A 72,089-nucleotide genomic window follows, 5' to 3' on the forward strand; every position below is an offset into this window, starting at 1 on the left:
AGACTTCGTCTCGTGTCCGGATGGGACTCTACTTGGCGTGGAAGGCAATCTAGGCAATACGGATATGTATATCTCCTCCTTTGTAACTGACCTTGTGTAACCCTAGCCCCCTCCGGTGTCTATATAAACCAGAGAGTTTTAGTCCGTAGGACAACATACAATCATACCATAGGCTAGCTTCTAGGGTTTAGCCTCTCCGATCTCGTGGTAGATCAACTCTTGTAATACTCATAGCATCAAGAATAAATCAAGCAGGACGTAGGGTTTTACCTCCATCAAGAGGGCCCGAACCTGGGTAAAACATCGTGTCCCATGCCTCCTGTTACCATCCGCCTTAGACGCATAGTTTGGGACCCCCTACCCGAGATCCGCCAGTTTTGACACCGACATTGGTGCTTTCATTGAGAGTTCCTCTGTGTCGTCGCCGTTAGGCTTGATGGCTCCTACTATCATCGATAGCGATGCAGTCCAGGGTGAGACTTTTCTCCCCAGACAGATCTTTGTGTTCAGCGACTTCGCACTGCGGGCCAACTCGTTTGGCCATCTGGAGCAGATCGAAAGTTACACCCCTGGCCACCAGGTCAGGTTTGGAAGCTTAAACTACATGGCCGATATCCACGGAGACTTGATCTTCGACGGATTCGAGCCCCTGCCTTGTGCGCCACGTGGTCACGATGAGTACGGTTTAGCTCTACCATCGGACAGTGTTCAGGAGGTCTTATCGGCAGCCGCTCCGACCCTCAATTTGGAGCCAGTTGCGCCATCCATGAACGGGTGGATAGACCCTGCTACGGAGGCCATATCCTTTGCGGTGATCGAGCCGAATATCGACCTTACCCTTCACGAGAGCCGTGTTTCCAAACTACCGGATCCTTCTCCGGACACGGACTCCGAACCGCCTGGGCCCGTTCCTATCGAATCCGATTGGGCGCCGATCATGGAGTTTACCTCCGCGGATATTTTTCAGCACTCGCCCTTTGGTGACATACTGAACTCATTAAGGTCTCTCTCCTTGTCAGGAGAGTCCTGGCCGAACTACATCCAGCAGGATTGGGATGCGGATGACGAAGAAATTCGCCGCCCACCCACCACCCACTTAGTAGCCACTGTCGATGAGTTAACCGACATGCTCGACTTTGACTCCGAAGGCTTTGACGGTATGGACTACGATGCGGGAGGCGAAGAGGAACCATTACCCATAGACCCGCTCCAAATCCCGCCTCGGCAGAAATAACGATCACATAGACCCAGTGTTAGAGCAGGGTGAACCATTGCCTGACCACGGCAACACGGAAAATCAAGCCGAACAACCCAACCCCGTCGAAGATAACAGTCCGGACGACATCACACCGGACAGGCGCCAGGAGCAACATAATGCCCAACAAAGGCTCGTTGCCACGGCGAGGAGTCTAAAAAACAGAAGCAAAGGCTCAAGGCTGCACAAGACACACTCAAAATCAAATGGAGTGAAGTACTCAACACTGCACCGAAATATGGCAGTAATCGCCACACCAAGAGCTATCCGAAGCGAAAGTTGGTACTTGAATTTGATGAGGAGGCCTTAGATCCTCCACAATTAAAAAATAAAACGGCCATCCGGTCGGATAGACGACCTCATAGACAACATAAAGCGGCAATCGATGCCGCACATAAACCAGTACGCGATCCGCGTAAGGGCTCACATCAAAAGGACGGCGCAACCAGATCCATCTATGGACCATGCAGGCGCGCTCCAACATACAATGCAACACAACAAACATCCGACCACCACGGTACACCCAAATATACGGGTGCCGCACACCCTGTATGTTTCACCGACGAGGTGCTGGATCATGAATTTCCAGAGGGATTCATACCCGTAAAAATAGAGGCGTACGATGGAACAACAGACACTGGGGTCTGGATTGAGGACTATATCCTCCATATCCATATGGCTCGAGGAGATGATCTCCACGCCATCAAGTACTTACCCCTCAAGCTCAAAGGGCCAGCTCGACACTGGCTTAAAAGCTTCCCCGAAAACTCCATCGGAAGTTGGGAAGAGCTCGAAGACGCCTTTTGGGCAAATTTTCAAGGGACATATGTCCGACCACCGGATGCAGACGATCTAAGTCATATAACTCAACAGCCCGGTGAGTCAGCCTCAAAAATTTGGAACAGGTTCCTCACTAAAAAGAACCAAATAGTTGACTGTCCGCACGCCAAAGCCTTAGCAGCCTTCAAGACGAATGGCTTGCCAGACACTCGGTCAAGAAAAGCCGAGAACAATGGCAGCATTAACAAGCCTCATGACCCGTTTTTGCGCGGGCGAGGACAGCTGGTTAGCCCGATGCAGCACCAGCGACCCAAGTACATCCGAAGTCAGGGATGGAAACATGAAATCACGATGCAGCAAGAATAAGCGCCGGAATAAAGAAGACAACCCGAAGAGCACGGCGGTAAACGCCGGATTTAGAAGCTCTCGGCCAGGGCAGCAGAAGCCGCCCTCCAAAGGCAACAGAGATGAATTGTCCAGCCTAAACAAAATTTTGGACCAAATATGTCAGATCCATAGCACCCCTGATAAACCTGCAAATCATACCCACAGAGAATGTTGGGTCTTCAAATAGTCCGGCAAGCTCAACGCCGAACACAAGGGGCAGGATACACCAAGTGAAGACGAGGACGAGCCTCGCAAGCAAAGCATAGGGGAACAGAAGAAATTCCCACCATAAGTCAAAATAGTCAACGTGTTACACGTGATAAAAGGGAGAGACAAAGCGGCACCTTTAGAGGAACATGCCCCAGGGACTATCACCGCGCAGCTCCGCCACTGGTCGTCCCAACCGATCACCTTCGACCATCGGGATTACTCAGCAAGTATCCGGCACGCGGGATGGGCTGCCTTGGTATTAGATCCAATAATTGATGGATACCACTTCACCCGAGTCCTGATGGACGGCGGCAGCAGTTTGAATCTGATATATCAGGACACAGTCCGCAAAATGGGGATAGACCCAACAAAAATTTTCCGCAGCAATGCTACCTTTAAAGGAGTAACGCAGGCCCGGAGGCTCACTGCAGGGGCTCCCTGCTACTAGAGGTTATATTCGACTTCCCCGACAACTTCCGCAGTGAAAATTTAACTTTCCACGTCGCTCCATTCCAAAGTGGCTATCAAGCACTACTTGGACGCGAAGCTTTCGCTCGCTTTAACGCAATACCGCATTACGCTTCCCTCAAGCTCAAGATGTCCGGTCCACGCGGCATCATTACAGTAAATGGAAATATTGAGCGCTCCTTGCGCGCCAAAGACGGTGCGGCCGCCTTGGCCGCCACACACTAAACGGCCTCACCAACTCAAGCATTTGACAGGTCGTTAAGACCACGGACACAGCTAGACGAGTCTAGCTCGGCTATATGTAATTAATACAGGATTGATGACTATACCCCTATTACAATACAAGGGGCTCAACGCGCGCGCAAAAGTGGCAATTAGGCTCACCTTTACTCATTTTCAACTATATATTGTTTATTTAGTATAATTTAACTTTTGCACGGCAACTTTTCAATTAAGTTCCTCTCTTTTTCAGATGACCATCGTGCTACACCCGTCCAGGATACGGCACAATGGAGACACAGGCGCAGACGTGCAGCAAGGACCTTTTCCAAGGATTCTTTGTAGATTAAGACCCTGCGAAAACCTTTTTTACTATCTCTTGTTGATTTACATCCCTCGGATTCTCAGTACAACCGAGATGGATGCTGACGTCTTGGCATGTGGCCACGCCAGAATAATGCATGTACCCAAACACCAGGGGCTTATTACAAAGGGTACTGTTTAGACCCGGTTTACTCCATAAAGACCGAATACCTTAGGGAGTGTTCAGCGTCGCGAGTTTGGCCTTGTATGCATCAGCTCCGAATCATGTCTTTGGTTAAATGTTGGGTTTGCCCGGCTCCTGTGTTTTGCTGCCTTACGTTCCACTCTATCGGCTAAGGCGGCACCAGGAGAACTACTGCGATTGTGCCCTGGTTCATCTGTACGAGCACCTCAGTAGAGAAAGCCGAAAACTGACAGTCATGATATAGCGTGAGACTGGTCAACCACTCGATGACCAATTGGAATCTTCAGGATTCCTCCACATTAACGAAGGGCCATTTCCCGGCCAGGCATGTACGCAGCCCGAATCCGGACGAGTGCGGAGCCACCAGGGGCTATATAGTAGCGCCACTGTCAAACTCCTATGGCTAAGTGGAAGTGTTAAAGCATTATAGTCCGGTTGCCTAGTTTGCTATGCTATCACCTCCTTATTAGGACCAAGACATTGGATTAAGTTTGAATACGCGTCTTCTGCGAGCACCCCCGTATTATATGCGTGGGGGCTGAAGCCGACGACTGCAATCTTTCAGGTTATATACATGTATACATAAAACGGCCGCACAGGAGGCATCACAATACTTTCGGGCAAAAGTATAAATACAGCCTTGATAAATTCAATAAAACATTGTCTTTACAATGGGAATACATGTCACTCAAACATAACATTCTTCGAGCACTGGGCCTCTATGATACGACCGCCCTCAAGAACTTCTTCAAAATAGTGCTCGGCAGCCACTTGGCCTATGACCGAACCCTGCGCCGCGACAGTGGTGGCATCCATTTCCGCCCAGTATGTTTTGGCACGGGCAAGGGCCATCCGCGAGCCTTCTATGCACGCCGACCTCTTCATCGCATTAATGCGTGGCACCGCACCAAGGAACTGCTGCACCAAGCTAAAATAGCTGTTCGACTTTGGCCTTTCCGGCCATAGATGATCCACGACAGACCTCATGGCGAGTCCGGACAATCTATTGAGTTCGGCCCATTCAGCAAGCTGATCAGTCAATGGAAGCGGACACTCTGGAACGTTAAATTGCGACCAGAACAGCTTGTCCACTTCACGATCTGTCTGATATTGGAAGTATTCCGCCGCATCAACGGCGCTTGCCGCTAAGTCCAGATATGCGTCGGCCGAACTTGACAGCCGATCCAGAGGGGCATACCGTGGATCGCCGAACTTCCTCCGCAACATAAAGGGCTTCCCAGCCATAATGTCCCCGACTTCATGCAGTTCCTCCTTCTTCGCTCTCATTGCAGAGCAGGTGTCTTTGGTCGCCATTGTGGCCTTTTCAAGGTCTGTAGCCTTCGCCCGGTTTTCTTCTTCAAGAAACTGGCAGCGGTCGGCAGTGTCTTTTAACTTCACAGCCATTTTGGCCATTTTTTCTTTGCTCTCGCTATGAGCGGCCTTCTCGGCTTTCAACTCTTCGGCCGCTTTCAAAGCGGCCGCATTACTACTCCTTGCTTGCTCCTTGGCTCGGGCAAGCTCCGCCCGCAGGGCCTCCACGGTGGCAGCTCCATCTGCAGTCACAACATATTAAAGATACTGGCATCACGCTGCTCTTACTATGTGACATTCACTATAAATATCACCTACCCTGTGCCTCGTCAAGCCGCTTGTTAACAAGCTCGATGTTGGCAACCGCCGCATCCAGTCGTCGTTTTAATTCGGCAACCCCATGAGTCCGGCTAGCCACCGGAGCTTCAGACACCTGCACATAACGGCAGTCTGGTCATTACCTGGGACTACGATCCTCTGTTCGCCGCCGTTCTCGAAGACAACCAGAGTCTCAGGGGCTACTATCTACGCAGGTCGCACCTAAAAATGTGTGGTACTACCACAAACGCATATCATTCCACGTACCTCAAAGCCCATCAGTAGACTCATAAAGGCTTCATGCAACCCGTTTTCGACGGACAAAATCCTTTCAATCACCGTACATATTAATGTACGGTGCTCTTCTGAGATAGTCGCTCGCTCTAGTAGACCCTTCAGTACGTCCGACCGCATACCAAGTGGTGCCGGACTCGTTTGATTTCTCTCTTCAAGAGCCGGATATTGAGGGCTTTGGGTGACCATGGGATTACCTTCTGGCCTTGTCGGATTCGGAGAAACTCTCCATGATGACACTTCAAGGTCGCCCGCTTCTTGAGCCAGGGAGCCTGGAGGAGGTGTTTCGCTCTCCATCATCTTCGGAAGAAGATCCCCCGAAGACGAGCTCTGCTGAGAAGGGCTCAGATCTGAACTGCAAGATAGATGCTTCGGTTATCTTCCTCAGAAGTAAGGTAGTATATCTTCACTATTAAGTACTTTTTGATTACTTACAGCTCGTTAGAGGGCTGATCCCCGCACGGACTTTGTGCGGCAAGAGAACCCTCCGAGGCGGGACCCTCTGGTGGAGTTTTCCTCTCCCGTTTGGAAACCTTGGTTTCTGGGTCATCAGAGGTAGTCCTCTCCCTCCCCCGGGGCGAGGGAATGTCAGATTCCTTCCCTTGGTTATCCTCCCTCACGGAGGCGCACGTTCCCTCGGTTGGAATAGGTAGCGGTGGGGGCCCGCTTTCGCCCTCTTTATTCCCCCCTTCATCTTCCTTTGAGGGCACCAGGCAAGGTGCTGGCTCGAGCATCTTTTCCAGCACCGGATTGTCCAAGCCTTCGGGAAGGGGGGCCAAACACCGGATCATCTTCACCTTTGTTATCCAGTCCTGGTCAAAAAGAGATTCTTCATAATGACGTCATGATAAATGAAGGACAGTGTGTTCGGCTAGAGGATTACTTACTTGGGCCGCGGTGCGGTTGTTGCTCAGGCCCACGTCCTCGGAGGTATCCGGACACTCTATTTGGGATCCGAAGAACGACTTGTACATCTCCTCGTGCGTCAGGCCGAGGAATTCTGAATAGTGCGTGGTCCTTCTTGGTTGAATTCCCACAAGCGGAGGGCCGGCGTTTGCAAGGCTGGACTTGACGAACCAGCATGACTTGCACTACCATAACTAAACTAAAATCTCCCTCGAAGAGATCCCGGATGCGGCTCTGCAGTATGGGCACATCCTTGGCTGGACCCCAGCTCAGCCCCCTGCTGATCCATGACATCAGTTGTGGTGGAGGGCCCGAGCGAAAGGCGGGGGAAGCTACCCACTTGGCACTAATGGGAGCGGTGATGTAGAACCACTCCTGTTGCCATAATTCGGATACCTCTAGAAAGGAACCTTTTGGCCACGGAGCTCTGGCAATCTTGCTTATTAATGCACCCCCGCACGCTGCATATTGCCCCTCAACTGTCTTCGGCTTCACATCAAAGGTCATGAGCCACAGGATGAAGTGAGGGGTAATGCGGAGGAAGGCCTCACATACGGCAATAAATGCCGAGATGTGGAGAAAGGAATCCGGGGCTAGATCGTGGAAATCAAGCCCGTAATAGAACATCAAACCCCTTACTAAGGGATCCAGAGTGAGGCCTAGTCCTCGGGGGAAGTGGGAGATGAACACTACGTCTTCATTGGGTTCAGGAGTAGGGACGACCTGCCCTCGGGCAGGCAGCCGATGTGAGACTTCGGCGGTCAGGTATCTTGCCTCCCTCAACTTCTTGATATCCTCTTCCATGACGGAGGAGGGCATCCACCAGCCCTGGAGGCTGGATCTGGACATGATTGAAGATCCGAAGCACCTGACCTAGGCTTTGAGTGTTAGAACTCGAGGCGGGGGAGGAATTCAATTGAGCACGGGAGGAAAAAAGTAAAAGCCTTGACCCTTTATAAAGAGGGTGAATATCAAGCGTCCTGCTCGTGGCTGTTTGGGACTTGCCTAAAATGTAGGAGTCCTAGGCGTGGTTGGGTTACCCACGACCGTATTGATGAGAATCCCATAATAAGGGGGACACGACCTCTGCTTTGACAAGACATGTCAAGAAACTGCCTCGCGTTATGTGCGGGGCTAGTTAAAGAAAAATGGTTCGAATAATCAACGACCCATGGCGTGATGTCATGTTGCCAAAACGTGTCAGCAGATTAGATTTGTGGAAATATTATTCTCTCTACGGTGGTATGTGGAACTTATTTTGCAGGGTCGGACACTATCCTTGTATTCAAATTCTTCCGTGGTGTATTCGGAGGAGGAACCCGCCTTGCAATGCCGAAGACAATACTGCGCGCCAGACTCATCGTCATTGAAGCCTGGTTCAGGGGCTACTGAGGGAGTCCTGGGTTAGGGGGCCTCCGGATAGCCGGACTATATCCTTTGGCCGGACTGTTGGACTATGAAGATACAAGATTGAAGACTCCGTCTCGTGTCTGGATGGGACTCTACTTGGCGTGGAAGGCAATCTAGGCAATACAGATATGTATATCTCCTCCTTTGTAACCGACCTTGTGTAACCCTAGCCCCCTCCGGTGTCTATATAAACCGGAGGGTTTTAGTCCGTAGGACAACATACAATCATACCATAGGCTAGCTTCTAGGGTTTAGCCTCTTCGATCTCGTGGTAGATCAACTCTTGTAATACTCATATCATCAAGAATAAATCAAGCAGGACGTATGGTTTTACCTCCATCAAGAGGGCCCGAACCTCGGTAAACATCATGTCCCCTGCCTCCTGTTACCATCCGCCTTAGACGCACAGTTTGGGACCCCCTACCGGAGATCCGCCAGTTTTGACACCGACAGTGGGGTTCTGTGACGCCTTTGTCTGGTCGTTGAACACAAACGAAATACGTGAAGTTCGAGCTATGGCAAACTTTAATCTAAACAAAACCCAAAGTCTAAACGACGCCCTAAGGGCTGTATATATGGAGGAAGAGGGCGAAATTTCGTGGCCCTTGGAGGAGGTGTCCGAAACCAACCCTAACTCTTGTTTCCCCGCACATACGGACTCTAAAAACAGCCTATACTTAAGTATTTCGAAAATACATGGGCCTGGCCCAATAATAAGGTGACACAGCACCTAGAATAGCCTCTGGACGAAATTTATGAAGTGTCATCTTGTATATTTCGTCCAAGGCTTCATGCACTCCTTATGGTTGCTTCAAAGTCCTGAAATCATCACTTGTAACTCCGTTCTTGATCCCCTTGCGCATGCATCATCTCCATGCTTGGTCTTGCTCCAGTGTTCATCCCTCTTATCCTTGCCAGGCCCTTCATTTGTAAGCAAAACAAATGCATCAAATTTAGGCAGCATCATATTCTCATGAACATTAGAATCATTACCAAGAAACGAAAGTACCTGATAATTTAATTGGCGTGTGCGAGCTCTAGTAATTGGTCCAGTATGTATAGCAGCAGGGGATGTGGGTGTAACAATGGTATTGATGTCCTCATCATCCTCCCCTTCTTGAAATGAAGTCGTCCTCGACCGAAGCTCATCTTCCTCACCCAAATAAGGCTTCAAATCTGCAATGTTAGAAGTGGGACTAACCCCAAAATCTGTAGGCAGCTCAAGTTTATATGCATTATCATTTATTTTCTCTAACACCTTAAAAGGACCATCAGCACGTGGCATTAGCTCTGATTTGCGCAAATTAGGAAATCTATCCTTACGCAAATGTAACCAAACAAGATCTCCAGGTGCAAACACAACATGTTTTCTACCATTATCTCCAGCAAGTTTATATTTAGCATTCATATGCTCAATGTTTTCCTTAGTTAACTCATGCATTTTTAAAATCAATTCAGCATGTTCTTTAGCATCAAAATTAACCTTCTCCGAAGATGGAAGAGGCAACAAATCAATAGGTGCATGAGGTAGGAAACCATACACAATTTGAAAAGGGCACATCTTAGTAGTAGAATGCAATGAACGATTATAAGCAAATTCAATATGAGGCAAGCATTCTTCCCTCATTTTCTTATTATTTTTCAAAACAGCCCTAAGCATAGTAGACAATGTCCTATTGACTACTTCAGTTTGTCTATCAGTTTGGGGGTGAAAAGTAGTACTAAAAAGCAGTTTAGTCCCCAAATTAGCCCATAAACATCTCCAAAAGTGGCTAAGAAATTTAGTATCACGATCTGAAACAATAGTATTTGGCACACCATGCAAGCGAATAATTTCACGAAAGAACAAATCAGCAACATTTGCAGCATCATCGCTTTTATGACATGGTATAAAGTGTGCCATTTTCCAGAACCTATCCATGACAACAAATATGCTATCCCTCCCCTTCTTTGTTCGAGGTAAACCTAAAACAATGTCCATAGATATAGCCTCCCAAGGAACACTAGGTATAGGCAAAGGCATATATAAACCATGAGGATTGAGTCGTGACTTAGCTTTTTGATATGTAGTGCAGCGAGCAACAAAACGCTCAACATCCCGTCTCATCTTTGGCCAAAAAAATTTGTAGCAAGTATATCCTCCATCTTCTTGACACCAAAGTGTCCCATTAATCCTCCTCCATGCGCCTCCTGCGACAACAGAAGACGAATGGAGCTAGCTGGAATGCATAGCTTGTTAGCATGAAACACAAATCCATCGTTAAGAACGAACTTGTTCCAAGTTCTCCCTTCCTTACAATTCTACAATACATCTTTAAATTCAGCATCATCAATATATTGATCTTTGATAGTCTCCAAACCAAATATTTTATAGTCAAGTTGTGAAAGCATAGTATAACGACGAGACAATGCATCAACAATAACATTTTCTTTACCCTTCTTGTGTTTAATGACATAAGGGAAAGTCTCCATGAATTCAACCCATTTAGCATGTCTACGGTTCAGTTTTGCTTGACTTTTAATGCGTTTCAAAGATTCATGATTAGAATGTATTAAAAATTCCTTGGGCCATAAATAATGTTGCCATGTTTCTAAGGTCCGAACAACATCATATAATTATTTATCATAAGTAGAATAGTTCAGGCTAGGCCCACTCAATTTTTCAGAAAAGTATGCAACAGGTTTGCCATCTTGTAATAACACACCTCCTAATCCAATTCCACTAGCATCACATTCAAGCTCAAAAGTCTTATTAAAATCAGGAAGTTGTAGTAAAGGAACATGTGTTAATTTATCTTTCAATACCGTGAAGGCTTCTTCCTGTGCGGTACCCCAAAAAGAGGCACATCCTTCTTTGTAAGCTCGTTGAGAGGTGCAGCAATGGTGCTGAAATCTCTCACAAAACGCTTATAGAAACCAGCGAGGCCAAGGAAACTCCTCACCTGTGTGACCGTTTTGAGTTGCGGCCAACTCTCAATAGCTTTAATCTTGGCTTTATCAAGTTCAATTCCTTGTGGAGTAACAACATAGCCAAGAAAAGATACTCGGTCGGTGCAAAAGGTGCACTTTCCAAGGTTACCAAACAAACATGCATCACGTAGAGCAATAAAAACATCACGTAAATGTTCCTCCAAAGATTTGCTATAAATCAATATGTCATCAAAGTAAAATACCACAAATCGTCCAATGAAAGCACGTAAAACTTCGTTCATTAATCTCATGAAAGTACTAGGTGCATTAGTTAACCCAAAAGGCGTGAATAACCACTCATATAATCCAAACTTAGTTTTAAATGCTGTTTTCCATTCATCTCCCAATTTCATACGAATTTGATGGTATCCACTATGCAAATCAACTTTGGAGAATATTGTAGAGCCACTCAATTCATCAAGCATATCATCTAGCCTAGGAATAGGATGACGATAACGAATAGTAATATTATTAATGCCTCTAAAATCAACGCACATACATGATGTACCATCCCTTTTCGGCACTAAAATGGTAGGAACAACACAAGGACTAAGGGATTCGCGTATATAACCTTTGTCGAGCAGTTCTTGTACTTGACGCATAATCTCCTTCGTCTCCTCTGGATTGGTATGGTATGGTGCACGGTTGGGTAATGATGCACTGGGAATTAAGTCAATTTGGTGCTCAATCCCTCGAATAGGTGGTAATCCCGGTGGCACGTCTTGTGGAAAGAAGTCAGCAAACTCCTGCAAAATGTTAGTGACAGCAGGAGGCAAAGAGGAAGGCACATCCTCGAATGAAAATAATGCCTCTTTGCACACAAAAGTATAGTGATGCGGAGCATCCTATGGACATCACCATTTCAAGAGTCCGTTCGGCAGGTGACACGTGCGACATCTACTTCACATACATAAAGGTGAATCATCTGCTTTACACGTGCTCACTTGACCCCTTCGAGGATGGTATACTACTTGACACTTCTCCCTTGTGCATGCATAGGTATTGTCGGAGCTTCACGGATGCTGAGGAGGAGTGCAAGCGCCAAGGAATAACTACACCATCCGTGAGGGAAGCCTGGAAGCGACGACGGAAGAAGACGACACTGCTGAAGCTACAACGGTCGGACATCCGGGCCAGAGGCCAGGCATCCGGCGCCTGTGCAGCTGCCCAACTGCTGCACCAACAGTCGGCCGAACAAGCCTCAGCGGCCGAACATCCGGCGCCAACCCCGGACATCCGGCGCCTCCCGACAGCCCGAACATCCGGCATCTCCCCCGGAAATCCGGCACCGACGTATCCAGAGAGCAGCTGAACCTCCACCTCAGCCCGGACAACCGGCCGCGACCCCGGACATCCGGCTCGTCCCAAAACCCCAGACATCCGCCCCCAGCCCGGACGTCCGGCACCTGCGCGTGCCTAACTGAGCCAAAGGCCCATGTATCCCCTCCTCACTTACCCCTTCGTGGCTCTAGACTATATATACTCCTCCACCTCCTTCTAGTTAGAGTTAGCATTGGTTCAGCTCATTTTAGAGATAGAGCATTGCTCATCCACATCGGATCTACTCCACGAGAGAGACCACAGCCTTTACGGAGAAGATCCCTTTGGATATTGAAGGTCTTCAGCCACATGCCGAAGTGGGGCCGGATGTAGAGGAAAGCCTCACACATGACGATGAACGCCGAAATGTTGAGGATGATGTTCAGGGCCAGATCATGGAAGTCCAGCCCATAATAGAATATGAGACCACAGACGAATGGATGGAGGGGAAACCCCAGTCCGTGGAGGAAGTGGTGGAGGAAAACTATCCTCTAATGAGGTTCTGGGGTAGGAACGATCTGCCCCGCAGCGGGCAGCCGGTGCGCGATATTCACGACTAAGTATCCGGCTCCGCTCAGCTTCTTGATGTGTCCCTCCGTAATGAAGGAAGCCATCCATTTGCCTCCCACTCCGGACATGTTTGGAGAAGGTTGAGGGGAAGGATGTGGACTTGGGCGTTAGAGCTCGAGTGCGCAAGAACGGATGAGCAATGAGGAAGAAGGCGTGGGCAGAGAAAGGTTAAACCTTATCTCTTTATAAGGGCGGCCAAAACTATGCTCCCCACTAGCCTGATAAAACTCACTTATCCCCCAAGCGCCGTAATTGGTGGCGCGGTTGGGTTACCCACGCCCGTATTGATGAGAATCCCGTAATAAGGGGGACAAAATCTCTGCATTGACAAGACGTGTCAGGAAACTGCCTCGCGTTATGTGCGGGGCTAGTTAAAGAAAAACGGTTCGAGTAATCACCAAGCCATGGAGTGATGTCGTGTTGCCAAAACGTGTCAGCAGATTAGATTTGTGAAAATATTATTCTCTCTACGGTGGTATGTGGAACTTATTTTGATGGGTCGGACACTATCCTTGTATTTAGATTTTTCTGTGGTGTATTCGGAGGAGGAACCCGCCTTGCAATGACGAAGACAACACTGCGCGCCGGACTCATCGTCATTGAAGCCTGGTTCAGGGCCTACTGAGGGAGTCCAGGATTAGGGGGTATCCGGACAGCCGGATGATATCCTTTGGCCGGACTGTTGGACTATGAAGATACAAGATTGAAGACTTCGTCTCGTGTCCGGATGGAACTCTACTTGGCGTGGAAGGCAAGCTAGGCAGTACGGATATGGATATCTCCTCCTTTGTAACCGACCTTGTGTAACCCTAGCCCCCTCCGGTGTCTATATAAACCGGAGTGTTTAGTCCGTAGGACAACAGACAATCATACCATAGGCTAGCTTCTAGGGTTTAGCCTCTCTGATCTCGTGGTAGATCAACTCTTGTAATACTCATATCATCGAGAATAAATCAAGCAGGACGTAGGGTTTTACCTCCATCAAGAGGGCCCGAACCTGGGTAAAACATTGTGTTCCCTGCCTCCTGTTACCATCCGCCTTAGACGCACAGTTCGGGACCCCCTACCCGAGATCCACCGGTTTTGACACCGACACCATGGTTATTGGCATTTGTTTTTCTTGTGATGATATTGACATGCTCCCTTTGCATCATTTATCTCATATGCCATTCCATGACTACCTAGCTTCGGATATGCATTGTTTTGAATGTTGTCCATTTTCTCCATGTGATCTTTCCAATAATCCTCACGAGGAGACCCCCATAGTTTCCTCATACATTTTAGTAGATTTTGATTCATCCCATTCATTGCATGATCCCAATACTTGTGTGCACCATATGCTTCCCATGAATAAACATGCTATTGATATGCCATATACTTGCATTCTCAATTTGTGTCCCCATCGTTTATAACGCCCTCGATGCGGCTATATCTCCCACGTGTCGAAGCACGACTTCGAGGCATAACCACATTGAAAGCAATGTCACAAGTGAGGTAATCTTCACACAACCCATGTAATACATAAGGGAAAGAGATACATAGTTGGCTTACAATCGCCACTTCACACAATACATGAATAAAGCATTACCTCAATCAGATACAATCAAGGTCCGACTACGGAACCAAAATAAAAGAAGACTACCCCAAATGCTACACAGATCCCCGATCGTCCCGACTGGGCTCCACTACTGATCAACTAGAACGAAACAACACAAAGGACAAGATCTTCCTCGAGCTCCTCCTTGAGCTTGGTTGCGTCACCTGCTCAGTAGCATCAACACCTGCAAACTGGTTTTGGAAGTATCTATGAGTCACGGGGACTCAGCAATCTCACACCCTCGCGATCAAGACTATTTAAGCTTATAGGTAGCGTAAAAGGTATGATGTGGAGCTGCAGCAAAGCGACTAGCATATATGGTGGCTAACATACGCAAATGAGAGCGAGAAGAGAAGGAAAAAGCACGGTCAAACAACTATGATCAAGAAGTGATCCTAGAACAACCTACGTCAAGCATTACTCCAACATCGTGTTCACTTCCCGGACTCCGCCGAGAAGAGACCATCATGGTTACACACGCGGTTGGTGTATTTTAATTAAGGTCAACTTCAGGTTTTCTACAACCGGACATTAACAAATTCCCATCTGCCCATAACCGCGGGCACCGCTTATGAAAGTTCAAAACCCTGCAGGGTGTCCCAACTTAGCCCATCACAAGCTCTCACGGTCAACGAAGGATATTCCTTCTAGCGGGAAGACCCGATCAGGCTCGGAATCCCGGTTACAAGACATCCTCGACAATGGTAAAACAAGTCCAGCAAGACCACCCGATGCGCCGACATCCCGATAGGAGCTGCACAGATCTCGTTCTCAGGGCACACCGGATAAGCTAAGCGTACGGGAGCGGATGTAACCCAAGTTGCCAAGGGACGGCCCCGCACGGTGCTCTGGGTTGGACAAACACTTAGGCAAGCACTGGCCCGGGGGTTTAAAAATAAAGATGAGCCTCGGTATGCACGACTCCCAAGGGAAAAGGCTAGGTGGCGAATGGTAAGACCAAGGTTGGGCCTTGCTGGAGGAGTTTTATTCAAAGCAAACTGTCAAGGGGTTCGCATTATAACCCAACCGCGTAAGGAACGCAAAATCTGGGAACATAACACCGATATGACGGAAACTAGGGCGGCAAGAGTGGAACAAAACACCAGGCATAAGGCCGAGCCTTCCACCCTTTACCAAGTATATAGATGCATTAATTAAATAATAGATAGTGTGATATCCCAACAAAATATCCATGTTCCAAACATGGAACAAGCTCCAATCTTCACCTGCAACTAACAACGCTATAAAAGGGGCTGAGCAAAGCGGGAACATAGCCAAACAACGGTTTGCTAGGACAAGGTGGGTTAGAGGCTTGGCTCAACAATATGGGAGGCATGATAAGAAAGTGGTAGGTATCGCAGCATAGGCATAGCAAAAGAGCGAGCAACTAGCAAGCAAAGATAGAAATGATTTCGAGGGTATAGTCATTTTGCCTGAGATCCCGCAAGGAAGAAGAACGAGTCCATGAAGAAGACAAATGGACGTAGTCGAACGAATCCTCACAAAAGCGATGATATCGGAACTAACCCGAAGAAGCATCACCGGAAAGAAGCAAAGAACATGGTAAACAACCACCACATAAACATGGCATGATGCACAACCAAGTATGATGCATGTCTGGTTTAAATGTTCATGGCATGGCATGGCAAGAGCACGAACAAAACTACAAGTTAAGAAGAGCTCAATATCACAATCGGGATGCATATTGACAAAACACCACATCAATTATTTAGTTCTCTCCCGTTTATGTACTCAACAATATTAAATGTTGGTTAATATGGCAAGAGGTGAAGCATAACAAAACTAAATCATCTAAACAATTTAAATGGGGCCGGATATAACAAATAACAAATCCGGTAAGTCCCCATATGCATTATCAATTTTAAAGCAACAACAAATTTTAACCATCTTAAAGTTTTTAACATGATGCAGATGACATGTTCAAGTTTATGCTATTTTTATTAAAAGTTGACCAGAGCATTAAGAAGCATTTGTCACCGTGGTGGAAAGGAAAAGGGTGCCACGGCAACGATAATGAAACGGTGCCACGGCAACTTTCCGGTTCCGGTAACTCGATTGAGGTACCGATGCAAAGGATAAGTGTGCGGATGCGTGCAAAAGATGGTGGGGCGCTCCCGGATACCGGGTGTCCCATGAATCGACGACGGTGTCAAACGAGGGAACAACTTACATTCACGAGCGGATTACCACAACCAACATGCATTCGTTCACGGACGTCGTCTCGAGGTTATACCTTTGAAGCGTGCAAGCGGGACAGTTCTCATTCGGTGCGAAGTAGAGGAAGTAGACGTTCTCGCGATGGCGGTAGTGGAAGTAGTCGTTCTTGCACGCTCTAGGGTCGACGGTAGAGGTTCTCGCGATCTCGGCAGCGGTAGTGGTACATGTTTATTGTTGCACGAGTTTCCGTAGACGTTCATGTCATCGGTATCGTGGTACTTGTGGTCTTCGGACTTTCCAGTCCCGTTCTTGCGACGGTAGTCGTTCACGTTCGTTCGGAGAGGTAATTGACGACTCCAATGTCTTCGGGGCGATGGTAGTTGTACATGGTCCACGAGACGTCGATCATTCGGGGTCCGACTTGCGGGTTTTGTCTACATGAGTGGTACTTGGCGTTTCCGCACCGTCGGCCTTGCCGGTCTCGGTCTCGACAAAGTAGTTGTACAAGTGCACCATCGGACTTGTCGAATCTGAACTCTTCAAGGACCGTCGTGGTACTTGGCGCCTGCGGGGTGGTGTTTGCCGAAACCAGTGCAACTTGACAAAATCTTCAACGATGGAACTTGGCGATAATCTTTGTCCGGTAGTCGTCTGACTTGACAGCAATGGCAACAGCAAGCGGAGGAGGTCCTCGGCTTCGGGCACGCGATGCCACAGGGAGGAGACGAGAACTAGGTGGCATGTGGAGAGGGTCGTGGTCGGGCTCAACCACGTCGAGGAGGCCGTGGCAGAGTGAGCAGGAGGCGCTGGACATGGGAACCCCCGCGCCCAGCGGGGCACACGGGATGCAGGAGGCGAGGCAAGGCGAGCTCGGCGCCCTGGACTCGCCTGCCGGAGCGGCGGCGGGACTTGCCAGCGAGGCAGCCATGGGTGGCGCTGAGGTAGAAGAGACCATGGCACGCTGGAGGCGCGGAGGAGGCGACCGGAGAGGATGTCCGGGAGCAGGGGCACGAGGCGCACGGCGTGAGGGCCCTGCTCCTCTGCGTATGACGGCGCAGGAGAACGAAGGGGAGACGGACGAGGCTGGCGGCGCTCCGGTGGCTTTGGTCGCCGGCGGGGGAGAATCAAAGGGAGGCGGCGTGCGGGCATGGGATCCAGCGGGGCTCCGGGTGAACTTGGCGGCGGTGTGGGAGGACGAGAGGGAGAGGGTGTCGAAGGGGAAGGGTGGCTATGCACGGGACGAGGGACAGGGCAAGGCGATGGATCGGGCGATGAGGTGGCGGCGCTGAATGGGCATCGAGGAGAGGATCGAGTGTGGGGCGCTCCGGCGGTGGGGTGGAGACGAGGGGGGCTGAGGGAGCGCTAGAGGGAGAGACCGATCGAGGAGAAGCAGGGTTCGTGCGATGGGTGTCGCTGGCGGCGGCAGGGAAGAGATGGAGCGATAGGGAAATGGGCTAGGGTTAGCGCTAGGGTTGATGGGTGCGGCTGGGCCTTAGAGGCCAGCGCTAGGGTGGGCCTAGGGAGGCCCAAGTGGGCTGCGGCTGGCCTGAGGTGCAGCTGGGCCTAAATGGCCTGTTGGGCACCCTCTCTCCCACTCAAAAGAGAAAAAACACAGAGATAAGGAAGAAAAGAAAGAGAGGATAGGGGACGAAGTTGGACGCGCGATAGTTTTCCCGGACTCACAAAAATATGTTAGGACCGAGAAAATTAGGAAAGACCAAGATTGAAAGAATAAATTCAAATGTATTTGAATTTAATTCAACTCGTTTGAAAGGAGTAGGGATCCGAAGTTTCCAAAAATGTTGAACATCTAGGAAGAGCCTCGATAAAACGATAAAAGAAAAATGAGGACAAGTCGGAGACCAAGAATTGAGATAACCAAGGCATTGAGATTTATTTGCAAGTGTGTCAGCGGTTAATTCCAAAAGAATGGAATATTTAATAATAGCTCCATAATTATTAGGAGGATATGTTATATAGAGAAATCACCAGGTGAACTCCCTCGGTTTAAATGGACTTAAAATCCATATGTATGAATTTATTTGATTTGAGATGCAAAGATTAAAGACATGATGACATGATGCAAATGCACATGATGCAAAGATGAAAATGATGAACCAAACAAATCACACGACGAAACCCGGAAATATGGAAGGCATCTGAAGCTCCGGTCTTGGGGCGTTAAAACACTCCACCACTACGAGAGGATCTCGTGCCGAGATCTAGAATGGCACCGTAGGGAAAAATGGAAGAGAAAGAGAAGAGGTAAGGCTATGTTGCTTCTTTGACAAACGAATGAAACCAAAGAACCTTGAGAGGTTGAACAAATTGAAAGGAAGAATACAACAAAGATGAACGAGGTTGAAAACACTTCGTTAGAAAGGAGGAACATTACAGGAACCTTGTGGGTTGAAAGACATAAGAAAAGGTTACAATGGACAAGAAGTAGATGCAAGCACTCCGATTGAAACAAGATGCAAGACTTTATAAGACGAAAAGAACTTGAGCAGATGACACAACACTCCGGTTAAAACAAGACAGAGAAGGCATAATAATGATATAATTTCGAGAGCACTCCAGTAGAAAAGAGAAGAAAGTTGATAAGATGAAAGGAAATTGAAGGGATGACACAACACTCCGGTTGAATGAATTAGCAAAGGAAAGAACATGATCTTGACAAAACAAGATGATGGGTCGAAGAGAGCAACCTCACAATGCCTCCGAACGAAAAGTAAGAATGGAATGAACGAAGGGAAAAAAACGAGAGCATGCTTACAACAAATGCTAGAACGGAGTTGTTGGGAAACCAACAACGAAAAGAATAAGATTTATATGGTCTTATGGAATACATCTCAAATTATGAGGTGACAACCTGCCACTCACGGGAAAAAGGATTGGATTGATAAGAACAAGTAGACCAGAAGCTATCTCACCGGGAGGATAAATGAAGAACTTGGATCATTGATAAACACCATAAGAGCGACAATCCTTAAAGGAAAGCTTTAGGTGAAATATAGCCCAAGATAACTCCAATGAAGAGATTGGTGGATTTAAAATACCTCATCTTGATAAATTGTGAAACACGAAGCACGAAGGGAAATTATCAAGAATGACATAACACCACCTCAAAAGATATGCGTGAAAGAATTGCACTGCAGATTGCAAGATGAAGAAAACTTGAGCTCCTCTGAAAAGAATCTTGATGAACACTTCTAGAAGGAATTAAATCCTTGATGAAACCATCATGTAGAACCTTCACGAAGAACAACAGTAACAAAAGGATGATCAAGCGGAAGGAAAGAGAAGTTGAAAACACAAGGTGAATCCTTGCAATGATTAGATGGATCTTCGTGATGAGATAAAATGGAAACTTGGAACTGCGGAAAAGAAAGATAAAGCATGTCGAACCGAGAATGTGATATGAAGAACCTCTGGAAAAAGGAATTGAATTTACTCGATGAAACAAGAATAAGAATTACATTATGCTTATCCTTCACCAATTAAATTGATGACAATCAACGGATTTTACATATTACTTATTCTCATAGAATAGATTAAGAGAGATATAACATAAACTTGGGAAGGTCTTCAATGAACCATCGGTAGGATTGAAACACTGAATGAATTGATATGATCACCATGGAAGAGAATCTTGAGCAAACCACCGTAAGGATTGAAAATGAACGAAGTAAAGAAAAAGAATCACCGGAAAGAATTAGCAAATGGACGAAGGAGCATGCTAGGATTTAGATACATGAGACCGAAGGGGTCACGAACTGATTAGAGATCACTTGAACGATGCACCGGTAAGATTTAGATAACGAGAGCTGAAAGCTGAAATGAATGGTCTGAAATGATGGCCTTCAGAGGCACAAACTGAAAAGACTCCTGAATTGCTCCGGATGGGTGAAAAGAACTGACAATCGAAAACAATTATGAAAGGATGGCAGCAAGCTAGAACCATGATTCTTCAAGAGAACGGATACGATTGCAGAGAAGCTCTTCTTCGGTCTTCAAATGTTGAGAATGATGACGAGAACCACCACTGATAATTATTGAGATACTCCGGGATAAAGAAGAATGGAAAAGTTGAACCAACGATGAAAAGAATTTGATAGATCTTGGAGAAAGACATTTTACTGATGATAATTTATTCTTACGTCAAACTTCGAAAAGAAATTTGAGGATAGCTCCGGGAAAATAAGAAGAGTCAGGTAAGATCCTGGAAAAAGACCTGTGGGTTAGGTCCCACTCAAAAGAAGCATTGTAGAACGATTACTAGAAGAGGAGATTGCACCGGTTGATTTAAATGGCTTGAAAGTGATAACATCCTTGAAAGAGTTTGAATGAAAGCAGAGTGTAAACACGAATCTTCGAGATATCTTCAGCACTCTGGAATAATAGAATAGCGAGAAATGGATGATTATGAGGCGCACCGGCATGAGAAAAGCATTTGGAACGAGGAAAAGGATATGATCAACAAAGCTTGAACTGGTTCCACCGGAGAAGAAAAAAGAACGAAGAATGATAAACTAGAAGCTCCATTAGAATCTTCAGGAGAATCACCGGATAAGAAACATTGATGGAAAAGGAATGAAGAGGCCTCGCATCAATAAGATGGATACTTGATTAAGATATCTGAGTCCTTGAAGAAAAATGGTGGGTGAGTGGGAAAACAAAGGCAACTTGGGACGAATGAAACAAACACCGTTGAGAAGAACTGATAATTGATCTTGCGGATGTTGAAATGATCGGATCCACTTGAAGAGAAGCACATTGGTTAAAAAGGATTGACAAAACAATCTTGATGATCAAGAAGGATTGGTATTCACATCGGAGTATGAGAACACCATTTGGGGAAGGTATGGAATCAACATTTGACTTCGAAGCAACTCGGATACCACAACTCAAAACAAAACAAAGGATTGGCTTGTAGAATAAGCCGGAACAAACATATGATAGAGATTTCGTCCGAAGTTTTCGTGCTGGGGCCTACACGGGCTTGATCGTACAACACCATCATGTAGAAGGCAGTGCACAGGACATACGAAGCGTCCCCGAGTCGGCATATCCAAGGACTCTTTAAGACACAACGAGACCACTGTAAAACAAACCGTGAATAGGCGGACCACTAGACGTCGAACCCCAATTTCATATCATACATCTGTCGGAAAGATATCCTAAGAGCTACTTGAATTCCCACTTATAAACTCCTGAAATTCTGCGGTTATGCAATCAGGTGTTGGGGATACAGGGGTAGCATAATATCTCACCCAAACTAGCAAATCCTACATCCAGCTGTATCCATCCTTCAACACATAACCAAGAAATCTTCGGAAATCCTTTACCTCAACATTCGAAAAGCATCCGTTAGACGAGTTATGGCAATACTCCCGAACTCCCGCCCCAGTACTGGGTGGCGTCAAGGTTATCTCACCAACAACTACATAAAAGAGATTTTCGATGTCGGCGAAACTAAACTCAGGTATTCCAGAACTGCAACGATAAAATTGTGATGACAACACCTCGGAGCTCAACTCCCCGGGGCACTGCCACAACCCCTAAATGACAGGAGGCACCAAGAACAATGTTCTCGTCACAAAACCATCGGAACGATTCCAAGATACCTGTGTGATCCTAATTTTTTTTAGTGAAATTTGAGAAGAGAAGAGTCAAAACTCTACGTCAGGATGCCTCACCAGAGCGACGAAGGGACTGGGGAGTAAAAAGAATTCCTAACTCTCCGATATATATAATCCTAAATGACTCAAAACATTTCTAGACTCAATAATGCCAGCGATTCGATCAAGCAGGGGGCTCCTAAGGTCGGGGAAGGCTCTGATTACCAACTTATAACGCCCTCAATGCAGCTATATCTCCCACGTGTCGAAGCACGACTTAGAGGCATAACCGCATTGAAAGCAATGTCGCAAGTGAGGTAATCTTCACACAACCCATGTAATACATAAGGGAAAGAGATACATAGTTGTCTTACAATCGCCACTTCACACAATACATGAATAAAGCATTACATCAATCAGATACAATCAAGGTACGACTACGGAACCAAAATAAAAGAAGACTACCCCAAATGCTACACAGATCCCCGATCATCCCGACTGGGCTCCACTACTGATCAACTAGAATGAAACAACACAAAGACAAGATCTTCCTCGAGCTCCTCCTTGAGCTTGGTTGCGTCACCTGCTCGGTAACATCGACACCTGCAAACTGGTTTTGGAAGTATCTGTGAGTCACGGGGACTCAGCAATCTCACACCCTTGCGATCAAGACTATCTAAGCTTATAGGTAGGGTAAAAGGTATGATGTGGAGCTGCAGCAAGCGACTAGCCTATATGGTGGCTAACATACGCAAATGAGAGCGAGAAGAGAAGGCAAAAGCACGGTCGAACAACTATGATCAAGAAGTGATCCTAGAACAACCTATGTCAAGCATTACTCCAACACCGTGTTCACTTCCCGGACTCCACCGAGAAGAGACCATCATGGTTACACACGCGGTTGGTGTATTTTAATTAAGGTCAACTTCAGGTTTTCTACAACCGGACATTAACAAATTCCCATCTGCCCATAACTGCGGGCACGGCTTTCGAAAGTTCAAAACCCTACAGGGGTGGCCCAACTTAGCCCATCACAAGCTCTCACGGTCAACGAAGGATATTCCTTCTAGCGGGAAGACCCGATCAGGCTCGGAATCCCGGTTACAAGACATCCTCGACAATGGTAAAACAAGTCCAGCAAGACCACCCGATGCGCCGACATCCCGATAGGAGCTGCACATGTCTCGTTCTCAGGGCACACCGGATAAGCTAAGCGTACGGGAGCCAACGTAACCCAAGTTGCCAAGGGACGGCCCCGCACGGTGCTCTGGGTTGGACCAACACTTAGACAAGCACTGGCCCGGGGGTTTAAAAATAAAGATGACCCTCGGGATGTGCGACTCCCAAGGGAAAAAGGCTAGGTGTCGAATGGTAAAACCAAGGTTGGGCCTTGCCAGAGGAGTTTTATTCAAAGCGAACTGCCAAGGGGTTCCCATTATAACCCAACCGCGTAAGGAACGCAAAATCCGGGAACATAACACCGATATGACTGAAACTAGGGCGGCAAGAGTGGAACAAAACACCAGGCATAAGGCCGAGCCTTCCACCCTTTACCAAGTATATAGATGCATTAATTAAATAATAGATATTGTGATATCCCAACAAAATATCCATGTTCCAAACATGGAACAAGCTCCAATCTTCACCTGCAACTAACAACACTATAAGAGGGGCTGAGCAAAGCGGTAACATAGCCAAACAACGGTTTGCTAGGACAAGGTGGTTTAGAGGCTTGGCTCAAAAATATGGGAGGCATGATAAGCAAGTGGTAGGTATCACAACATAGGCATAGCAAAAGAGCGAGCAACTAGCAAGCAAAGATAGAAGTGATTTTGAGGGTATGGTCATCTTGCCTGAGATCCCGCAAGGAAGAAGAACGAGTCCATGAAGAAGACAAATGGACGTAGTCGAACGAATCCTCACAAACGCGACGATATCGGAACTAACCCAAAGAAGCATCACCGGAAAGAAGCAAACAACATGGTAAACAACCACCACATAAACATGGCATGATGCACAACCAAGTATGATGCATGTCCAGTTTAAATGTTCATGGCGTGGCATGGCAAGAGCACGAACAAAACTACAAGTTAAGAAGAGCTCAATATGCATCGGGATGCATATTGACAAAACACCACATCAATTATTTAGTTCTCTCCTGTTTAAGTACTCAACAATATTAAATGTTGGTTAATATGACAAGAGGTGAAGCGTAACAAAACTATATCATCTAAACAATTTAAATGGGGCCGGATATAACAAATAACAAATCCGGTAAGTCCCCATATGCATTATCAATTTTAAAGCAACAACAAATTTTAACCATCTTAAAGTTGTTAACATGCTGCGGATGACATGTTCATGTTTATGCAATTTTTATTAAAAGTTGACCAGAGCATTAAGAAGCATTTGTCACCGTGGTGGAAAGGAAAAGGGTGCCACGGCAACGATAACGAAATGGTGCCACGGCAACGTTCCGGTTCCGGTAACTCGATTGAGGTACCGTTGCAAAGGAGAAGTGTGCGGATGCGTGCAAAAGATGGTGGGGCGCTCCCGGATACCAGGTGTCCCATGAATCGACGACGGTGTCAAACGAGGGAACAAATGTTCACGGGCGGATTACGACAACCAACATGCATTCGTTCACGGACGTCGTCTCGAGGTTATACCTTTGAAGCGTGCAAGCGGGACAGTTCTCGTTCGGTGCGAAGTAGAGGAAGTAGATGTTCTCGTGACGGTGGTAGTGGAAGTAGTCATTCTCGCACGCTCTAGGGTCGATGGTAGAGGTTCTCGCGATCTCGGCAGCGGTACTGGTACATGTTTATCGTTGCATGAGTTTCCGTAGACGTTCATGTCATCGGTGTCGTGGTACTTGTGGTCTTCGGACTTTCCAGTCCCGTTCTTGCGATGGTAGTCGTTCACGCTCGTTCGGAGAGGTAATTGACGACTCCAACGTCTTCGGGGCGATGGTAGTTGTACACGGTCCACGAGACGTCGATTGTTCGGGGTCCGACTTGCGGGTCTTGCCGACATGAGTGGTACTTTGCGTTTCCGCACCGTCGGTCTTGCCGGTGTCGGTCTCGACAAAGTAGTTGTACAAGTGCACCATCGGACTTGTCGAATCTAAACTCTTAAAGGACCGTCGTGGTACTTGGTGCTTGCGGCGTGGTGTTTGCCGAAACCAGTGCAACTTGACAAAATCTTCAACGATGGAACTTGGCGATAATCTTTGTCCGGTAGTCGTCTGACTTGACAGCAATGGCAACAGCAAGCGGAGGAGGTCCTGGGCTTCGGGCACGCGATGCCACAGGGAGGAGACGAGAACTAGGTGGCATGTGGAGAGGGTCGTGGTCGGGCTCAACCATGTCGAGGAGGCCATGGCGGAGCGAGTAGGAGGCGTTGGACATGGGAACCCCCGCGCCCAGCGGGGCACACGGGATGCAGGAGGCGAGGCAAGGCGAGCTCGGCGGCCTGGACTCGCTGGCCGGAGTGGCGGCGGGACTTGCCAGCTAGGCAGCCATGGGTGGCGCTGAGGTAGAAGAGACCATGGCACACTGGAGGCACGGAGGAGGCGACCGGAGAGGATGTCCGGGAGCAGGGGCACGAGGCGCACGGCGCGAGGGCCCTGCTCCTCTGTGTATGACGGCGCAGGAGAACGAAGGAGAGAGGGACAAGGCTGGCAGCTCTCCGGTGGCTTTGGTCGCCAGCGGGGGAGAATCGAAGGGAGGCGGCGTGCGGGCATGGGATCCAGCGGGGCTCCGGGTGAACTTGGCGGCGGTGTGGGAGGACGAGAGGGAGAGGGTGTCGAAGGGGAAGGGTGGCTATGCATGGGACGAGGGAGAGGGTGAGGCGATGGATCGGGCGATGAGGTGGTGGTTCTGAATGGGCATCAAGGGAGAGGATCAAGTGCGGGGCGCTCTGGCGGTGGGGTGGAGACGAGGGGGGCTGAGGGAGCGCTCGAGGGAGAGACCGATCGAGGAGAAGCAGGGTTCGGGCGATGGGTGTCGCTGGCGGCGGCAGGGAAGAGATGGAGCGATAGGGAAACGGGCTAGGGTTAGCACTAGGGTTGGTGGGGGCGGCTGGGCCTTAGAGGCCAGCGCTGGGGTGGGCCTAGGGAGGCCCAAGTGGGCTGCGGCTGGCCTGAGGTGCAGCTGGGCCTAAATGGCCTGTTGGGCACCCTCTCTCCCACTCAAAAGAGAAAAAACACAGAGATAAGGAAGAAAAGAAAGAGAGGATAGGGGACGAAGTTGGACGCGCGGATAGTTTTCCCGGACTCACAAAAATATGTTAGGACAGAGAAAATTAGGAAAGACCAAGATTGAAAGAATAAATTCAAATGTATTTGAATTTAATTCAACTCGTTTGAAAGGAGTAGGGATCTGAAGTTTCCAATAATGTTGAACATCTAGGAAGATCCTCGATAAAATGATAAAAGAAAAATGAGGACAAGTCGGGGACCAAGAATTGAGATAACCAAGGCATTGGGATTTATTTGCAAGTGTGTCAATGGTTAATTCCAAAAGAATGGAATATTTAATAATAGCTCCATAATTATTAGTAGGATATGTTATATAGAGAAATCACCAGGTGAACTCCCTCGGTTTAAATGGACTGAAAATCCATACGATTTATTTATTTGATTTGAGATGCAAAGATTAAAGACACGATGACATGATGCAAATGCACATGATGCAAAGATGAAAACGCTGAACCAAACAAATCACACGACGAAACCCGGAAACATGGAAGGCATCTGAAGCTCCGGTCTTGGGGCGTTACATCATGTTATACACAATAACTATTCTTTCATGATGGATGACATGTTCATATACCATGCATAAAATTTCTTTGAGCGATGCTTATCTTGTGCTAACTCTCACATGCACATACACATCATGATGGATGATGTGTACATTTACCACACACACAATCTCTTTTGTTTGTGTCTCTTTTGTGTAGGTACCCCTGAATACTTGTCAACCTCGCAATCCCACGAGTTGACAAAACGAGCTCTAGAGAGCAATGATGACTTGGAATCCCATGGATTGCCTTTCCCACCGCTCTGTTCGCGCACATACTTCGCGCATTTCTTCTACTTGGCCCTCACTTGGCTATGGGTTATTGTCCATTACATATTATATGCCCATCTTGCCATGTTCACTTTGCATGATATGCTCATTCCTATGCCTTTTCCATGCATTTGTGAGCCATGCTTTGCATTACAGATGATGATTGATTCTAGTACTTCTATGTGTATTTGCAAGCTTGGTGGCGACATTGCTTGTTATTGCCATGTTTGCTTTGTGCCCCATGCCTATGATAATACTATGATCTTGCTTTGTGTTCGTGCTTGCGATATGTCATGTGCATTATCTATGCCTATTATTTGCTCACATGACATGATTGCCATGATTTCCTCTAGTATGTTGCATCTTCGCACTACTAGCTTGCATGACTTGATTACTATGATTGCTTGCCTTGTTGCATCACCGATGATTCATACTTGCTCACTTCATGCGGTTGATTACAACCATCTACATGCTTTGCACATGATTGGTATTGCTTCTTGTCATATATCTCCATATGTTGCCTCCCTCATGCTAGATGATTTGAGATGTATTGAGTGCAACAATGCCTTTAGTCTTGATAATGAGTTTGTCCCCATAGCATTCTCACATATATTCGGAGATTTTGACATATTCCTTATGAAGCATGCTTGTCCTACCTCTTTGCACCATATACCTAGTGCCATGAATATTGCCATTGTTGAATCATATTATTCATGCACTTGTGCTTCTAATGGTTATGTGCAAAACAAGAGAACCATCATGATGGGTGATGTGTTTATCTACCATGCGCATACATTCTTCGCTTTCTTGCGTGCATGTGTAGGATACTTGGACTTTGTGTCGACTTCCACTTCACGTGAGTTGACAATTCGAGCACTTGAGAGCGAGCCGCATACATTCGACAATGACTCGCTTCTACACACCTTTCATACCACTTCGGCATTGTGAATGACACTCAAGAACATGCTTTCAAGGTGGTATCCTTCCCTTTTGAGAACCGCCAAACCATGAGCATGGATATGACAGATTATACTACTTGTGTTGCTTGCACCAAGAGACTCATTGTTCATCTTGGACCACTTGTTTGCACACATGTTAGAGATCTTGCTTCGACTTGTCATTTTCACCGTTACATGCATCATGATATATATGCCTTGTGTGTTGCATCCAATTCTTGGATTACTTGCTCCTATCATATGTTTGGTTGCAACAATGTCATCACTTCACATATGCCATGTCCTATTGATTGCTACATGCTTGCCTTGATTTCCTCACACATGATGAACAATTGCTCTTTCCATTGTGTTGAGTGCCAAACAATATTCACTACACCGCATGCACATTATGCTTGGATTGTCTTGCACTTGACCCATGTGTTTAGACACTTCATTTTATTTGGTGTTCTGAATGCTTCTTATGCCTACCATAGACCTTTCATTGAGCGCTTTGCCCATGCTTGCTATGAGTTTGAGGTAGATGCTTATTCTTTTGTTACACATATTTGCATCACTACCTCACATTTACATGCTTGTCCCCATGATACCTTTGATTGTGCTTGATTGATATGCTTGCATGCCATGTCACAATCCTTTCTCACACCATATGCTTTGCATGATGACGACACTTGTTTGGTGACTCACCTCTTGAATGCTTGGTTTTGCACTAATGCTAACCACATTTGTTTTTACAATTGTTTGTTGTCCTTACTCCTTTTGAAGGAATCACAAGACGGTGCGACATTGGAGAGTGCCCATTTCAAGCTTCAAGATGACAAATACTTGGTGAACGTCCACTTCTACACGGTGAAGCCATCTCTTTCCCATGGTGATTTGGTTTTTGATCCGAGGTCGGATCTTTCCCAAGGGAGGGGATATGATGCGGAGCATCCTATGGATATCACCATGTCAAGAGTCCGTTCAGTGGGTGACACGTGCGACATCTACTTCACATACATAAAGGTGAATCATCTCCTTTACACGTGCTCACTTGACCCCTTCGAGGATGGTATACTACTTGACACTTCTCCCGTGTGCATGCATAGGTATTGTCGGAGCTTCACGGATGCTGAGGAGGAGTGCAAGCGCCAAGGAACAACTACACCATCCGTGAGGGAAGCCTGGAAGCGACGACGGAAGAAGATGGCGCTGCTGAAGCTACAGCGGACGGACATCTGGGCCAGAGGCCGGACATCCGGCGCCTGTGCAGCCGCCCAACTGCTGCACCAACAGTCGGCCGAACAAGCCTCAGCGGCCGGACATCCGGCGCCAACCCCGGACATCCGGCGCCTCCCGACAGCCCGGACATCTGGCATCTCCCCCGGAAATCTGGCACCGACGTATCCAGAGAGCAGCTGAACCTCCACCTCAGCCCGGACATCCGGCCGCGACCCCGGACATCCGGCTCGTCCCAAAGCCCCGGACATCCGGCCCCCAACCCGGACGTCCGACACCTGCGCGTGCCTAACGGGGCCAAAGGCCCATGTATCCCCTCCTCACTTACCCCTTCGTGGCTCTAGACTATATATACTCCTCCACCTCCTTCTAGTTAGAGTTAGCATTGGTTCAACTCATTTTAGAGATAGAGCATTTCTCATCCACATCGGATCTACTCCACGAGAGAGACCGCGGCCTCTACAGAGAAGATCCCTTTGGATTCAAGACCTCCTTGCGGAGAAGATCATCAATACCCCCTCTTGGGCGGCCCCATCAAGACCTCCTCACGGAGAAGACCGTTACCTTTTGTATCGTCTGTTGTTGATTGTGGATCGTGTATCTTCTCTTATGTACTCGACGATCTAGCACATGTGTGACTATTTCTTGTTGGTTGAGTGATTCTCTTATGTTTCCCCTTGTGATTTCCCTCGTTTCCCTCTTTGTGTTCCTCATGTTCTTCGTGTTCTTCGCGGGATCCGCTCCTTTCGTGAAAGATCGGCCACTAGGGTTCCACCCTACATCATCTTGGTATCATGAGCCACGTTGATCACGATTTCGGAGCCTCCCCGTTGTGTTGCTAGCCTAATTTTGTTGATTTCGTCCTAAATTCGAAAATTCCCCACAAAAATAGCCCCCAAATTTTTTTGTGATTTTTTGGTTTGACGAAGTTTTGTTGAATTTGATCCATGGATTTGCTTGGTTTCGAGTGGATCTAACATATCCCCAATTTTCCGCACTTTCCATCCACGAAATCCCATCAATTTTGCCCCCAAATTCATTTATTTCCGCCCCCAAATCAAGTTTTGATGTCCCAAACGAGATCTGGAATCGTCGGGACGGACATCCGGGCCCCAAGCCGGACATCCGGCTCCTGGAGCGCCAAATCTGCATGGTTCTGGACACTGACCCCTGGATATCCGGCCCCTGACCCCGGATGTCCGGCCCCTGGGATTTCAGCCTTCTCCGTTTCACCGTTTTGTCCATAACTAATTCATCCGGAGTCTGTTTTTGACGTTCTTTAGCTCGTTGAAAAGCTCTTGACATTTCCCTTCCAACAAAAATACTACCATAACCATTTGAATCCATCAAAATTTTGGAACTTTGGCATCTTTGCCTAGGGCTTCCACCACAACCTCCGCATAAGCACCACCGACTTCCGCAACCTAACCAATTTTGTTTCCCATCGCATTAGTGGTTGCTTGAGGAGTGATTCGAGTCTTCTAAGGTGTTTAGGCTACTTAGGGACGATTGCTTCTTCATCAACCACCACCATCACCATAACTCCCGCATAGGCTTACCCACAATACACTTCCACCACCGCAACTTAACCCAATTTTGTTTGTGTTGTGAGTTGTGTCTCCTAAGGTGTTTCGGCTACCTAGGGACCGTGCTTCCAACTCCGACACCATGTATAGTCGACCACCTTACCCTCCATTTCCGCATTGCGTACTCCACAACCCATTATTGCATTTCCGCAATCCCTTTGAGCTTACGCAACCACCACCGCATTCCCGCAACCACCATTTGACATTTGAGATTTTGAGTTCGCGGGTTTTCCGTTTCCTAAGGTGTTTCGGCTACTTAGGGACGAGTCTCCATCATCTTGGTATCTCCATTAAGATCACCACCACTCATCATCGACACGGACGGTAACCTCCATATCATCTTGGTATCGTGGTATCCCTCCATTGTATATTCCCTTGCCATTGCATTGATAACCCCTAGCCCATTTTGTGTCACTTGCCTATCGAGACTAGCATTTGAGTATTGCCGGCAACATTACTTGTGCACATTAGTGATCTACACCATACATTGCATACATACCATATCATATTGGTATCATCATATCATCTCTTGTGCCTCAAGTTTGTTCCCGCATATACAGAATTGCTATCTTGGTTTGTGCATTGTGCAAAAGTGGCCATACAAAAAAACAAAGAAAGAATAAGCTTTTAAGCAAAGAAAAAGAGTGAACAAAGAGCTTGTAAGCAAGTGCCATAGTACCATACCATATTGCATATAAGATTTTCAACTACGGGTAGCACGAAAGTTGGGGAGTCCGACTTGGTCACGACTCGAAGTATAGCGTGATCTGGAAACCGAAAACAAAGCAACAAATACTGGACTCGGACTGGTGGCAGAGATGAATCTGGTGGAACTCAGACTGGTGGCGGCGATGAATCTGGTGGAACTCGGACTGGTGGTTGTATATGGCGATGGTATATCTAGACTCGGATTGGTGGTGGTATATGCCGATGGTATATGCGGACTCGGATTGGTGGTTGTATATGGCGATGGTATATGTGGACTTGGATTGCTGGTTGTATATGGCAGCAGCGATGTATATGGTGGGGTGGTGGTATATGGCAATGATGATGATGACGATGGTGCGGCGGCGGCGTGACAACCTGTGAATAGAACTTGAAACACTAAGGGACTAGACACTAACACCAGCAACTCGACACGATGATGCAACCGCAAATTCAACAAAGCAAAACTCTAAAAAGACTATGCAAAGTCTCAGATTGGTTCGGATATGATGAACTAACCCTAATTTTTTGGCTGTTTTCGTGGACTGTAGGTATGAAGAACAGACTCGATCTAAACTACGAAAAACTGTAAAATCTCACCGAGCAACCTGGAAATCTGATACCACTTGATAGAGGCGAGGGTGTCCCGATATTTTGATGAGATGGTGGCTATCATTTTCTGTGGGAGTCGACCTTGATGATCCGACTACGAACGTGCGAGACGTCGCGCCTTAGCAATCACTAAACCAACTTCCGAGGGGTTATTGACCACGCCGGAGCGCGATCAACCTGACCACGAGGGTCTGTTTTCTACGAGCAAACAAAGAACAAGCAAGAAACTGAGATTGCAGTCTAGATATTGTGAATATAAGATGAAAGCTTTATTGATGAAGGTGGGGTTCTGTGACGCCTTTGTCTGGTCGTTGAACACAAACGAAGTACGTGAAGTTGCAGCTATGGTGAACTTTAATCTAAACAAAACCCAAAGTCTAAACGACGCCCTAAGGGCTGTATATATGGAGGAAGAGGGGGAAATTTCATGGCCCTTGGAGGAGGGGTCCGAAACCAACCCTAACTCTTGTTTCCCCGCACATACAGACACTAAAACAGCCTATACTTAAGTATTTCGAAAATACATGGGCCTGGCCCAATAATAAGGTTACGTAGCACCTAGAATAGCCTCTGGACAAAATTTGTGAAGTGACATCTTGTATATTTCGTCCAAGGCTTCATGCACTCCTTATGGTGGCTTCAAAGTCCTGAAATCATCACTTGTAACTTCGTTCTTGATCCCCTTGCGCATGCCATCATCTCCATGCTTGGTCCTACTCCAGTGTTCATCCCTCTTATCCATGCCAGGCCCTTCATTTGTAAGCAAAACAAATGTATCCAATTTAGGCAGCATCATATTCTCATGAACATTAGAATCATTACCAAGAAATGAAAGTACCTGATAATTTAATTGGCGTGCGTGAGCTTTAGTAATTGGTCCAGTATGTATAGCAGCAGGGGATGTGGGTGTAACAATGGTATTGATGTCCTCATCAGGTTTAGTATGAGTGTTCGGGAGTGGTGCGAAGGAGGACTCTACGACAATGATGACAACTCCATGATGGGATCTGCAAGGACTGCATCTTCAAGACCTCAAGACTTCAAGACTCGAGACAAGAATTCAATATACCTCTGGGTGGAGAATGGTTAAGAAGGGTACAATGGTGTGTCCAGTACTCGGTGATTCCGGAGAGGCATTGTGATATCATGTGGAAAGCTTCACCCATGCTCAAAGAGGCGGAAGAATACTTCATGCCCAGAAGCTTACCTGTGCAAAAGTCACTATGGGCTCTGGCTTGGTTGACCTTAGTGGTGCCTCTGGCCGGGATGGTGCTAGAAAATGTAGAACTATAGTAGGATTGGATGAGCACCGAACAGTGGTCAGAGGAACTCTTAGGAACACCATGTGTTCGATCGTCCCATTCTCAAACGATCTGAAGTGAGAGGATGAAAAGGGAGGGATCAAATCTTGCGGGTAAAGTGTACAAACCTCTGCAGAGGGTTAAAACCTAATTGACTAGTCGTGTCCTCAGTTACGGACAATTTGAGCCTCTAGACTTGGATCTATCTCGGAAATCTCAACACCAGACTGATAACTTAATTGCAGGCAACTTATGATGATTTTGGATAGACATCGGTTGGCCGAACCATGTCATGATAGAAAAATCCATAGTACAAACTCCGGTTAATTCCTTTGATGTAGGGAAAATATAACCAGCTTTTATGCAAAAAGTCAAACACAGAGCCACAAAGCCATATTGCATATAGAATAGTTTATCATCTATTTTATCTTATTGTGATCTTGCCGGTACATTCAATGTACTGACCCACATGGCTGCAACGTCTCTTGTTGCAAATACTTTTCTTCGGACGAGTAAGAGTGCGGTACAGTTTACGGTCTACACTCAACGTGCCGATGGCGATGATGGGACTCCACACCCGTTTGATTGTTTCCGTTGAGACTTATGAGGTATATATCAATTTTACATTATTTATACATGCGATTGCACTTTGATATATACACTGACGTACTGTGTGTGCCAGCATACTAATCCTGGGATGGCATAGGTACCCAGAGGCTTGACTGTTTGAGGTCGGGTCGCTATAGTGTACCATGGGCACGGGACCCCGTGCGCATAGGCCCAACTTACCCCGTGCGCACAGGCCCTACAGGGGGGCGGCTGAGATCGTGTTTTGGGCCTCCCCTTCATCCACTTCGGCCCCAAGCCTATATATTCTGTACCTCGGGTTATTGAAAGTGCGTTATATCGACTAGAGGGGGGTGAATAGGCGATTTTTAGGAAATTCTTCACTGAGGAATTTGCTGGTGAGGAAATTCCTTAGCGAAGAACTACTAGCAGCGGAATAAGTACTGAAAAGTAAACATAACAGAATACAAGCATAGTCATCATGATGAAATGAAGACAGGCACAGAGTACAGGAAGCGTAAGCACAGGATAACACAGGATGAAGACAATCAGACTGAAGAAATTGAACTGAGGAAATTGAGAAAGTCTTCAGTCAAAGTCTTCAAACACAGATATGAACAAGTACACAACTCAAATATGAGGAAATGAAAGAGTTGAGGAAATGGAACCAGTAAGCTTGGTGAAGACAATGATTTGGTAGACCAGTTCCAACTGCTGCCTCAGTTGTACGTCTGGTTGGAGCGGCTGAGTATTTAAACTCGAGGACACACAGTCCCGGACACCTAGTCCTGAACACGCAACTCAGGACACCTAGTCCTCACCGTATTCTCCTTGAACTATTGTCAGAAAGACCTCGTCCAATCACTCGTGGTAAGTCTTCAGGTGACTTCCAAACCTTCACAAACTTGGTGACTCAGCGATCCACAATTCCTCTTGGATGCTCTAGACCATGACGCCTAACCGTCTGGAAGAAGCATACTCTTCAAAGGTAAAAAGCGTCAGATCCACGCAGGATCAATCTCTTCAGTGATGCTCAATCACTTGGGGTTTGTAGGTGTTTGGGTTTTGGGTTTTTCCTCACTTGATGATTTTTGCTCAAAGTCCTCAGAGGATGGTTGCTCTCAAATGACAAGTGTCAGTTTCTCTCAGAGCAGCCAACCAACTAGTGGTTGTAGGGGGCGGCTATTTATAGCCTAGGGAGCAGCCCGACATGATAAGACATAAATGCCCTTCAATGATATGACCGTTAGGTGGATAGATATTTTGGGACAGCTGGCGCATAGCACAACAACGGTCCGAATTTTGTGTAGCAAAATCCTGAGGCTATCATGTTCCTCACTGTGTAGGCAATCCGCACTGGCGAATTCCTAACTCCTCAGTCAGGACAAATTCCTTAGAGACCAGAAGAACTTCGTCTCTGTCACTGAAGAAATTGACTGAACTGTATGAGATTTCCAATGGCTTCACTCGAAGGGATTGGTAGGTGTAGGATTTTGAGTTGAGCATCACTTGGAAATTTTTCCTTAGTATTTCCTCGACCCCCTTTAACAGTAAGGTGTTTACTATGACTCAAGAAAGACAAAATGAAACTACGAAAACAAAAGTCTTCACGCTTCATGTTCCTCGAACGAATACCAAGTCTTCAAGGTCACACCAATTTCTTCACTTTCAAAGTCTTCAGAAAGTCTTCAGTGATCCAAAATCTTCAATCGAAGAACTTCATTTTTAGGGGTCGACTTTCTCTCTAATTAGCATACTCCTCATAGACTTATAGACCTGTGTACACTCACAAACGCATTAGTCCCTTAACCTATATGTCTTCAATACACCAAAATCACTAAGGGGCACTAGATGCACTTACAATCTCCCCCTTTTTGGTGATTGATGACAATATAGGTTAAGTTTTCAACGGGGATAAACATATGAAGTGTAACTACTGATATTGAGGAATTTGATTGCAAGATATAGAAGAACTCCCCCTGAAGATGTGCATAGTGAGGAATTTGCTTTTGAAGCAACGCACACTTGAAGAGTTGAATCATGGAGATCTCCCCCTATATCTTGTAATTCATACACGCATTTGACATATAACAGAGAAGAATTTGAAATGCATGATGAAATATGGTGACTGATGTATTTCAGCATGTGTGCAATAATATTAACAAGGAATAAGCATGCAGAAAAACATATCAAAAGTATCAGAGCACCATCGGGTTTAAGTTTACAACTCGATCCAATAAAGTCTCAGAAGAACGAGAGTTGTAACTTAACAAAAAAAACACCCATATAGACAGACCCGCTTGAAGACTAACTCAAAATTCTCCGTATTTGTCATCAAATGACCAAAATGATCGAATTTGAAGACTAACGCCCCTGAAGAATATCAAGTTGATGAAGGAGCGTCAGCGTTGTTGGGGTCGTTTGTCGTAGTAGGGCCTGCCGCAGTGTCGTCCAAGTCTTCATTTTCATCAGTGTCGCGCGATGAAGAATATGAGCTGGCCACCAGAGAAGGAACCTTGACCTTCTTGAATTTCTTCGGTGGAGGTGCAGACCAGTCAAAATCTACATGGAGACCCATTTTCTTCAGATCTTCTTTACCATACAGATGTGACAGGATTGCCCAGGTGCGACCGAAGACTTGATGGAGGTAGTAGTGGTTTTTCTTCACTGCATTGTGTGTGGCAGTCATGTTGTGAAGAAGTGAACCAAACTGATGCTTCACCCATTTTTGATTTCGATCCACCTTCTGGTGAAGACTAAGCAGAAGTTCACGGTCAGTCATCACGCACGGAGCAGTGGCTTGAGGAGTGGACTTGGGTGCATTGGTAGAGTCATGTGTGGCAGAGTCATCATTGGTGGAATAAGATGCAGCTTTGCGAAACTGACCATCCAATGGACGAATGCCTTCATCTATTACAACTGGTGCCTTGTCCTTTCCATCAACTGAGGAATATGTCTACTTGTGGACTTCAATTGGGGGCAAGTAGCTGAGGTGATTCTGGAAATTAGCTTCTTAGTTGAGTGAAGACCTTATCCTAAGGAATCTCATAATCCAAGGTGCATAAGGCTTCAGCTCAAACGGAGACAGTGCAACATTTGCCATAGTCCTCATGAAGAAATCGTGATAATTGACAGGAATGCCAATAACGATGTTGAATACCAGATTCTTCATGATGCCAACAATTTCCTCATCAGATGAGTCGTGGCCTTTGATAGGACTGATTGTCCTCATAAGAATACGATAGACAGTTCTGGGCACATAAATCAATTCCTTCACGAGGAATTTGGTTCTTGGTGCTTGACCTGGCTTCAAAGGTTTCATCAGCACCTGCATGTAATGATGTGTGAGCTTAGGTTCACTATAGATGCAGCGAGCGTCTTCAAGGGGAGGACTGAGTGGTAGAGCACGAAGCAATTCAGAGGCTGGTACAGTGTAGTGAGTGTTTTCAGACATCCAGTCCAGCACCCATCAATTCACATCTTCAGCATCTCCGGTGATGTGCAGCATTGCATAGAATTGAAGAATCAGTTCTTCATTCCAATCGCAGATGTCAGAGCAAAAGTTTAGTTGTCCAGCGTCGTGAAGAACACTGAGGACTGGTGCGAAGCACGGCAGAGATTCCATATCCACGTGAGGAATATGCTCATGGTAGAAGATCTTCTCCTTGTTGAACAACACTAAGGAATAGAAATTGGCTTGACTAGCAGTCCAGAAACGCCTCTTCCTAATGCAAGCAGAGTTATATGGGTTGTAATCTTCGAAGAATACGTGCTCGCCGAAGAAATCATCAGCCTTGAAATTTTGCTTGCGTGAGAATGGATCCTTTGGCTTCAGTAGAGGAGTGTCAGTGAGTTGCATCACGACCTCAGGAATCTCAATCGCAGGTTCTTCAGGCTGAGGAATTTTTGGTTCCTCCTCAGTGGCAGTTTGCGTCGTTGGTTGTTCAGCAGCAGCAGTTTCTTCGGCGCTAGTGGCTGGAATTTCCTCATGGACAGATGCAGTGGGATGAGTTTCTTCAGAGCCCATTTGTACAGTTTGTGTGGGGGACTGAGGAATTTGCTGTAGAGGGGTGAACATTGGAGAGTTTGGATGCTGACTTTCCCAGAATTTATCACTGATTACAGGTGTGGAGCAGCCAACGTCCACATCTTCATCTTCCATTTCTTCAACGCCAGCCTCTTCAGCTATGAACTGAGGCATAGGCGAGGAGATGATAGGTGTTGAAGGGATCGCATCCACTACAATTTCTTCATCCAATGGTTCAGACGAAGCATCAGATGGAGTTTCTTCATCAGATCCGCTGGGGATCACATATTCTTCATCAAAAGGAACAACGTCCTTTGATGGCCTGGTTGAGATGGGAACAACATCAATCGGATTTGCAAATGAACTTGTCATAGGCTTCATTTTCTTCGGAGCTGAAGAATCTGAAGCAACTGATGCTTTCCTTTTCTTCACTACAGCATGCTCTACAGCCTTGGTCTTCTTCACATCTGATGCAGATGGAAGGATTGCAGTTGAAGTTGGTGCAGGAGCAGCTGAGGAATCTGGTGGATGTTCTTCAGGCACAACTGATGCAGTTGCCCTGAGTTCTTCAGTTTCTTCAGGCGCACCACTAGTGGATGCCCTGGCAATTTCTTCAGTGTCTGGAATGCAGTCATCAGCCCTGGAACTCACATTTTCCTCAGCAGCCTGATTGTCATCAGCGGTGCTGGCATTTTCTTCAGTAGGCTGAGCAGATGGTTCAGCCTGAGGAATTTCCTGTTGCGTTGGGGCTGCAACATTGGAAGTGAAGTTATCCGCAAGTCTCACAAAACGAACCTTGGCTCCAAGCCAGTCAGCGCGATATGCGTCAAAATCATCACTGAGTTTCTTAATCTCAGTCTAAATAGTGACAAGTTCTTCAATTGTCATAGAGATAACGCTTTTCTTCAGATAGCGCTCTGATGCGGAGGATCCTTCCATCATCCCCATGGACTCTACACACATCAAGCCCCACGTGGACCTATGACAAGAGTGAGAACACGTGCTTTGGAAACCAAGGTGAACTCCTTCCTATTTAGCTTGCATATGGATACGCATGGAACATTGTTGCTACCTCACCAAGATACACTATGTCTCATTAGGTACGAAGAGGAACACCACCAAGAGGCTCAGGAGCACCCCCAAGGAGAAGAGGAACCACCCCAAGGCCACGCGGACCAAGACGGAGTGCAACACCAGCAAAACTGGAAGTCCCAGGTGACCCCGTGCGCACGGGCCCCAGAGACCCCGTGCCCACAGGCCCCAGAGACCCCGTGCCCACGGGCTGTCCAGGAAGTTGGCGCTGGAGCACCCCGTGCGCACGGGCCTGTATCGTGCGCACAGGCCCAACTTATCCCGTGCACACGGGCCTCCCAGGATGGACGGTTGAGATCCCCAAACCGAGCCCCTCTTCATCTCTTTCGACCCCAAGACTATATAAACCGTACCTAGGGCTATGTTTAGGGTTAGCAAAGTATGAGATGAGATATTTGTGAGCTTTGCTCCTTCTACCTTCCCATTTTTGGAATCAAGGCCCCTCTTGGGAAGAATCCTAGTGGATTTCAAGACCTCCTCTAGGAGAAGACTATCTTCAAGACCTCATCTCCTAGGAGTGGGAAGAACTTTGCCATTGTATCTTTCCTTTGATTGTGCTTGTGACTTGTGGATCTTACTTTGCTATTCTAGTGGATGTGTGATTGGGGAATTGTTTGAGTGATCTCCTCTTTGTGTTCTTGTGAGTTTGCCCTTTTCCCCCTCCAAGTGTGAAAAGATCCCCCTCTAGGATTTCATCCTATATCATTTTGGTATCAAGAGCTAGGTTGATTCACACCTTGGAGTCCCATCCCCCCATTTGCTAGCTTGATTTTGTTGTTTTTCGTCCTAATTCAAAAATTCCCACGAAAATTGCCTCACCTTGCCTAATCCCCTCAGATCCGGAGCTGTTCTTCCGCTCGCCGCACATGCCGTGCACACGGGCCCTCGAGACCCCGTGCACACGGGACCCCGTGCACACGGGCCTCACTTACCCCGTGCGCACGGACCCTCCAGAAACTTTCGACCATTTTTGGTTTGCTCCATTTTGCATCCATACCAACACTCGTGTTCTTCCGCACTATTTCTCGTGGTTGTTTGAGTTTCATACCGCGGTTTCTCTTGTGTCCTAAGGTGTTTAGGCTACTTAAGCGCATTTGGACATCATCATCACCGCGACTCGATCATCAACTCGGACGGTAACCTCGACGACAGCTCACCCTTGCTTTTGCCTTGATAACCCGAGCCATTTCGCGTCACTTACCCATCGAGACTAGCAAGTTGAGAATTGCCGGGCCACGCTATTGTGCACCGTAGTGATCTTGTTACCATCTTAGTGCCATAAGTCTCTCCCGTGCATTTCTTACATACTTGTCTCATATCATACTTGGCTCTAGCTTCAAAAAAAACAAGAAAAGCTTTTAAGCAAAAGAGGAGCAACAAAGAGCTTGTAAGCAATAGCATCGAGTCATTTTTGCATATCATCTTCGACACCTCATACGTAGCATAGTTGGGATTGAAGACGGCACATTTCTCTTATAGGTTGGTGCACATGCGTATATAGCCCATTCGAGAAATCGAGCTAGTGTCTCTCTAGTATTTGCACGACAAGAGCATTTTCCGTGGTTGCACATTTGGAGCTCACCCCTTGGTTGTGCGGATCCCATCTATCTTCCGTGTGGGTGTTCCTAGTGACATCATTGGGTTTGATCTATTTGTTTTTACTTGCATTTTTGTGAATCTTCTCAACCTTATCAATATCTTGACTAACATTTGCTTGAAATTTTTGCCACCATCCTAACCGAGCTCCTCCATAAGCCTTTTACTTGTAGGTGTGAGAAACAATTCCCAGTACCAATTCCCCTATTATAGCATCGTGAAATCGTACTTGTTACATCCACAATCTTCGGAAAAGGTAACTTTGGTTTTGTTCTCTCATTTTTCCTACTCACCACCACTATCTCATGATGGATAGGCCAAGTACTTCTACCAATCCACTATTCATGGAGCAAGACGACGACATGAACTCCTTCATCACCAAGAGTCACCTCTTTGGTGCACAACGTGCTTTGCATCAAGAGCAACAAGCTATGAGTGACCGCATCGACAACCTTGCCGCCGACTTGCGACTTTCCGAGCAACGTACAAGGGACTACTTCGACCACAAGCTCGACGATCACAAGCAAGAGAATGACGCAAGGATGGACGGAATTCGTGCTTTGTTGCTCAACCGCTCGTCTTCCACTTCAAGAAGGAGCCGTTCAAGCCGCCACTCCGACTTCACCCTCTCCGGCTCAAGTACACCGTCATCGAACACTCTTCGTCGAGCCGCGCGCACCGACCATCAAGCAAGCCTCAATCCACTTCGAGACACTGACTCTCAAGAGCGCCGACAACGTCAAACTCAAGAGGCCTTTGTGCTAGCATGAGAATGACAACAACAACGCCAACATGAAGAGGAAGAACGTGCGCTTCTACACCAACTTGCACAAGATGCCGAGACACAACGTCAAGAACAACAACTCCGTGATGCTCAAGCACTTGCGACGCAACAAGCTCTACGCGATTCAAGTCGAGCCATTGCCGACCGAAGCCCTCAAGCCCGTGAACAAGATGAAGCACTTCGCGAAGAAATTCAAGAACAAAGATTTCAAGCTCGCGTGCATCGTCAAGTTCCTCCTCGAGCTCGCGAAGCTCCCACTCAAGCTCGACAACACCATCAAGTTCATCGAGAGCATGAAGACAATGAACATCATCCATGACAAGAGCAACATGAGGTTGACAACCCCCCACGTCAAGAGCACCACGAGTTGAACAATCATCTACAACGTGGGCGTCATCATCCCCGACCCCAATATGATGAAGAGCAACGCTACGGCAAGCTCAAGTTCACCATGCCCAAGTTCAATGGAAGCAACGATCCCGAAGAGTACCTTTCATGGGCATTGAAAGTTGACAAGATCTTCCATTTGCACAATTATGAAGAAGAGAAGAAGATCGCGATGGCATCCCTTGAGTTCCAGGACTATGTCCTTATTTGGTGGGAACAAGTCATTGAGCGCCGAGAGGCAAGAGGTGATCCACCCATCACTACTTGGGCACAAATGAAAGATGTCAGGAGAGCACGTTTTGTTCCTACCTACTACAACCGCGACCTCTTCAAGAAACTCCAACAACTCAAGCAAGGAACCAAGAGCATTGAAGAATACTACAAGGAGATGGAGATTGCAATGATAAGAGCCAATGTCACGGAAGACGATGAACAAACAATGGCACACATCTTGAATGGCCTCAATCATCCCATCAAGAAGATCGTCGATTTCCAACCATACTCAAACCTCATTGAGCTAGTGCACCAAGCCACCAAAGCGGAACGCCAAGTGCAAGATGATTTCAAGTATGCCAAGTTCTCGTCAAAGACCTACGACTCCTCTTATCAAGCTCCTGCGACTTCGGCAACTCCTACCTCAACTAGAGCATCACCAAGTACCGGCGACAAGTCAAGTTACAATAAGACTTCGACAAGCGCAAGTCGTCCTCCTACTACAAGCAACTTCAAGCCGAAAGCTTCATCATCATCCACTCCAACCGATGAGACCATCAAGACAAGTTCCATCAAATGTTTCACGTGTGGAGGCCAAGGCCACAAGTCCTTTGAGTGCACAAACAAGTGCACCATGATCCTTAACGACGACGGAACCTACGACTCCTTGAGTGAAGGAGAAATGGAAGCCTTGAGCAAGTGGCCATGCACCGACAAGTGAACAACAAAGACGAAGATGATCAAGTCTTTTGTGATGAAGATTCAAGTCCCGCCCTTGTTGTCTCCAAGGTCTTGACTCTTCAACATCAACAAGACGAAGATCAAAGATGCCATATCTTCCACACAAAGGCCGGCATCAATGGACGGTCCGTCAAGGTCATCATCGATGGAGGTAGTTGCCACAACTTAGCAAGTGAAGAACTATGCTCCAAACTTCAATTGGTCAAGACGAAGCACCCTCACCCCTACAAGGTTCAATGGCTAAGTGACACCGGCACCATACAAGTCGAGCATCGAGTACAAGTCTCTTTCAAGATCGGCGCCTATGAAGACACTTTGGAGTGTGATGTCCTTTCGATGACCGTTTTCCATCTTCTTCTTGGACGGCCATGGAAATTTGACCGAGATGTCATTCACAATGGGCGTACCAATCACTATAGCTTCAAAATGAAAGGGAAAGAGTTTGTGCTACGTCCTATGTCTCCAAGCCAAGTGCTCGCCGACAAGAAAAACACGCATCGTGGAGAGAATAGTGAGAGAGTGAGCCACCAAAAAGAGAGTGAGCGCCAAAAGCCCAAATTGAGTGCCTCCACGATGAGCGACAAGAAAAACTTAGTCCTATTTGACACCAAACGTGAGATGAGAGAAGTGTGTGAGAACCCATCAAGTGTCCTACACTATGTCCTCCTGTGCAAGGACGAGGCACCAAAAACTAACACCTCTCACAATCTACCTTTGGTATTATCTTCTCTATTACAGGAATTTCAAGATGTTTTCCCCTATGAGCTACCTCCGGGACTACCTCCACTTCATGGCATTGAGCACCGCATCGACCTCATCCCCGGAGCGCCACTTCCAAACAAAGCTCCCTACCACGTCAACCTCGAGGAAACCAAAGAAATTCAAAGGCAAGTAAAGCATCTCATAGACCATGACCATGTGCGTGAAAGTTTGAGCCCTTGTGCCGTCCCAGTCATCCTTGTGCCAAAACGTGACGGTAGCTTTCGCATGTGCTCCGATTGTAGACCTATCAATGCTATCACCGTTCGCTATAGGTACCCCATTCCACGCCTAGATGATATGCTCGATGAGCTTAGCGGTGCCACTATATTTTCCAAAATTGATCTTAAGAGTGGTTACTATCAAATCCGCATACACGAGGGTGATGAATGGAAAACCGCCTTCAAAACCAAGTTTGGTTTGTATGAGTGGTTAGTCATGCCTATGGGTCTCTCGGAAGCACCGGGCACTTTTATGCGCCTTATGAATCATGTCTTTCGCCCTTACATTGGTATATTTGTTGTGGTTTACTTCGATGACATTCTTGTGTTTAGCAAATCCATCAAAGAGCATGTCAACCATGTCCACACCGTTTTGCAAACTCTTAGAAAAGAGCGCCTCTATGCTAATATGGAGAAATGCCTTTTTGGTGTTGATAAGCTCGTTTTCTTGGGCTTTGTTGTTTCGTAGATGAGTCCAAGATCAATGCTATTAAGAATTGGCCACGACCAACCAACTTGCATCAAGTGCGTAGTTTCCTTGGTCTTGCGGGTTTCTATCGTTGCTTTGTGAAGGATTTTAGCACCATTGCTTCTCCTTTGTATGCCTTGAGCAAGAAGAATGCGCCTTTTGTTTGGGGACCATCGCAAGATACCGCATTCAATGAGCTTAAGAATTTGCTTACTCACGCTCCCGTGCTTGCTTTACCCAACTTCGGCAAACCTTTTGAAATTCATTGCGATGCTAGTGGTAATGGCATAGGAGGTGTGTTAATGCAAGAGAAGCGCCCCATAGCTTACTTTAGTGAGAAACTTTCCGGAGCGCAACTCAATTACCCCATCTATGACAAAGAGCTATATGCTTTAGTCCACGTTTTACATGAATGGGAACATTACCTTCGTCCCCATGAGTTTATCATTCATACCGATCATGAGACTCTCAAGTATCTTAAGGGTCAAACTAAGTTGAACAAGCGTCATGCTAAATGGAGTGAATTCATTGAGTCTTTTCCCTATGTCATCAAGTACATCAAGGGTAAAGAAAACGTTGTAGCGGATGCGCTTTCCCGTATATGCATGCTTGTCACCCAACTTGAATTGAATGTCATTGGTTTTGAGCATATAAAAGACTTGTATGAGCATGATGCAACTTTTGCTACTCCTTATGCCAAGTGTTTGTCTCATACATCTTGGGAACACTATTACTTGAAAGACGGATATCTTATGAGAGCTAACAAACTTTGCATCCCCGAGTCGTCTCTTCGTTTCTTGCTTTTGCATGAATCGCATGGAGGAGGCTTAATGGGACACTTCGGACGCGACAAGACACTCGCTGCGCTCTCCAAGAGCTACTTTTGGCCAAACATGGTTAGGGACGTCAATCGTTTCACCAACCGGTGTTCTACATGTCGCAAAGCTAAGTCCAAAGCTCAATCTCATGGTCTCTATATGCCTTTACCAATTCCATGCCAACCTTGGGAAGACATTAGCATGGACTTTGTACTTGGTTTGCCTACAACTCGTAATGGCAAGGACTCCGTGTTTGTTGTTGTGGGCCGTTTCTCCAAAATGGCTCATTCCATTCCTTGCAATAAGATAGACGATGCTTCACATGTTGCAAACTTGTTTTGTAGGGACATTTTACGTCTTCATGGAATGCCAAGGACAATTGTCTCGGACCGCGACGTCAAGTTCTTGAGTTACTTTTGGAAGACCTTATGCGCCAAGCTCGGAATCAAGTTACTCTTCTCCATGGCATACCACCCTCAAACCGACGGCCAAACAGAGGTGACGAACCATACACTCTCCACTCTACTACGAGTCTTGATCAAGAAGAACATCAAGGAGTGGGAGGAGTGCCTACCAATCGCCGAGTTCGCCTACAACCATGTAACACATTCAACTACCGGCAAGTCCCCTTTCGAAGTCATCTATGGATTCAACCCATTGTCCCCATTGGACATTATTCCTCTACCACTACAAGAGCGCATTAACATGGACGCGAGCGACCGAGTGAACCACCTCAAGAAGATGCATGAAGATACAAGGCACACCTTAGAGCGCCAAGTACAACAACTCGCGACCAAGCGCAACGCCAACAAGTCCCCAATGGTGTTTCAACCGGGTGACCTAGTTTGGGTACATCTCCGCAAGGATCATTTCCCGAACGCAAGTCCAAGCTACTTCCAAGAGTCGATGGCCCATTCAAAGTACTCGCACGCTACAACGACAACGCCTACAAGATCGACATCCCACGAGACAAGTACAATGTGAGCGACACATTCAACGTCAAAGACTTGGCCAAATACCATGGGGATGAAGATCACGATCCGTGGACGGATCTCTCCCAAGGGGGGGGGGAGATGATGCGGAGCATCCTTCCATCATCCCCATGGACTCTACACCAACACATCAAGCCCCACGTGGACCTATGACAAGAGCGAGAACACGTGCTTTGGAAACCAAGGTGAACTCCTTCCTATTTAGCTTGCATATGGATACGCATGGAACATTGTTGCAACCTCACCAAGATACACTATGTCTCTTTAGGTACGAAGAGGAACACCACCAAGAGGCTCAGGAGCATCCCCAAGGAGAAGAGGAACCACCCCAAGGCCATGCGGACCAAGACGAAGTGCAACACCAGCAAAACTGGAAGTCCCAGGTGACCTCGTGTGCACGGGCCCCAGAGACCCCGTGCCCACGGGCTGTCCAGGAAGTTGGCGTTGGAGCACCCCGTGCGCACGGGCCTGTACCGTGCCCATGGGACCCCCGTGCGCACGGGCCCAACTTACCCCGTGCGCACGGGCCTCCCAGGATGGACGGCTGAGATCCCCAAACCGAGCCCCTCTTCATCTCTTTCGACCCCAAGACTATATAAACCGTACCTAGGGCTATGTTTAGGGTTAGCAAAGTATGAGATGAGATATTTGTGAGCTTTGCTCCTTCTACCTTCCCATTTGTGGAATCAAGGCCCCTCTTGCGAAGAATCCTAGTGGATTTCAAGACCTCCTCTAGGAGAAGACTATCTTCAAGACCTCATCTCCTAGGAGTGCGAAGAACTTTGCCATTGTATCTTTCCTTTGATTGTGCTTGTGACTTGTGGATCTTACTTTGCTATTCTAGTGGATGTGTGATTGGGGAATTGTTTGAGTGATCTCCTCTTTGTGTTCTTGTGAGTTTGCCCTTTTCCCCCTCCAAGTGTGAAAAGATCCCCCTCTAGGATTTCATCCTATATCACGCTCTTTCTTGTACTGCGCTTTCTTGATCTGCCTGGCCTTCTCAAATTTCCACTTTTCTTCTTGAATGAAGTGGGTCAGCATGCGACTTTGGCCAGGAGTCAGCTTGAAGTCCGGCATGGGAGTGTTGGGGTCCTTGTGCCAGACATCAATGTAGTCGAGGATCAACTTGGGATCCAAAAGCAGTGGCACCTCTGATCCTTTGGCTCTAGCGGCCCTGACTTGCCTGTCCCTGATGATTTCTGCAAGTTCATCATCATCAGCTTTGTCTTCTTCAGACGGTACTTGGAAAGCGACTTGTTTCTTTTGAGGACTTGGGCGAGGACCTCGTCCAGCAGTGGCCTTTGTCTTCAGCAGTGAGGGGCCAGCTGAGGAACTTGGTGCAGCTGAGGAACTAGCTGAGACACCTGAGGCAATGGAGATGCCTGCAGTCCTTTGGCACGAGGCGAGATGCACATGTGCTGAGGATTTAGTCGGAACAGCTGAGGGCTTAGGCGGAGGAGCTGACGACTTTGGAGGAACAGGAGCAACATGAGGAATTTGCCATGAGGGCTTTGAGGATTCTGGGCGTGAGGGCATTGCTGAGGAACTTGGCCTTGAGGGCATTGTTGGTGAAGCACTTGGCTTGCGTGCAGGCTTCTTTGACATAGCCTTCTTTGGCTTGACAGCAAAGGCCTCAGCAGAGGTAGTAGCAGCAGCAGAGTCTTCATGGAATTTTCTCACTACTTCTTTGGCTTGCTTAGCCAATTTGGCTTGGCGCTTGGCCCATTCATCAGGATAGTCCTCACCGCGCTTGAGGCTGGTGGGATCAACGATTTGGCTAGGTGCCAATGGAGCTCTTGGGCATGGAGGATTGAGTGCAAATTTCTTCATATGCTTAGGAGTGACATATCTGTACTCCCTGCATTCTCTTGCCCATCTCCTCTCTATCTTCTGAATGTGCACTTTGCGCTCATTCTTCGTTTCCTCAGTAGGTGTGTAGTACCCAACATATATTTCATCAGGGATCTCAAACGTTGTATTGACCTCAGGCCTCTTTCCTCCCTTCTGTGGCTTCTTACCGTCAGCCATTTTCTTCAGTTGAGGAATTTGGACAATTGAATTCTCTGAAGAAGTATGCAACTTTTCTTCGAGGAACGGTGCAAATGAGTTAAGTTGATGAGAACGTAGTGATTCAGCAGCTGACATGTGTACATGTGAACAGAGTATAGTTGCGAGGAATTTGGAGAGGTCATATGCGTTATCAGAGGGTTTTTCAAAAAGAACAAGTTTGAGGAATTTGACCAGATGAGTCTTGAAGAATTTCACTAAGTGTTCTTTGTCTTAGGTTCCAGAGTTGTATAGATCAAAGATCCACACAATTGAGGAATCTTGAAGAAAAATGATGCTTAGAGAAACGAATCAAGAACAGATGACTTGTGAGGTGTTTAGTGTTTGAAGCTATGAAGAAAAAAACTTTTGAAGATTTTGTAGATAATCATTCGTATCAACGAGGGCAGTAAAAGTAACTTTTAATTACCCTGGACGAAGAACACGACGAACAGTGAGGTGTAGAGATGAAGGTCGTCTGTGGAGATCTTCCACGCCCTAACTCGGCGGAGGAAGACGGCTACGGTGGCGGCGGAGTGAAGATTTCCGCGGTCGGTGCGAGTACGTCGGCGACGAGGTCGAGGCAGTGAAGCTCTTCCTCACCGGCGGTGATGATGTAGCGCCGGCGCTAGGGTTTGAGAAGCTCGAGCTGGAGAGAGAGGTCGAGCGGAGTAAAAGAAGTGAGGAAGGGACGGAGGGGTATTTATAGCCACGGTGAAAAACTGCTCGCCCGAAGAAATTGGACGAACGTGCCCCTGACCCTTCTCATTCGCTTGACATGTGTCACCCACGTACTGAGAGGTGGAGATTGTGTGCGATCGTGGGTGAGTGGATAAGTATAACATGGGATGCAGAACGGTTTGAGCGGCAAAGCCGAAATTTTTGATAAGATAGGTTTTAAAGTTCCGTTCGCAATTTCTTCAGCTGACAAGGACACAGTGAAGATTTTGAACGAGTTTCAAATAGAACGCACATGAAGAATTTGTGAATAGATTGGGTTGAGTATAGCATAGAGGGGGAAGGGTCCGATCACATTCACTTAGCAGAAAAACCAACTTGAAGAATTAGCAATAAGTGAATGCTGTAGAGGACATAAACTTATATATATATATAGTCAATGAAGAAAAACGACGGAAGCAGTGAAGACAATGCAAAGTTGAAGAATATGAATAATTGAGGAATTTCAACTTTTGGTGGTGGCGTGACCCACCGTATAAGAATGATGATTTCAGACACCGTGTAGAATTATCGTAGGGTTCTGAGAATCAAATTCTTCGTTAATGTCTTCACACTAAGAGTGTTGTTCTTCATTGAATTGAAGAAAAACGTTTCTTCATGTGTTGCACATCTAAGTCATCAATTTTGCATAAGTGTTAGGATGAGTGTCCTTTTCAAAGAACATTCGAAGATTCTAGGATATTTAGCTCACACCGCAACTTGCTAAATCTCTTCTCATCCAAGGGCTTTGTGAAGATATCGGCTAGCTGTTCTTCAGTCTTCACATGCTCAATAGAAATGTCGCCCTTCAACACATGATCACGAAGAAAATGATGACGAATCTGAATGTGATTTGTCTTCGAGTGCTGAACTGGGTTGTGAGCAATCTTGATGGCACTCTCATTGTCACAGAAGAGAGGCGCATTCTTTATGTTGACGCCGTAGTCCTTGAGAGTTTGCTTCATCCATAGCAATTGGGCACAGCATGAACCAGCGGCAATGTACTCAGCTTCAGCAGTAGATAGTGATACGCAGTTCTGTTTCTTCGAGGACCAACAGACCAATGATCGTCCGAGGAAATGACATGTACCAGATGTTGACTTGCGGTCCACACGATCACCAGCATAGTCAGAGTTAGAATATCCAATGAGATCAAAATCCGAGCCCTTGGGGTACCATAATCCAAGTGTTGGTGTGTGAGCTAGATATCGAAGAATATGCTTCACAACCTTATGGTGTGATTCCTTCGGTGTAGCTTGAAATCTTGCACACATGCAAACACTAAGCATTATATCTGGCCTAGATGCACATAAGTACAATAAAGAACCAATCATGGAGCAGTATACCTTATGATTGAAGTCAATACCATTTTCATCAGTGCACAGATGGCCATTTGTGGGCATAGGAATTTTGACGCCTTTGCAATCTTGCATGCTGAATTTCCTCAGTACATCCTTGAGGTATTTCTCCTGAGATATGAATATGCCATTGCATTGTTGACGAATTTGAAGACCTAAGAAGAATTTCAACTCTCCCATCATAGACATTTGATATTCTTCACTCATCATATAGGCAAATTCATCACATGCCCGTGGGGCCTGCTTGAGGCCATAGAGGGCCTTGTTGAGTCTGAAGACTTTGTCAGGATTCTTTGGGTCTTCAAAACCTGGGGGTTGAGCAACATATACTTCTTCCTCAAGCTTACCACTGAGGAATGCACCTTTCACATCCATTTGATATAAAGTGATATTATGATGGTTAGCATAAGCAAGTAATATGCGAATAGCCTCAAGTCTAGCAACAGGTGCAAAAGTTTCATCGAAATAAATTCCTTCAACCTGTGTGTAGCCTTGAGCTACAAGCCGTGCCTTATTCCTCACCACAAGGCCATTTTCATCTTGCTTGTTGCGGTAGATCCACTTTGTGCCGATTATATTGTGCTTGCGAGGATCTGGACGTTTGACCAGTTCCCAGACATTGTTGAGCTCGAACTGATGTAATTCTTCTTGCATGGCCTGAATCCACTCAGGCTCCAGAAATGCTTCATCTACCTTAGTGGGCTCTGTAATAGAGACAAAAGCATAGTGCCCACAAAAGTTAGACAAATGTGAAGCTTTTGATCATGTGAGATGACCTGGCGCTTTGATGTCATTGATGATCTTTTCAACTTGCACTTATTTTGCAATGCGAGGATGAGCTAGTTGTCGGTGAAGAATTTGATCAGCGTTTTCTTCAGCACCATTTTCTTCAGCATTTTCTTCAGGTGCATTAGCTCGACGTTCTTCATGTTCTGGAATGAATTCTTCAGCAGATTCTTCAGTGGGAATGACATCCTCAGTAGCCTTGAACTTGATAGTTTCCTTAGATGCCGGTTCATCTATCATAGTAGGTAGGTGCTCTCTTTGCGAGCCATTAGTTTCATTGAACCGCACATCTACAGTTTCAACAACCTTGTGAAGAACGTTGTTGAAGACTCTGTAGGTGTGCGAGTCCTTTCCGTAACCAAGCGTAAAACCTTCATGTGCTTTCGGTGCAAATTTTGAGTTGTGATGAGGATCTCTAATCCAACATTTAGCACCGAAGACTTTGAAATAACTTACATTGGGTTTCTTATCAGTGAGGAGTTCATAGGCAGTTTTCTTGAAGAATTTGTGAAGATATACTCTATTGATGATGTGGCACGCAGTATCAATTGCCTTAGTCCAGAACCAATGAGGCGTTTTGTATTCATCAAGCATAGTGCGAGCCATCTCAGCAAGAGTCATGTTCTTACGCTCCACAACACCGTTCTGCTGAGGAGTATAAGGAGCAGATAACTCATGAGTAATACCAAGTTCATCAAGATAGTCATCGAGACCAGAGTTCTTGAACTCAGTGCCATTGTCACTCTGATGTGCTTGATCTTCACACCAAAGTTGGTTGAAGCCCTCGAGGAAAATCGTTTGAAGACTTCCTGCACTTCATGTTTGTAAGTAACAAGGTGTACCCATGTGTAGCGAGAATAATCATCAATAATAACAAAGCCATATTGAGATGCTTCATTTGAAATAGCATAATAATGATTAGGACCAAAGAGATCCATGTGAAGCAATTCAAATGGGCGAGTGGTGGTCAGGATAGTCTTTGCTGGATGCTTGACCTTCGTCATCTTCCCAGCTTCACCGGCTCCACATAGGTTATCCTTGAGGAATTTGACATTCTCGATGCCAATGACATGCTTCTTCTTCGCAAGCGTGTGCAAATTCCTCATGCCTGCATGACCAAGTCGTCGATGCCAAAGCCAGCCTTCTGAAGCTTTTGCAAGTAAGCACACGGCTGGTTGTGGTCCTGTAGAGAAATCAACAATATACATGTCTCCTCTCCTAAAGCCTTCGAAGACTTTGGAATTGTTAGCTTCCATAACCACAACACAACGGTACTTGCCAAAGACAACAACCATATCAAGATCACAAAGCATTGAGACAGACATAAGGTTGTATCCTAAGGACTCAAAGCATGACTTTGTCCATGTGTCGATCCTTTGTGATCGCAACCTTACCTAGACCCAATACCTAACTTTTGCCTTTGTCAGCAAAGATGATATGCTTCAGATGCGATGGCGATAATGGAGCATCCATCAATAGATTCTTGTCACCGGTCATGTGGTTTGTACATCCACTATCGAGGACCCACTCAATGGCTTTGGGTTGATCATCCTGCAGATGAATTAGTGCAGCTTACAAACTCATATACTTCATTAGTGAAGAATATGACATCAATTCATCAGATCAATTTCATCAAGCAAAAGAACAGATAAAGCAATATGAGGACGTGAGAAATGAAAGTTCATTTCTTCATGATTAGCCTACGTCCTATCAGGCATACTCAGGTCTCCAGCAAATTCTTCAGACGATTACGTACGTCTGGAGACCTGGCCCTGCAGAAGAGATTAGTTCCTTTTCTTCACCACCCACATCTGAAGGGGTGGCAAAGAGTTCATCATTCTGCGAGCTCCATACGAGAAGGATGTCATATAAGCCAGTCCATTTCGTTTCACATAAGAGGGGTTAGAATAAGCATAAGAGTAAGCAGATAAATTCTTCGAGGACTTATGGACATAATAATTTGAAGAATAATGCACATATCCATAATCCTTAGATCATCCCTGCGAAACAGACGGGTTAGTACGATGATGTTCATATGAGGACTTTGATCCTTTTGAGGAATATGATCCATGTGAGGAGTTTTGTCTGTATGAGGACTTGGATCCATATGAAGAATTTGGTCCATATGAAGCATTTGATCTAGGGTTCCTATTCTTCATAGGTGGCGTCATGATGACATTCACCTGATGATTTTCAAGGCATCTTTTGGGAACCCAGATTTTCTTCATAGGGGGACCGTTCCTGCAGTTAGTGCCAACATATCTAGCAAATACTTCACCATTCTGATTTTTGAATAGTTTGTAGTTGGAGTCAAATGACTCATCATCGGAATGAGGAGATTCACATGCATATCCAGATAGGTTAGATGGATCAACTGGAGGTCCCTTTGCAGCAACCCATGTAGTTTTGGGGTATTGCTCAGGCTTCCAATATGTACCATCAGCATTGAGTTTCCTCTCAAAGGCAATACCCTCTTTCCTTGGGTTCCTGTTGAGGATCTGCTTTTTAAGCACATCACAAAGAGTCTGATGCCCTTTGAGGCTTTTGTACATGCCTGTCATGTAAAATTCGTTAAACCCTGCATCATTAGTGATACTAGCAATGTACTCAAATGAGGAATTAGTAATAGCAGAGGCATGTGCAGAATTTGAAACATTAGCAACATTTGAACATTCAGGTGAAGAATTAGCAGATTCACGTTCAATGCATTTCAAACATGGAGGAACAAATTCTTCCTAAGAAGCGCTGATTTGTTGAGCAAGTAATGAATCGTGCTCCTTCTGAAGATCTTCATAACTCACTCTTAACTTCTCAAGGTCTTGCTTTCTTTGAAGAAATTCATAAGAAAGCTTCTCATGATTCGATAAGAGAGTGTTATGATGACTTTGAAGATTGTCAAGCTTGGACTGAAGTCTCTGAAGATTTTCAGCCAAAGTTTCAGTGCAATCCATTTCTTCACCCAACATATCATCACTTTTGTCTAGCATGTTTTGAACCTTTTCTAAAGCCCTTTGTTGTTTTATAGCAATCTTAGCAAGTTTAGAATAGCTGGGCTTAAGGTTTTCATCAGATTCATCATCACTAGATTCAGAGGAGGTATATTTGAGTACCTTGGCACCCTTTGCCATGAAGCAATAGGTCATCATCGCTTTCATCAGCATTGTTGGTGAGGTCATTTTCTTCGGTGTTGAAGATAGATTTGCTGACGAATGCAGTAGCGAGAGCTAGGCTCGCCACTCCGTATTCGGACTCCTCAGATGTCTCCTCTTTGTCATTCCCTTCAGATTCAGCCTCAGAGTCCATTTCCTTGCCAATGAATGCCCTAGCCTTCTTGGAGCTGCTCTTCTTGTGGTATGAAGACTTTGAGGATTTTGATGATGAAGATTTTGTGGATTTCTTCTTTTTCTTCGCATCATCAGAACTGTAATCCTTGTATTTCTTCTTCTTTGATTCCTTTTCCCACTGAGGACACTCTTGAATGAAATGTCCAGGTTTCTTGCATTTGTGACAGAGCCTCTTCTTGTAGTCACTGGATGAGGAATCATTGCTCCTTGAGGATCTTCCAAGGCGACCACGTCTTGAGAACTTTTGGAGCTTCTTCACGAGTAGTGCTAGATCATGGGTTAGTTCTTCAGGATCACCAAGGCTACTACCAGAGTCTTCATCTTCGGATTCAGATACTGCCTTGGACTTCAGTGCACGTGATCTGCCATAGCTAGAACCATAGAGATCTATCTTTTCAGCAAGTTGGAACTCATGAGTATTTAGCCTTTCGAGAATATCAGCGGGATCAAGTGACTTGTAATCAACACGTTCTTGTATCATCAATGCCAGAGTGTCAAATGAGGAATCAAGTGATCTCAGCAATTTCTTCACCACCTCATGGTCGGTGATGTCAGTGGCACCAAGTGCTTGAAGCTCATTTGAGATGTCAGTGAGGCGATCGAAGGTTTGTTGAACATTTTCATTGTCGAGTCTTTTCAAGCGGTTGAAGAGATTGCGAAGAACATCAACTCGAGAGTCACGCTGTGTTGAGACTCCTTCATTCACTTTGGACAACCTGTCCCAGATAAGCTTCACTGTCTCCAAAGCACTCACTCTGCCATACTGTCCTTTGCTCAGATGGCCACATATGATATTCTTCGCTTGAGAGTCGAGTTGCTTGAATCTCTTCACATCAGCAGCATTCAGAGAAGGTGTGACTGAGGGAACACCATTTTCCACAACATACTAGAGATCGTTATCAATTGCCTCAAGATGCATTCACATCTTATTCTTTCAGTAGGGGTAGTCCGTCCCATCGAATGTAGGACACCCAGCAGAGACTTTGATCATACCTGCGATCGTCATAACTAAAACTCCAGGCGGTTAAACCAAAATCACACAGAACAAGGGAGTAACTTGCTCTGATACCAATTGAAAGTGCGTTATATCGACTAGAGGGGGGGTGAATAGGCGATTTTTAAGAAATTCTTCACTCAGGAATTTGCTGGTGAGGAAATTCCTTAGCGAAGAACTACTAGCAGCGAAATAAGTACTCAAAAGTAAACATAACACAATACAAGCATAGTCATGATGATGAAATGAAGACAGGCACAGAGTACAGGAAGCATAAGCACAGGATAACACAGGATGAAGACAATCAGACTGAAGAAATTGAACTGAGGAAATTGAGAAAGTCTTCAGTCAAAGTCTTCAAACATAGATATGAACAAGTACACAACTCAATTATGAGGAAATGAAAGAGTTGAGGAAATGGAACCAGTAAGCTTGGTGAAGACAATGATTTGGTAGACCAGTTCCAACTGCCGCCTCAGTTGTACGTCTGGTTGGAGCGGCTGAGTATTTAAACTCGAGGACACACAGTCCCGGACACCCAGTCCTAAACACGCAGCTCAGGACACCCAATCCTCACCGTATTCTCCTTGAACTAAGGTCACACAGACCTCGTCCAATCCCTCGTGGTAAGTCTTCAGGTGACTTCCAAACCTTCACAAACTTGGTCACTCGGCGATCCACAATTCCTCTTGGATGCTCTAGACCATGACGCCTAACCGTCTGGAAGAAGCACAGTCTTCAAAGGTAACAAGCATTGGATCCACGCAGGATCAATCTCTTTAGTGATGCTCAATCACTTGGGGTTTGTAGGTGTTAGGGTTTTGCGTTTTTCCTCACTTGATGATTTTCGCTCAAAGTCCTCAGGGGATGGGTTGCTCTCAAATGACAAGTTTCAGTTTCTCTTAGAGCAGCCAACCAACTAGTGGTTGTAGGGGGACGTCTATTTATAGCCTAGGGAGCAGACCGGCATGATAAGACATAAATGCCCTTTAATGATATGACCGTTAGGTGGATAGATATTCTGGGACAGCTGGCGCATAGCACAACAACGGTCGGAATTTTGAGTAGCAAAATCCTCAGGGCTATCATGTTCCTCACTGTGTAGGCAATCCGCACTGGCGAATTCCTAACTCCTCAGTCAGGAAAAATTCCTCAGAGACCAGAAGAACTTCGTCTCTGTCACTGAAGAAATTGACTGAACTGTATGAGATTTCCAATGGCTTCACTCGAAGCGATTGGTAGGTGTAGGATTTTGAGTTGAGCATCACTTGGAAATTTTTCCTTAGTATTTCCTCGACCCCCTTTAACAGTATGGTGTTTCCTATGACTCAAGAAAGACAAAATGAAACTACGAAAACAAAAGTCTTCACGCTTCATGTTCCTCGAACGAATACCAAGTCTTCAAGGTCACACCAATTTCTTCACTTTCAAAGTCTTCATAAAGTCTTCAGTGATCCAAAGTCTTCACTCGAAGAACTTCATTTTTAGGGGTCGACTTTCTCTGTAAATATCAAACTCCTCATAGACTTATAGACATGTGTACACTCACAAACGCATTAGTCCCTTAACCTATAAGTCTTCAGTACACCAAAATCACTAAGGGGCACTAGATGGACTTACAGTTATGTTTAGACTTAGCAAAGTATATGTGAGATATTTCAAAGCTTTGCTCCTTCTACCACTCCATTGGAGATCTAGACCTCTTAGGAGAGGATCAACTTGTGGATTTCAAGACCTCCTCTTGGAGAAGACTATCATCAAGACCTCACCTCCTTAGGAGTGGGAATAACTTTACCAAGTGCTTGTTTCCTTTGATTGTGCTTGTAATCTTGTGGATATATGTGTTTTCTATTCTAGTGGATGTGTTATTGGGTTTTGTTGGAGTGAATTCCTCTTGGTGTTCTTGGTGTTCATTCCTTTTCCCCTCCAAGTGTGAAAAGATCCATTTTAGGGTTTCACCCTAGAACATCTTGGTATCATGAGCAAGGTTGATTCACATCTTGGAGTCCCTAACCCCCATTTGCTAGCTTGATTTTGTTGTTTTTCATCCTAATTCAAAAATCCCTACCAAAAATAGCCCCCAAATTTTTGTTCCAATTTGTTGGATCTTGTGAGATTTGATTGATTTGATCCACGAATTTGGTGTTTGACTAGTGGATCTACCCCTTACCATCTTTCCCCACTCTCCCCACCATCAATTTTGGTCGGAAATTTGAAAATCCCAATGGAACCGCAGGTGTTCTTGAGTTTCGAGAACACATCGTGCGCACGGGCCATCACTTACCCTGTGTAGAACAATTCGGCCAGCTACAGTTTTCCATTTTTTTGCCAGTCCACCGCCACATTTGATCTTTCGCAATACTTCTGGTGGGAGTTTGTGCTTTTGGGTTGCGGTTCACACGTGTCCTAAGGTGTTTCGGCTACTTAGGAGCGATTTGATTTCCTCATCACCGCCACTCGTCATTGGCTTGGACTCCACTTCGACCACCCAGTCTTCATACCAAGCATAAGCAAGGAAGGTAACCTTGACGATAGTATTGTATTACCCTTTCCATTACCTTGATTGCCTCGAGCCCCTTTTGTGTATCTTACCCATCGAGACTAGCAAGTTGAGAGTTCTCGGGCCACACCTTTTGTGCACCTTTAGTGTTATGTCTCTCCCATGCATATACTACTTTTTATCTCGCATTGTGTCTTGCATTGCAAGCATTGTGGCATAGTGATGCGGAGCATCCTACGTTCATCCCCATGTACACTCCGACTACTCTCCAAGCCCCAAGGATACATAAGATGAGACCTCGACTATACACCATTGGACACAAGGTGAACTCGCTCCTCTTTGAACCATCACTTTCCACATATGAGACATGGCTGCTACCTCAAATATATGTGCTATGCATGACCAGGAACAAAGAGGAAGACCATGGACAAGACTGTGAGGACATCAAGCACACGAAACAAGAGGAACAGCTACCAGGAAGCATCAGCTCCCGGACGTCCGACAGTCACCGGACGTCCGACGCCTGGAGTCTCCACCAGCCAGATGGACCAGCCGGCGAAAGCTACAGCGGCCGGACGATCGACCAAGGCTGGACGTCCAACGACCATCAGCCACCGGACGACCGACAACGTTCGGAAATCCGACGATGGCTTTCCCGAGCCAAAATGCCGGACATCTGACAAGTACTGGACGACCGGACCCTCGCGACCCACCGGACGTCCGGTACCTGTCGGACGTCCGTCGCCTGTCTGTGCACAGTGTATCGGGTAGAGCCCATGTATCCCTTCGCCCTCACTTATCCCTTCATGGCCCTAGACTATATATACTCCTCCACCTCCACCATTTGAGGGTTAGCGTTGTGTTAGCTCCTTTGTGAGATAGAGCTTCGCTCATCCATATCGGATCTACTCCTTGAGAGAGACCACGACCCCTCTTCGGAGAAGATCCGCCTTGGATTCAAGACCCCTTTACAAGAAGATCCCCTTATGGATTCAAGACCTCCTCATGGAGAAGAACCGGCTACCCTTTGTATCGTCCCTTGTTGGATTTGGATCGTGTATCTCTTTGTGTTTCGAGGATCTAGCACATGTGTGATCGTTCTTGTTGGTTTGAGTGATTCTCTCATGTTTCCCCTCGTGTTCATCGCGGGATTCACTCCTCTCCTCAAAGATCGGCCATATAGGGTTCTACCCTACATCATATTGGTATCATGATCCACGTTGATCACAATTTCAGAGCCTCCCCTCTTTGCTTTCTAGCTTGATTTTGTTGTGTTCTTCCCCAATTTTGAAAATCCCCATAAAAAATAGCCCCAATTATTTTTGTGATTTGTTGGTTTGAGGAAGTTTTGTAGATTTTGATCCATGGATTTGCTTGGTTTCAAGTGGATCTAGCATCTCCCCAAGTTTCCCCATCTTTCAACCATGAAATCTCTTCAATTTTGACGCCAAAATCCCCAAATTCCTCCCAAAATCGCGCCCCCAAACTCGCATCTCGCGTTGACCCCGACCCCCGGACGACCGACACTTTACGGACGTCCTGAGCCCCTCGACCGACCGGACGTCCGACCTTTTCCAGACGACCGGAACCCCTAACCCGAGCTGAATTTACGGACTTCCGAGCCCTCCCAGACGTCCGCCCCCCGGACATCTGACCTTGTCCGGACGTCCGCAACCTGTAGATATCACCTTCGGCTGATTTTTGTTTCGGCCATAACTAATTCATCCGGAGTCCGATTTTCGCGTTCTTTAGCTTGTTGAAAAGCTCTTGACATCCTCCTTCCCACAAAAATACCACCAACATCATTTTACTCCATCAAATTTTTAAATTTTGGCATCTTTGCCTAGGACTTCCGCAACCTAACCAATTTTGTTCCACATCACATTAGCGGTTGCTTGAGGAATGATTTGAGTCTCCTAAGGTGTCTAGGCTACTTAGGGACGGTTGCTTCTTCATCAACCACCATCACCACCATAACTTCCGCATAGTTTTGCCCACCTCACACTTCCGCCACCCTAACTTAATGCAATTTTGTTTGTGTTGTGAGTTGCGTCTCCTAAGGTGTTTCGGCTACTTAGGGACCGTGCTTCCAACTCCGACACCGTGTATAGTCCACCACCTTACCCTCCACTTCTGCATTGCGTCTCAAAACCCATCATTGCATTTTTGCAATCCCATTGAGCTTCCGCAACCACCACCGCATTCCCGCTACCACCATTTTGACACTTCACGTTTGATATTTTGAGTTCACGGTTTTTCCGTTTCCTAAGGTGTTTCGGCTACTTCGGGACGAGTCTCCATCATCTTAGTTTCTACATCAAGAACACCACCACTCATCATCGACATGGACGGTAACCTCCATATCATCTTGGTATCGTGGTATCCCTCCATTGTATATTCCCTTGCCATTGCATTGATAACCCCTAGCCCATTTTGCGTCACTTACCTATCGAGACTAGCCATTTGAGTATTGCCGCCAATGTTACTTGTGCACATTAGTGATCTACACCATACATTGCATACATATCATACCATATCGGTATCATCTTGGTATCATATCATCCTTTGTGCCACAAGCTTGTTCCCGCATATATACAATTGCTATCTTGTTTTGTGCATTATGCAAAAGTGGCCATACAAAAACAAAAAAAGAATAAGCTTTTTAGCAAAAGAGAAAGATCAAAGAAGCTTGTAAACAATAGCCATAGCATCATACCAGATTGTCATATCCGATCATCTTGGATCATAGCACCGGAACATCATACATATATAGCATACTTGGGATAGAAAGTTCATACATTTTGCATCTTATAGGTTGTGCACAAGTGTCGTATCCGCCTAGAGCAATCGTGCTAGCGTCTCTCTTGAGTTATGCAACACGAGAATTTTCATGGATTCCACATTTTGTGCTCATCCTTGGTTGCACAACCCCATTTATCTATCCATGTGTGCGTTTCCGTGTACCATTCATTGCTATTGGTCTACTTGTTTCACTTGCAAATTTGTGAATCTCTTTCAACATTATTGATAACCCACAAGTATAGGGGATCGCAATAGTTTTCGAGGGTAAAGTATTCAACCCAAATTTATTGATTCGACACAAGGGGAGCCAAAGAATACTCTCAAGTATTAGCAGCTGAGTTGTCAATTCAACCACACCTGGAAACTTAATATCTGCAGCAAAGTGTTTAGTAGCAAAGTAATATGATAGTAGTGGTAACGGTAATAAAAGGTAACGGTAGTAAAAGCAATGTTTTTGGTATTTTGTAGTGATGATAGAAATAGCAACGGAAAGTAAATAAGCGAAGAACAATATATGGAAAGCTCGTAGGCAATGGATCAGTGATGGAGAATTATGGCGGATGTGGTTCATCATGTAACAGTCATAACCTAGGGTGACACAGAACTAGCTCCAGTTCGTCAATATAATGTAGGCATGTATTCCGAATATAGTCATACATGCTTATGGAAAAGAACTTGCATGACATCTTTTGTCCCACCCTCCCGTGGCAGCGGGGTCCTTATGGAAACTAAGGGATATTAAGGCCTCCTTTTAATAGAGAACTGGAACAAAGCATTAACACATAGTGAATACATGAACTCCTCAAACTACGGTCATCACCAGTAAGTATCCCGATTATTGTCACTTCGGGGTTAACGGAACGTAACACATAATAGGTGACTATAAACTTGCAAGATAGGATCAAGAACACTCATATATTGGTGAAAACATAATAGGTTCAGATCTGAAATCATGGCACTCAGGCCCTAGTGACAAGCATTAAGCATAGCAAAGTCATAGCAACATCAATCTCAGAACATAGTGGACACTAGGCATCAAACCCTAACAAAACTAACTCGATTACATGATAGATCCCATCCAACCCATCACCGTCCAGCAAGCCTACGATGGAATTACTCACGCACGGCAGTGAGCATCATGAAATTGGTGATGGAGGGTGGTTGATGATGACGATGGCGACGGATTCCCCTCTCCGGAGCCCCGAACGGACTCCAGATCAGCCCTCCCGAGAGGTTTTAGGGCTTGGCGGTGGCTCCGTATCGTAAAGCACGATGATTTCTTCTCTCTAATTTTTTTTCTCCCTGAAACACAATATATGGAGTTGGAGTTGGAGTTGGAGAGGCAACAGGGGGCCCACGAGGTAGGGGGCGCGCCCTAGGGGGGTAGGCGTGCCCCCCGCCCTCGTGGGGAGGTGGTGGGCCCCCTGGCCTTCATCTTTGCAGGTATTTTTCATATTTTCTGAAAAGTTGCTCCGTGAAGTTTCAGGTCATTCCGAGAATGTTTGTTCCTGCACATAAATAACACCATCGTAATTCTGCTGAAAACAGCGTCAGTCCGGGTTAGTTCCATTCAAATCATGCAAGTTAGAGTCCAAAACAAGGGCAAAAGTGTTTGGAAAAGTAGATACGTTGGAGACGTATCAACTCCCCCAAGCTTAAACCTTTACTTGTCCTCAAGCAATTCAGTTGATAAACTGAAAGTGATAAAGAAAAACTTTTACAAACTCTGTTTTCTCTTGTTGTTGTAAATATGTAAAGCCAGCATTCAAGTTTTCAGCAAAGATTATAACTAACCACATTCACAATAATGCATAGGTCTCAAGTTTACTCATATCAATAGCATAATCAACTAGCGAGCCATAATAATAAATCTCAGATGACAACAAGGTGGTATCTCGCTAGCCCTTTCCGAGACTGCAAAACATAAATGCAGAGCACCTTTAAAGACCAAGGACTGACTAGACATTGTAATTCATGGTAAAAGAGATCCAGTCAAGTCATACTCAATGTAAACTAACAGTAATGAATGCAAATGACAGCGGTGCTCTCTAACCGGTGCTTTTTAATAAGAGGATGATGACTCAGCATAAAAGTAAATAGATAGGCCCTTCACAGAGGGAAGCAGGGATTTGTAGAGGTGCCAGAGGTCAGTTTTGAAATAGAGGTGAATAATATTTTGAGTGGTATACTTTCATTGTCAACATAACAACCAAGAGATGGCGATATCTTCCATGCTACACACATTATAGGCGGTTCCCAAATAGAATGGTAGAGTTTATACTCCCCCTTCCACCAACAAGCATCAATCCATGGCTTGCTCGAAACAACAAGTGCCTCCAACTAACAAGAGTCCCAGGGGGAGTTTTGTTTGCAATTATTTTGATTTAGTTTGCATAAAGCATGGGACTGGGCATCCCGGTGACCAGCCATTTATCTCGTGAGTGAGGAGCGGAGTCCACTCCTCCTGAGAATAACCCGCCTAACATGGAAGATACAGACAACCCTAGTTTATACATGAGCTATTCGAGCATACAGGATATTTATTTGAAGGTTTAGAGTTTGGCACATACAAATTTACTTGGAACGGCAGGTAGATACCGTATATAGGTAGGTATAGTGGACTCATGTGGAATAACTTTGGGGTTTAAGGGATTGGATGCACAAGCAGTATTCCCGCTTAGTACAGGTGAAGGCTAGCAAAAGACTGGGAAGCGACCAGCTAGAAAGCGACAACAGTCATGAACATGCATTAAAATTAATCAAGACCAAATGCAAGCATGAGTAGGATATAATCCACCATGAACATAAATATCATGAAGGCTATGTTGATTTTGTTTCAACTACATGCGTGAACATGCGCCAAGTCAAGTAACTTAAATCATTCAGAGGAGGATACCACCCTATCATACCACATCATAACTATCTCAATAGCATATTGGCACGCAAGGTAAACCATTATAACTCATAGCTAATTGTGACACCCCCGATTTGACCGTACACTAATCATGTTGGGGAACGTTGCAGAAAACAAAAATTTTCCTACTCGTTTCACCAAGATCATCTAGGAGTTCATCTAGCAACAAGTGAATAGATGCATCTACATACCTTGTAGATCGCGAGCGGAAGCGTTCAAAGAACGGGGATGATGTAGTCGAACACGACGTGATTCGAATCACCGGAGATCCTAGCACCGAACGGACGGCACCTCCGCGTTCAACACACGTACGGAAACAGCCACGTCTCCTCCTTCTTGATCCAGCAAGGAGGGGAGGAGAGGTTGAGGGAGATGGCACCAGCAGCAGCACGACGGCGTGGTGTTGATGGAGCTGCAGTACTCCGGCAGAGCTTCGCTAAGCAATAAGGAGGTGGAGGAGGTGTAGAGGAGGGAGAAGGAGGCAACCAAAGGCCAAGGACTCAAAGTGTGAAGTCCCTCCTCTCCCCCACTATATATAGGGGTGCCAAGGGGGGTGGCCGGCCCTAGGAGATCCAATCTCCTAGGGGGTGCGGCGGCCAAGGGGGGTTTCCCTCCCACCCAAGGCACCTAGGAGGTGCCTTCCACTAGTAGGACTCCTCCCCTTTGGAAACCCTAGGCGCATGGGCCTAGTGGGGCTGGTGCCCTTGGCCCAAGCAGGCCAAGGCGCACCCCCTACAGCCCATGTGGCCCCCGGGGATGGGTGGCCCCACCCGGTGGGCCCCCGGGACCCCTCCGGTGGTCCCGGTACAATACCGATAACCCCGAAACTTGTCCCGATGCCCGAAACAGGACTTTCCATATATAAATCTTTACCTCCGGACCATTCCGGAACTCCTCGTGATGTCCGGGATCTCATCCGGGACTCCGAACAACATTCGGGTTACTGCATATACATATCCCTACAACCCTAGCGTAACTGAACCTTAAGTGTGTAGACCCTACGGGTTCGGGAGACATGTAGACATGACCGAGATCGCTCTCCGGTCAATAACCAACAGCGGGATCTGGATACCCATGTTGGCTCCCACACGCTCCACGATGATCTCATCGGATGAACCACGATGTCGAGGATTTAATCAACCCCGTATGCAATTCCCTTTGTCAATCGATATGTTACTTGCCCGAGATTCGATCGTCGGTATCCCAATACCTCGTTCAATCTTGTTACCGGCAAGTCACTTTACTCGTACCGTAATGCATGATCCCGTGACCAAACACTTGGTCACTTTGAGCTCATTATGATGATGCATTACTGAGTGGGCCCAGTGATATCTCTCCATCATACGGAGTGACAAATCCCAGTCTCGATCCATATAAAACAATAGATACTTTCGGAGATACCTGTAGTGCACCTTTATAGTCACCCAGTTACGTTGTGACGTTTGATACACCCAAAGCACTCCTACGGTATCTAGGAGTTATACGATCTCATGGTCGAAGGAAGAGATACTTTGACATTGCAAAAACTCTAGCAAACGAACTATACGATCTTGTGCTATGTTTAGGATTGGGTCTTGTCCATCACATCATTATCCTAATGATGTGATCCCGTTATCAATGACATCCAATGTCCATAGCCAGGAAACCATGACTATCTATTGATCAACGAGCTAGTCAACTAGAGGCTTACTAGGGACATGTTGGTGTCTGTTATTCACACATGTATTACGATTTCCGGATAACACAATTATAGCATGAATAAAGACAATTATCATGAACAAAGAAATATAATAATAATGCTTTTATTATTGCCTCTAGGGCATATTTCCAACAGTCTCCCACTTGCACTAGAGTCAATAATCTAGTTACATTGTGATGAATCGAACACCCATGGAATTCTGGTGTTGATCATGTTTTGCTCTTGGGAGAGGTTTAGTCAACCGATCTGCTACATTCAGGTCCGTATGTACTTTACAAATCTCTATGTCTCCATCTTGAACATTTTCACGGATGGAGTTGAAGCGACGCTTGATGTGCCTTGTCTTCTTGTGAAACCTGGGCTCCTTGGCAAGTGCAATAGCTCCAGTGTTGTCACAGAAGATCTTGATTGGCCCCGACGCATTGGGTATGACTCCTAGGTCGGTGATGAACTCCTTCACCCATATTGCTTCATGTGCTGCCTCCGAGGCTGCCATGTACTCCGCTTCACATGTAGATCCCGCCACGACGCTCTGCTTGCAACTGCACCAGCTTACTGCCCCACCATTCAAAATATACACGTATCCGGTTTGTGACTTAGAGTCATCCAGATCTGTGTCGAAGCTAGCGTCGACGTAACCTTTTACGACGAGCTCTTCGTCACCTCCATAAACGAGAAACATTTCCTTAGTCCTTTTCAGGTACTTCAGGATATTCTTGACCGCTGTCCAGTGTTCCTTGCCAGGATTACTTTGGTACCTTCCTACCAAACTTACGGCAAGGTTAACATTAGGTCTGGTACACAGCATGGCATACATAATAGAACCTATGGCTGAGGCATAGGGGATGACGCTCATCTCTTCTATATCTTCTGCCGTGGTCGGACATTGAGCTGAGCTCAATTTCACACCTTGCAAAACAGGCAAGAACCCTTTCTTGGACTGATCCATTTTGAACTTCTTCAAAATCTTATCAAGATATGTGCTTTGTGAAAGACCTATGAGGCGTCTTGATCTATCCCTATAGATCTTGATGCCTAATATATAAGCAGCTTCTCCAAGGTCCTTCATTGAAAAACTCTTATTCAAGTAGGCCTTAATGCTGTCCAAAAGTTCTATATCATTTCCCATCAAAAGTATGTCATCTACATATAGTATGAGAAATGCTATAGAGCTCCCACTCACTTTCTTGTAAACACAGGCTTCTCCATAAGTCTGTGTAAACCCAAACGCTTTGATCATCTCATCAAAACGAATGTTCCAACTCCGAGATGCTTGCACCAGCCCATAAATCGAGCGTTGGAGCTTGCACACCTTGTCAGCATTTTAGGATCGACAAAACCTTCCGGCTGTATCATATACAATTCTTCCTTAAGGAAACCATTAAGGAATGCCGTTTTGACGTCCATTTGCCAAATTTCATAATCATAAAATGCGGCAATTGCTAACATGATTTGGACGGACTTCAGCTTCGCTACCGGTGAGAAAGTCTCATCGTAGTCAACCCCTTGAACTTGTCGATAACCCTTAGCGACAAGCCGAGCTTTATAGATGGTCACATTACCATCCGCGTCTGTCTTCTTCTTAAAGATCCATTTATTTTCTATGGCTCGCCGTTCTACGGGCAAGTCAGTCAAAGTCCATACTTCGTTTTCATACATGGATCCTATCTCGGATTTCATGGCTTCTAGCCATTTGTCGGAATCCGGACCCGCCATCGCTTCTTCATAGTTCGAAGGTTCACCGTTGTCTAACAACATGATTTCCAAGACAGGGTTGCCGTACCACTCTGGTGCGGAACGTGTCCTCGTGGACCTTCGAATTTCAGTAGGAGCTTGATCTGAAGTATTTTGATCATTATCATTAACTTCCTCTCTAGTCGGTGCAGGCACCTCAGGAACATTTTCTTGAGTTGCGCCATTTTCTGGTTCAAGAGGTAATACTTCATCAAGCTCTACTTTCCTCCCACTTACTTCTTTCGAGAGAAACTCTTTCTCCAGAAAGGACCCATTCTTGGCAACAAAGATCTTGCCTTCGGATCTGAGGTAGAAGATATACCCAACAGTTTCTTTAGGGTATCCTATGAAGACGCATTTTTCCGATTTAGGTTCGAGCTTTTCAGATTGAAGTTTCCTGACATAAGCATCGCATCCCCAAACTTTTAGAAATGACAGCTTAGGTTTCTTCCCAAACCATAATTCATACGGTGTCGTCTCAACGGATTTCGACGGGGCCCTATTTAAAGTGAATGCGGCAGTCTCTAAAGCATAGCCCCAAAAAGATAGTGGTAAATCGGCAAGAGACATCATAGATCGCACCATATCTAATAGAGTGCGATTACGACGTTCGGACACACCATTACGCTGAGGTGTTCCAGGCGGCGTGAGTTGTGAAACTATTCCACATTTTCTTAAGTGTGTACCAAACTCGTGACTCAAGTATTCTCCTCCACGATCTGATCGTAGAAACTTGATTTTCCTGTCACGTTGATTCTCAACTTCACTCTGAAATTCCTTGAACTTTTCAAAGGTCTCAGACTTGTGTTTCATTAAGTAGACATACCCATATCTACTCAAGTCATCAGTGAGGGTGAGAACATAACGATAGCCACCGCGAGCCTCAACACTCATTGGACCGCACACATCAGTATGTATGATTTCCAATAAGTTGGTTGCTCTCTTCATTGTTCCTGAGAATGGAGTCTTGGTCATTTTACCCATGAGGCATGGTTCGCACGTGTCAAATGATTCGTAATCAAGAGACTCTAAAAGTCCATCAGCATGGAGCTTCTTCATGCGTTTGACACCTATGTGACCGAGGCGGCAGTGCCACAAGTATGTGGGACTATCACTATCAATCTTACATCTTTTGGTACTTACACTATGAATATGTGTAGCATTACGCTCGAGATTCATAAAGAATAAACCATTCACCATCGGAGCATGACCATAAAACATATCTCTCATATAAATAGAACAACCATTATTCTCGGATTTAAATGAGTAGCCATCTCGAATTAAACGAGATCCTGATACAATGTTCATGCTCAAACTTGGCACAAAATAACAATTATTGAGGTTCAAAACTAATCCCGTAGGTAAATGTAGAGGTAGCGTGCCGACGGCGATCACATCGACCTTGGAACCATTCCCGACGCGCATCGTCACCTCGTCCTTCGCCAGTCTTCGTTTATTCCGCAGCTCCTGTTGTGTGTTACAAATATGAGCAACGGCACCGGTATCAAATACCCAGGAGTTACTACGATTACTGGTAAGGTACACATCAATTACATGTATATCAAATATACCTTTGGTTTTGCCGGCCTTCTTGTCTGCTAAGTATTTGGGGCAGTTCCGCTTCCAGTGACCACTTTCCTTGCAATAAAAACACTCAGTCTCGGGCTTGGGTCCATTCTTTGGCTTCTTCCCGGCAACTTGCTTGCTGGGCGCGGCAACTACCTTGCCGTCCTTCTTGAAGTTCTTTATACCCTTGCCCTTCTTGAACTTAGTGGTTTTGTTGATCATCAACACTTGATGTTCCTTTCTGACTTCTACCTCTGCTGATTTCAGCATAGCAAATACTTCAGGAATGGTCTTTTCCATCCCCTGCATATTGAAGTTCATCACAAAGCTCTTGTAGCTCGGTGGAAGCGACTGGAGGATTCTGTCAATGACCGCATCATCCGGGAGATTAACTCCCAGCTGAGTCAAGCGGTTATGTAACCCAGACATAGTGAGTATGTGCTCACTGACAGAACTATTTTCCTCCATCTTACAGCTGAAGAATTTGTCAGAGACTTCATATCTCTCGACCCGGGCATGAGCTTGGAAAACCATTTTCAGCTCTTCGAACATCTCATATGCTCCATGTCTCTCAAAACGCTTTTGGAGCCCCGGCTCTAAGCTGTAAAGCATGCCGCACTGAACGAGGGAGTAGTCATCAGAACGTGCCTGCCAAGCGTTCATAACGTCTTGTTCTGCAGGGAGAACAGGTGCATCACCTAGCGGTGCTTGTAGGACATAATCTTTCTTGGCAGCTATGAGGATGATCCTCAGGTTCCGGACCCAGTCCGTATAGTTGCTGCCATCGTCTTTCAGCTTGGTTTTCTTTAGGAACGCGTTGAAGTTGAGGACTACGTTGGCCATTTGATCTACAAGACATATTGTAAAAAAATTTTAGACTAAGTTCATGATAATTAAGTTCATCTAATCAAATTATAATGAACTCCCACTCAGATTTGACATCCCTTTGGTCATCTAAGTGTTACACGATCCGAGTCGACTAGGCCGTGTCCGATCATCACGTGAGACGGACTAGTCATCGTCGGTGAACATTCTCATGTAGATCGTATCTTCCATACGACTCATGTTCGACCTTTCGGTCTCCGTGTTCCGAGGCCATGTCTGTACATGCTAGGCTCGTCAAGTTAACCCTAAGTGTTTTCGCTGTGTAAAACTGTCTTACACCCGTTGTATGTGAACGTAAGAATCTATCACACCCGATCATCACGTGGTGCTTCGAAACGACGAACTGTAGCAACGGTGCACAGTTAGGGGAGAACACTTCTTGAAATTTTGTAAGGGATCATCTTATTTACTACCGTCGTTCTAAGTAAACAAGATGCATAAAACATAATAAACATCACATGCAATTATATAAAGTAGTGACATGATATGGCCAATATCATATAGCTCCTTTGATCTTCATCTTCGGGGCTCCATGATCATCTTGTCACCGGCATGACACCATGATCTCCATCATCATGATCTCCATCATCGTGTCTTCATGAAGTTGTCACGCCAACGACTACTTCTACTTCTATGACTAACGCGTTTAGCAATAAAGTAAAGTAGTTTACATGGCGTTCTTTAATGACACGTAGGTCATACAAAAATAAAGACAACTCCTATGGCTCCTGCCGGTTGTCATACTCATCGACATGCAAGTCGTGATTCCTATTACAATAGCATGAACATCTCATACATGACATATAGATCATTCATCATTCATCACAACTTTGGCCATATCATATCACAAAGCACTTGCTGCAAAAACAAGTTAGACGTCCTCTAATTGTTGTTTGCAAGTTTTACGTGGCTGAAGTAGGGTTCTAGCAAGAACGTTTTCTTACCTACGTGAAACCACAACGTGATTTGTCAACTTCTATTTACCCTTCATAAGGACCCTTTTCATCGAATCCGCTTCAACTAAAGTAGGAGAGACAGACACCCGCCAGCCACCTTATGCAACTTGTGCATGTTAGTCGGTGGAACCGGTCTCACGTAAGCGTACGTGTAAGGTTGGTCCGGGCCGCTTCATCCCACAATACCGCTGAAGCAAGATAAGACTAGTAGCGGCAAGAAAGTTGACAAATCTACGCCCACAACCAATTGTGTTCTACTCGTGCAAGAAGAACTACGCATAGACCTAGCTCATGATGCCACTGTTGGGTAACGTTGCAGAAAACAAAAAAATTTCTACTCGTTTCACCAAGATCATCTAGGAGTTCATCTAGCAACGAGTCGTTGGATGCATCTACGTACCTTGTAGATCGCGAGCGGAAGCGTTCAAAGAACGAGGATGATGTAGTCGAACACGACGTGATTCGAATCACCGGAGATCCTAGCACCGAACGGACGGCACCTCCGCGTTCAACACACGTACGGAACAGCCACGTCTCCTCCTTCTTGATCCAGCAAGGGAGGGAGGAGAGGTTGAGGGAGATGGCACCAGCAGCAGCACGACGGCGTGGTGTTGATGGAGCTGCAGTACTCCGGCAGAGCTTCGCTAAGCAATAAGGAGATGGAGGAGGTGTTGGGGAGGAAGAAGGAGGCAACCAAAGGCCAAGGACTCAAGGTATGAAGTCCCTCCTCTCCCCCACTATATATAGGGGTGCCAAGGGGGGTGGCCGGCCCTAGGAGATCCAATCTCCTAGGGGGTGCGACGGCCAAGGGGGGTTTCCCTCCCCCCCAAGGCACCTAGGAGGTGCCTTACCCTCCTAGGACTCTTGCCCCCTTGAACCCTAGGCGCATGGGCCTATATGGGGCTGGTGCCCTTGGCCCAAGCAGGCCAAGGCGCACCCCCTACAGCCCATGTGGCCCCCGGGGATGGGTGGCCCCACCCGGTGGGCCCCCGGGACCCCTCCGGTGGTCCCGGTACAATACCGATAACCCCGAAACTTGTCCCGATGCCCGAAACAGGACTTTCCATATATAAATCTTTACCTCCGGACCATTCCGGAACTCCTCGTGACGTCCGGGATCTCATCCGGGACTCCGAACAACATTCGGGTTACTGCATATACATATCCCTACAACCCTAGCGTAACTGAACCTTAAGTGTGTAGACCCTACGGGTTCGGGAGACATGTAGACATGACCGAGATCGCTCTCCGGTCAATAACCAACAGCGGGATCTGGATACCCATGTTGGCTCCCACACGCTCCACGGTGATCTCATCGGATGAACCACGATGTCGAGGATTTAATCAACCCCGTAT

This window comes from Triticum dicoccoides, chromosome 3A (assembly GCF_002162155.2).
Source record: "Triticum dicoccoides isolate Atlit2015 ecotype Zavitan chromosome 3A, WEW_v2.0, whole genome shotgun sequence".
Taxonomy (NCBI): Eukaryota; Viridiplantae; Streptophyta; class Magnoliopsida; order Poales; family Poaceae; genus Triticum; species Triticum dicoccoides.